The 61614-nt window shown below is 43.1% G+C and overlaps 1 protein-coding gene across 3 annotated transcripts; it reads left to right on the top strand.

Annotated features, from left to right (window-relative positions):
* Positions 1–36085: 36085 nt before the first annotated feature.
* Positions 36086–48345, top strand: errfi1a (ERBB receptor feedback inhibitor 1a). Of its 3 annotated transcripts, none has more exons than XM_078238830.1 (4): positions 36086–36267; positions 43176–43363; positions 44389–44474; positions 45231–48345. In XM_078238830.1, exons 2-4 carry the CDS (start codon positions 43245–43247, stop codon positions 46397–46399), a joined length of 1374 nt encoding a protein of 457 aa, XP_078094956.1. In that variant the 5' UTR covers positions 36086–36267; positions 43176–43244; the 3' UTR covers positions 46400–48345. The 3 variants fall into 3 exon arrangements, with proteins under 3 accessions (XP_078094956.1, XP_078094958.1, XP_078094957.1); XM_078238832.1 differs by having other exon boundaries at positions 45234–48345; XM_078238831.1 differs by having other exon boundaries at positions 36086–36263.
* Positions 48346–61614: the final 13269 nt, after the last annotated feature.

The raw sequence follows: 61614 nt of genomic DNA on the forward strand, positions 1-61614 counted from the left end.
AGCCCAGAGGGCCAAGGCCATGAGGAAGAGGCAGTTAAACAAGCACAAGGAAGGAGGTGGAGGAGAGGGAAGCCAACTAGGTTCTACTTTGTGGGGATGGTTTACAGACTGAGGACTCAGACCTCAACATGATGGAGAAGGAGGCTCAGACTGAACCGTGATATTGTGACAAACATTTTTTGCATGGAGCAGTAGCAACTGAAGCCACAATCCACTGACTTCCATGCCCTGCCAGTTGCTGTGAAGGTAACCATCAAATTGAACCTCTATGCTCCAGGCTCTTTCCAGGGCTCAGCAGAAGACCTGGCTGATATATCCCAGTCAGCAGTACACAGATGAATTATGAAAGTGACTAATTCCTTGTTTGTTCATGTGGGGAGGTACATTAGTTTCCTCATGGATCTTGAGTCTCAGACTCGGCGAGCCAGTGATTCAGTTTGCCAAATTGCAAGCTTCCCTCAGTTGCAGGGCACCACTGATGGCACTCATGTTGCAATGAAGTCCCCAACTCAGCCTGCAGACACCTTCACCAACCACGAATCATTTTACTCCATACATGTGTCAGTGGTTTGCAACCACAGTAAGGTGTTTTCTTAATTGTGTGAAAAATTCCCACGCAACTGCCCTGACTCCTTAGTAAGGAATGCGCAACTCTACAATCTATTTCATCCACCAATGCAGATCCAGGGGGGTTCCTAGGGGACAAGAGCTATCCCCTAAAAACATGGCTAATGACCCCCTTTTAAGCACTCGCAATCAGAGGCAGAGTAAAACTACATTTGCAACCATGTCATCACCAGGAAATGCCACTTGGCAGCTCAGAAATTAGATTCCGATGCATCGGTTTTTCCTCTGTGGTTGCTCTCCAATGTGCCTCAGCAAGGCTTTCAAGAATAGTTGCTGTTAGCTGCAGACTGAACGTTACTGCGCAGTGGTGGGACCTCTAACTTGATGATGATGAAGTCATGTGCAGACCCTCAACCTCTGAGGAGGAAGAGGAGGAGGAGGAGGACACCCATGTACATTCAAGCCATTCCAAAACAGATGAAGATGACGAGCCCGCCAATGGTAAAGCAGCAAGGAGGCAAGAATATGCATCCAGGGCTGATTCCGTGCAAGAGAGGGTCGTTGCTAGATGGCTCAATGTCCAGAATAGATTTCCATAAGCTTCTCCAAAATAACAACTGTCATCAGACAGTCCCTGGTGGCATATCACCACATAAATATCCTTGTACCTTCATGCCACAGTCTCTCAAGGGCTGCCTGTCCCTCACAAGGGAATAAAGTAATATCAATGACTTGGATTCTGTCACAATCAAATTGTAGCTATCCTCGCCATCATAAACATGATCATAAGCATCTTTCAAAAACACAAAAAACTGACTGATGTGAGCAGATGAAGGCTCTTGTGGAAGGACCAGGCAGATGAGGGTTTTGATGATCTCTTAGCACCTTCACCCTTCTCAGTTACCTCCAAAGTTCTGGGTTCCCTTCAGGTGGGGTTGATAGGGCTGATTTCTGGTGAGCAGCAGTCGTCCAATCCAGCAACTGCTACGCCAACAGTGCGACTGTCCTATTAAGTGTACACTGCTTCTGATATATTCTATGGATGTCATACTCTGACGGACTGCTCCAGGTTACTGAGGGAGACTTGCACCCATTCAAGGCCGAGATGCTGCTCTTGCATTCACTTCAAGTGTTGCTGCATCTGTCTCTGTGAGATTGGCCAATCTCTCATACTTAGAAACATAGAATCCCTGCAGAAGGAGGCCATTCGGCTCATCGAGTATGAACTGAAAACAATCCCACCCAGGCCCTATCCCCATAACGCCACATATTTACCCCGCTAATCCCTCTAACCCACATGTCCCGGGCCACTAAGGGGAAATTTATCATGGCCAATGCACCTAACCCGCATATCTTTGGACTGTGGGAGGAAACCGGATCACCCGGAGGAAGCCCACGCAGACACGGGGAGAAAGTGTATACTCCACACAGACAGTGACCCAAGCCGGGAATTGAACCCAGGTCCCTGGAGCTGTGAGGCAACAGTGCTAACCACTGTGCCACCGTGCTGCCCCGGTCATGGTCGGATCTCATGCAGTTGAGACCCCAGGACAATGTGGAGTTCATGAAGACGATGGATTCCTCTACTTGCAGTCCAACAGCTCCCACTGCCTTGGGGAGTTCCACCAGATGTCCACACGTTTGCTCCTGATCTTACAAATACTGTGCCCCAAAAGCTGACTCCTAAGGCTCCATGATCCTATCCACTGTGCATCATTGTGATTTTTCCCCCCTCCTCCAAAGGGGAATGTGCACAGATGTCTCTGACTCTGGGGCATTGCCTTTCACTCTGTGCCACTAATTCTAAATGTGCACTAGATCCATTTGAACTGCCGGTATCTGAATTGGTAGGGTGTGGGCTAGTATTATGTGATGCTGCCTCCTTGGCAATGTCTTCCTCCTCCTGATGCCTGAAGGATGACATGAACCCGGGGGAGAGCTAGCAGAGCTGGCAGTTGTGAGACACAAAATGAAGAATTTAGGTATATCCCTTCTCATATTGAAAGCACACTCAGATGTACACCACTGTCTTAATCATGCTCGTGCTACCCTCATGACTCAACCCCTCATTGCATTCACTCTCTCATGCCCGCATCGGATTGTGTTCAGTGGAATTACAGCATCACCTCCACCATTACTATCTACCAAGGCAATCTCAACATCTGATTTATCACCTGTTGCTGGAGATTTGCCATCACCAACATCCAGCAGCTTTGGCACCCTGGAGATCTCCAGGGCCATCTGCTCCATGGAATGCACAGGTTTCAGGTAGGATCTGGGCCATCTCTCTCATATTTGCTGCCTTTTTATTCTGCAAACACAACATGGATTTTTTTCATCCTCATATACAACATACGCAGAGATAATGAAATCATCATAGAAATCATAGAAACCCTACAGTACAGAAAGAGGCCATTCGGCCCATCGAGTCTGCACCGACCACAATCCCACCCAGGCCCTACCCCCATATATTTTACCCACTAATCCCTCTAATCTATGCATCCCAGGACACTAAGGGGCAATTTTAGCATAGCCAATCAACCTAACCCGCACATCTTTGGATTGTGGGAGGAAACCCACGCAGACACAAGGAGAATGTGCAAACTCCACACAGACAGTGACCCAAGCCGGGAATCGAACCCAGGTCCCTGGAGCTGTGAAGCAGCAGTGCTAACCACTGTGCTACCGTGCCGCCCACTGTGCTACCGTGCCGCCCATGTCTTCAAATGAAGAATGCTCTTCAATACATCTGTGCATCATACTGCCTATTCACATCTGTTGTGCACACCTCTGTTTCAGCATTGAGGATTGTATGTGCCATATTCTGCACCATATCTGCAGCATGCAGATGTGACCTTCCCTTGGATCTCTGTGTCCATGAGCCAAGTAATTCACCTTGCCAGAATGCAAAGGAAAATTACTTGGCTCTTTGCGGCCCTGGGTCCAAGATCCTGGTGGCACTCACTGCAGCAGCAATCTGAACTCATGCTTTCTTGTTCATAACTGGTGGTTTTCCATGGTCTGCTGGGTAAATGATGTTCCTTCGCCTTTGCACCTCCTCTACCAGGACCTCCAGATCCCGGTCAGAAGAAAGTGGGATAGCTGGCCCCATCTCTTGAGATAGGTCTGATCTGTGCAACATTCTACAAATTAATAAATTAATTAGTTAATGAAAATGTAAGGTGAGAAGAGTCACGAATAATTCAAAATAGATTACTATAAATCACTTTGTGAGCTTACATGCACTAACCATGCACATCATCTCCTCTATGAGTACTGCTAATGGTGTGTTGAGAGAAGGGGTTTGCACATACGCTTGGTGCCATGTGTGTTGTGGCTGCCAAACCAAGATGACATGCTGTGCTCAAGGAAACTGACAGCCCCATAGGTTTTCTCTATAATATTCAGGGGGCTATGCCACTACACTGCAAATGTGAGGAACCTGGTCCATAGTGTGGGTGCATGTAGAGAGACAAGTAGCAATAGCCCTAGTTGATGGGATAATGAACATGACAATGTTGTTTGTTCATCCACTAAGTTTAACCAGCTTACTAAATCATTGCATATTGTGATAGCGTGGCCTCTTTAAGGGGTGGGTTGTTTGTGGGTCACATGACCCTCCTGGAGCCTGTTGGAAAGAAGTGCATGAACCTCAGCCTATTGGGTGTTAGGGCGTAGGTCCTGGTAGGTGGAAACCTGCAGTGAGTCTGGGATTTGGCGGACCTAGACCTGTATCTGCTCTGAGCTTGTTTGTATATAGTTTTAACTATTGTTCAATAAATCACTGTTGTGATTTAAAGCTTCTTTGTCACGTTACTTTGCGCTACAATATTGATGATGAGAATAAATTGGCCTACAGTCGCTTAGGTGTCAACATTTGGGTGAGTCCCCAAAAAACCTACAAGAAGGTAAAAAGTTATTGTGCCAACTATAGTCGAGTAGCTATGTCACTGTTTGGGAAAATCTATCCGTTTGATTCGGAGATTGAAAACTGGGACCAGTACATCAAAAGACATTCATACTTTCTCACAGCGAATGAAATCACTTCTGAAGAGAAGCAGAAAGTTATTTTACTCATGGTTTGTGGCCTACAAACATTTCTACTGTTTGTAGCTGTGTATAAGATTTTTTATGCATGAACTTAAGGGGGGAGGAATGTGGTAGCATGGCCCCTTTAAGGAGTGGTTGTTCATTGGTCACATGATCCTCCTGGAGCCTGTCAGAAAGCAGCATGGGAACTTCAGCCTATTGGGTGTTAGGGCACGGGTCCTGGTATGTAGAAACCTGCAGTGTGAGCCTGGGAGTCATTGGGATTGGATCTGTATCTGTTCTGAAATTGTTTGTATATAGTTTTAACTATCATTCAATTAATCACCGTTGTGATTTAAAGTTTCCTCATCATGCTACCTTGCGCTCCAATATCTGCATCAAGTTGTGGTGACAAGACAATGCCATCTTCATGGCTGTGTCTTTGGAATCCAGTCAGTGATTTAGTTCAGCAAAATATCAATGACATTCCCCCCCACAGGGAAAGTCTGTGATGGGCTATCCATTCTACGATTATCTAATAGTTGGACAACATTTATACCTTTGTTACAAGGTTTCTCGGAAGGCTCTGGATGTGTTGCATTCGATGGTAGTCATGATGTGGAGATGCCGACGTTGGACTGGGGTAAACACAGTAAGGAGTCTAACAACACCAGGTTCAAGTCCAACCTGGACTTTAACCTGGTGTTGTTAGACTCCTTACTATGTTGCATTCACCAGGACTGCAACTCCAGGAGGGAGCTTTTTATATATGCCCGAGTTACCTGAGCCACACCGGACCTACCTCCAAAACCATCTCCACTTCTGGGGTTGTTTGCCTTGACTCCTATTTCAGCACTTACCCAACACCAACTGAAAATTCAACCAGCGAGCAGACATGCAGACATTTTTAAAGGTCAGTTTCGCAGAGCCAGGAGATTTCTTGCCTCTGTGCCCCTGGCCCAGGAATGACCTGGCCCAGGAATGACCTGGCCCACTTGTGGGGCAGAGCATAACTACAGGCCATCAATATTAGATAGTCACCAATAAATCCGATATTGAATTCAGAAGAAATTTCTTCACACACAGTGGTGAGAAAGTTGAAGTCACTACCACAAGCATAGGTTAAAGCAAATGTTTCAAGTAAATTCAAGTCTTAATGTATTTGTAGTCTTAACAATGCATTTAGAAAATTATGCTCAGATCAAACAAAGTCAACATGGTTTTACAAAAGGGAAATCATGTTTGATAAATTTATGTAACTAGTCGGGTAACTAAAGGGGAATCGGTAAGTGTATACCTAGATTTCCAAAAGACATTTGACTAAGTGCCACACGAAAGGTTAATAGGCAAGACAATGGCTCATGCAATTGGGGGTAATATATTCGCATGGATAGAGGATTGTATAATGGATAGGAATTAAAGAGTAGTGATAAATGGGGCATTCTCAAGTTGGCAGCTGTGACTAGCGGAGTGCCACAAATTTTAGTGCTGGGCCCTCAACTATTTACAATCTATATCAATGTCTCAGAGAAAAAGATCGTGTGTAATGTAACTAAGTTTGAAGACAATACAAAGCTATGTGGAAATGCAAGTTGTGAGGAGGACACATAAGTGGGCAACTTAAGACTACAAGACATAAGAGCAGAAGTAGGCCATTTTGGCTCATCAAGTCTGCTCTGCCATTCAATGCAATCGTGATTGACCTGCTATGATAATCCTCATCTCCACTTTCCTGCCTTATCTCTATAACCCTGGATTCCCTTGCTGATTAAAAATGTCAATTTCAGCATTTGACACACTTAACAACCCAGTCTCTACAGCCCTCTGCGGTAAAGCGTTCTAAAGATTCACTACATTCTGAGAGGAGAAATTCTTCTTCATCTCTGTCTTAAATGGGCGACGTCTTACACTGAGATTATGCCCTCTGGCATAAGCGAAAACAACCTCTCATCATTTACGCTGGCAAGACCCTTGAGAATCCTACATGTCTTAATAGGGTCATCTCTCATTCTTCTAAACTCCAATGAATACAGGCCCAACCTACTCAACCTCAGTGTGATGGTAGATGGAATATAATGTAGGGAACTGTGAGATTATTCACTTTTGTCGTAAGAACAGAAAGGCAAAATGTTTTTTATAAGGCATGAAAATTCTGATGTTCGGGGAGATTTGGGTGTGTTCCCACAAGGAACTCCGAATGTTAATATGCAAATACAGCAAGCAATTAGGAAAGCAAATGGCATGTTGGCCTTTATTACTAGGAATTGGATATTAGGAAGTCTTGCTACAATTGTTCAGGGCTTTAAGGTGGCATGGTGGCACAGTGGTTAGCGCTGCTGCCTCACAGTGCCAGGGACCCGGATTCAATTCCGGCCTCGGGTGACTGTGTGGAGTTTGCACCTTCTCCCATGACTGTGTGGGTTTCCTCCGGGTCCTCCGGTCTCCTCCCACAATCCAAAGATGTGCGGGTTAGATTGATTGATATGTCATGCTAAATTGCCCCTTAGTGTCAGGAGGGTTAGCAGGGTAAATATGTGGGGTTACAGGGATAGGGCTCTGGTGGGATTGTTGTCGGTACAGACTCAATTGACTGAATGGCCTGCTTTTGTACTGTAGGATTTTATGATTCTATGATGAGACCACACCTGGAGTACTGTGTGCAGTTTTAATCTCCATATTTAAGGAATGATATGCTTGCTTTGGAGGTAGGACAGAGGAGGTTAACTAGATTGGTCCTGGGATAAGAGGGTCCTTTGATGAGATGGTGAGAAAATTAGATCTATATTCTCTGGAGTTTACAAGAATGAAAGGTGATCTAATTGAAACATACAGCTCCAGGCAACTTCAAAGCAGCAAAATAATCTCAGGTCCTCCTTTGTGTAAACATTGCAGTTCGGAACAATGGGGAGTTGGGGGTGGGGGTGTGTGGATACTTGAGATGTATTTACCTGTGAAAGGAAAGATCAACAAACAAAGTTGACTGCATGCTGTCTAAAACAATTAAGCTGTCAATCAAAGGAGAGTTAAAAGAACTGGACTGAAATTGAACGGAAACAAAGCTTTTCAAATGGTCTGAAGGGATTTCAAAGGGTTTGAAGGGATTTCAAAGGCTTTGAGCTTTCTATGAAGGCTCAGAGACTTTAAATAAATCTTGTACTAAAAGAATGGATTAGCAGCTGTGGAGAAGGGAGAGTCCCAGTGAAAGTGAATTCTCTGGGCAGTCATAAGACTTGAAAGGTAGTCTTCTCATTCCTGCATCCTTAGAGAGAAAAGGGAAATCCCTTCTGCTAAATGGAGTGCTGCTGGAATTTGGTTGTCTTCCAGGTGTCTAGGAGGCATGGAAATTACAATGGAGAAACTATTTCCGGAGGTGAGGGAATCCATTAGAGCTAGGCTGTTCAGGAAGAAGCTACACTCAAAATTGATATCTGGAACTCTCTACCCCAAAAGGTTGTGGATGTGGTGCACCAATTGAAACTTTCATGACTGAGGTCGATAGACTTTTGTTGAGTAGGAATATCAAGGATTAGGAGCAAATGGGATGAAGTACAGATCAATCATAATCAAATTGAATGCTGAACAGGCTCAAGGGGCTGAATAGCTTACAAAAATGGTTTCTCTGAATTGTTTTATCAGTAATAACACATTGTGAGTCACTGTGTATATTGATATTAAAAGCTTATATCTGAGTGCAATTTCTATTACCTTTTTCCATTGTAAATTTCTATGCTGTCATTCAATATGGAAAGTATCTGTGTAAGCTTGTTATGTTGTAAATAAACCATCTCCCCACCAGAGGCTCTGAAGTACCATCATTGAAACCAAGGTGTAACGAAATGAGACATTCCATTTTCTACTGGAAATAACACATCTGTACATAATTTTCTGACGTGTTACAGGATGTAATGTTTCTGTTATAAGTACTTTACAATAACACCATGTGTTACTGGCATAACTCTCCTATATATGTGTATCTATATATATATATATAATATTTATGTAGTGCATGGTGTGTTAGCGAGTATAATAGTCCTATATAAATATGCTATAATGATACATAGTGAATTACCTGGTATAATAACACTATTGTATTCATAAAGATTCACCTATCATTACCGGGTAAACACTGCTGTACACATTATAATGACACATTGTATATTACCAGGTATGATGTTGTTGCACAAATTATGTGATAATACACTGCATTACCAGATATAAAACTCCTGCATATATTATCTAATAACACAGCATGTGTTAACAGGTATAACACTCCTGTAAACAAAACACAAAGTACTACTGGGTATATTGTATAAAAACACAGGTCATTATTGGGTACAAAATACTCTTGTTTAAATATCTTTTCATTTTTTGAATTATTTCATTAGATGTGAATTCCTTATCTATTGAAAGATATACTAGCATTTAAAGCAGTCCAGAGAAGGTTCAGTAGTATGATCCCTGGTGTGGAGGGATTTTCTTACGATAGATTTAGTAGGTTGGGCTTGTACTCATTGGAGTTTAGAAAAATGAGAGGGGACCTTATTAAGACATAAAGGATTCTCAGGGGGCTTGAAAGGGTAAATACTGAAAGGTTGTTCTCCTTGTGGGAGAGTCTAGGACCAGAGGGCATAGTCTCAGGGTAAGGAGTTGCCCATTTAAGACAAAAATGAGGAGGGATTTCTTCTCAATGCAGAGTGAATCTGTGGAATTCTTTATTGCAAAGGGCTGTGGAAGCTGGATCATTAAATATGTTCAAGGCTGAGATAGGCAGTAAGGTAAATGAGAGTTATGGGAATAAGGTTTTAATCAGTAAGGTAAACAAGGGTTATGGGAATAAGGCGGAAAAGTGGAGGTGAGGGTTAGCACATCAGATCAATCATGATCTCATTGAATGACAGAAAACTCGATGGGCTCAATGACCTACTTTTGAACCCCTGTCTTATGGACATCACTGGCATGGCCAGTATTTTGTTTCCCATTCCCCGTTGTCTTTGAGAAACTGGTGATGAGCCACCTTCTTGAACTGCTACAGTTGACATGGTGAAAGTTTGTGAAAAGTGATGATTGGGAACAAGTTCTAAAATTTGACCCAAAAACCATAAAAGAACGGTGATATATTTCCTAGTTAGAATGGTTTGAGACTTGGTGATTGTCTTCCCATGCATCTGCTGCTCTTGACCTTCTGGATGCTAGAGGTCATGGATTTGGGAGGTAATGTCAAAGCAGCCTTCTTGCTGCAATCCATCTTGTAGCAGGTCCACAAAGCTGCCAAAGGGCTCTGCTGATGGAGGGAGTGGATGCTCAAGGTGGTGAAGGATCGATCGGGTGCCCATCAAAATAGGCTACTTTCTTCTGGAGGGCGTTGAACTTCTTGAGTTTTATTGGTATTGAACTCAAGGCGTGTGCAGAGTATTCTATAACACTCCTGACTTATGCCTTGTTGATGGTGAAAAGGCTTTGGGAAGGAAGGAGATGAGTCACTTGCTGCAGAATACTCAGTATCTGACCCTTCTCTTGTAGCCACAGTAATTATATGCCTGGTCCAGTTAAATTTCTGGTCAATGGTGTTCCCAAACTCTTTTGAATTTAAACAATTAAATAATAGTGTTCCCAAGTTTGTTGATCTTTGGAGATTCAATAATAGTAATGTCATTGAATATCAAGAGGGAGTGGTCACTTGATGAAGATCAGTCATTGCCTGGCTATGTATAGTATGATGGATTGCAGCAAGAAGGCTGCTTTGACATTACCTCCCAAATCCATGACCTCTAGCATCCAGAAGGTCAAGAGCAGCAGATGCATGGGAAGACAACCACCCCCATGTCTCAAACCATTCTAACTAGGAAATATATCACCGTTCTTTTATGGTTTTTGGGTCAAATTTTAGAACTTGCTCCCAATCATCACTTTTCACGAACTTTCACCATGTCAACTGTAGCAGTTCAAGAATGTAGCTCATCACCAGTTTCTCAAAGACAACGGGGAGTGGGAAACAAAATACTGGCCATGCCAGTGATGGCCATAAGACAGGGGTTCAAAAGTAGGCCATTGAGCCCACCGAGTTTTCTGTCATTCAATGAGATCATGATTGATCTGATGTGATAATCCTCACCTCAACTTTTCTGCCTTATTCCCATAACCCTTGTTTACCTTACTGATTAAATGAATGTTGTCCAGATCTTGCTGCATTTGGGCACGGACTGCTTTGTTACCTGAGTAGTTGCTAACGAAACCTTCAAGGAGAAGGGCGGCACGGTAGCACAGTGGTTAGCACTGCTGCGTCACAGCTCCAGGGACCTGGGTTCGATTCCTGGCTTGGGTCACTGTCTGTGTGGAGTTTGCATATTCTCCTCGTGCCTGCGTGGGTTTCCTTCGGGTGCTCCGGTTTCCTCGCACAGTCCAAAGATGTGCGGGTTAGGTTTATTGGCCATGCTAAAATTGCCCCTTAGTGTCCTGAGATGCATAGGTTATAGGGATTAGTGGGTAAAATATATAGGGATATGGGAGTAGGGTCTGGGTGGGATAGTAGTCGGTGCAGACTTGATGGGCCGAATGGCCTCTTTCTGTACTGTAGGGTTTCTATGATTCTATGAGAGTCACTCTCAGCTCACCTCTGAAACTTAGCTCTTTTGTCCATTTTGGAGCAAGGCTGGAATGAGGTCTGGTGTTGATTGGCCTTGGGTGGAGCTCTGGAGGAATACAGAGAGAGTAGGAAAGAACTCAAACGGGGAGTTAGAAGGGCAAAAAGAGGTCACGAGATGTTCTTGGCAGGCAGGATTAAGGAGAATCCTAAGGCATTCTATTCATACGTTAGGAACAAAAGAGTTGTCAGGGAGAAAATCGGACCTCTCAGGGACAAAGGAGGGGAATTATGCTTAGAACCCAAGGGAATAGGGGAGATCCTAAATGAATACTTTGCATCGGTATTCACGAAGGAGAGGGGCATGTTAACCGGGAGTGTCTCGGAGGGAGGTGTTGACCCGTTAGAGAAAATCTCCATTACAAGAGAGGAAGTGTTAGGTTTTTTAGGGAACATTAAAACTGACAAAGCCCCAGGGCCTGATGGCATCTATCCTCGACTGCTCAGGGAGACGAGAGATGAAATTGCTGGGCCTCTGACGGAAATCTTTGTCGCTTCTTTGGACACAGGTGAGGTCCCTGAGGATTGGAGGATAGCGAATGTGGTCCCGTTGTTTAAGAAGGGTAGCAGGGATAACCCAGGAAATTATAGGCCGGCGAGCTTGACGTCCGTGGTAGGGAAGTTGTTGGAGAGGATTCTTAGAGACAGGATGTATGTGCATTTAGAACGGAACAATCTCATTAGTGACAGACAGCATGGTTTTGTAAGAGGGAGGTCGTGCCTTACAAATTTGGTGGAGTTTTTTGAGGAAGTGACAAAAACGGTTGATGAAGGAAGGGCCGTGGATGTCGTCTATATGGATTTCAGTAAGGCATTTGACAAAGTCCCACATGGCAGGTTGGTTAAGAAGGTTAAGGCTCATGGGATACAAGGAGAAGTGGCTAGATGGGTGGAGAACTGGCTTGGCCATAGGAGACAGAGGGTAGTGGTCGAAGGGTCTTTTTCCGGCTGGAGGTCTGTGACCAGTGGTGTTCCACAGGGCTCTGTACTGGGACCTCTGCTATTTGTGATATATATAAATGATTTGGAAGAAGGTGTAACTGGTGTAATCAGCAAGTTTGCGGATGACACGAAGATGGCTGGACTTGCGGATAGCGAAGAGCATTGTCGGGCAATACAGCAGGATATAGATAGGCTGGAAAATTGGGCGGAGAGGTGGCAGATGGAGTTTAATCCGGATAAATGCGAAGTGATGCATTTTGGAAGAAATAATGTAGGGAGGAGTTATACAATAAATGGCAGAGTCATCAGGAGTATAGAAACACAGAGGGACCTAGGTGTGCAAGTCCACAAATCCTTGAAGGTGGCAACACAGGTGGAGAAGGTGTTGAAGAAGGCATATGGTATGCTTGCCTTTATAGGACGGGGTATAGAGTATAAAAGCTGGAGTCTGATGATGCAGCTGTATAGAACGCTGGTTAGGCCACATTTGGAGTACTGCGTCCAGTTCTGGTCGCCGCACTACCAGAAGGACGTGGAGGCGTTAGAGAGAGTGCAGAGAAGGTTTACCAGGATGTTGCCTGGTATGTTGCCTGGCCTATGCATCTTGGCTATGGGGCAATTAGTTATGGATCATCACCAGTTTCTCAAGTCTTTAATAATGCAGCCAGGATTGTGTATCGAACCATAGCTTTTGCTATATTCAGTTTACTGTTTCCAGGAGGCCAAGATGGATCACTCATTCGGCACTTCTGGCTGAAATGTTTGTCAATGCACCAGCCTTGTCTTTTGAACATTCTGGTGTGGAACCCAAACTGACTATCAGTGAAGAGTTATTGGCGAGTAATGTCACTTGATAGTACAGTTGATCACCCTTTCCATCATTGTTTTGATGATTTATAGTAGGCTGATGGGCCAGTAATTGTCCAGATTGCAATTTTCCATTTTTTATTAATTTACATATCTTTTTCAGATTGATGTTGGTGCTGTAACTGCTGCAGAACTTGGCTACGGGGCAATTAGTTATGGATCATCACCAGTTTCTCAAGTCTTTAATAATGCAGCCAGGATTGTGTAACGAACCATAGCTTTTGCTATATTCAGTTTACTGTTTCCAGGAGGCCAAGATGGATCACTCATTCGGCACTTCGGGCTGAAGATGTTTGTCAATGCACCAGCCTTGTCTTTTGAACATTCTGGTTCACAGTTTAGCATCTTCTGGGGAAATACTAAGCTCTTTAGCATTTCCAAGCTATTCATACAGCTTTCCAGTTTGAGCCTTTTTAGCCAGCTCATGTAATATAATCAAGAGTTCCTGTCTCCTTTCCCACCAAACTGAAATGCTGACCACTTTCTGAAGGTGATTTGCTTCATCTCCTCACAAGAATTCACTGTGCTCCTCTTTCTATCTCTGTCTGCTTTCTCTTTGTGCCGACACCTGTACATTGATTGCTTTCAATCTCCAGTTTCCTGACGCTGAAAAATGTAGCTGGGGTCATGCAAATAGTGGAAGAATGGTCATCCCTAGCTTTCCAGCCTGTTATAGGGATCCCCACTGCAACTGCAAAATTCAGCTGATAACATGTCAAATCTATTGGATCTTAGATTTCTCCTGTCTATGTTATGTAATAATACAGCATGGACCTTCCTCTGTTAGGAAAATGTCTCAGGACTTCACATGAAATTTACACGCGTTTTCCAACCATTAAGGTTAATGGGTGGAAACAATAGACATGGGTGAGCATATGTAAAGCCTAACAATACCTGTTCTGTATTTGGAAAGCCCTTGCATTTATCATTCCATATCTCATCCCATTCATATATCTCTTCAGTCAGGGTCATGATTTTTAAGCCACATCCTAAGGTCCTTTCCACCTTGTCCAAAAAGATTTTGAAGACTGGATTGCAGCATAATCAATAAATAAAATAAAAACAAACAGCCTCTCTGACATTATCCAATTTACATCATTTCCCCTTCTTTGTTTTCTTTGAAAACTTATTTTATGAATAAACAGAATTAATTCCACTCCCCACCCTGCCTTCCAACCCCCTGCCTGCTCTTTCCAGGAGAAGTATTTCCTTCTCCACCACGCAATTATTTTTCTTGTTATGTTTGCCCTAACTCGTGCTGGAGGTCGTGTAACACTCATCTATCACTGCTCAGGCATGCTGCTGCTATTCACTGTCGCTCAATTATTTTCCTAGTCACAATTCGAGGAAAAGCAGGTAATTCCCTGGACAGGAAATGAGTGAACTAAAATTTTAATAAGGATGTTCTGTCTGTTTTAAAATGATTCTGAAATCAGCCCCACTCAGCAGGGCTGCTATATCTGACTCAGCCCAACTTGGCAAATAAGTAAAATTGAGACAGGGAGAAAGACTGGGAATGTAATTAACCAAGAGAGTGGGATGTCATGAGGGAATATAATTGGGAGAGGAAGTGGCAGTGAGAGAAAGGAGTGGGACTTGTGATTGGGAGTATGATGGAATGGCAACAGGATTGGGATTTCAAGTGTGAGGGAGAGGAAATGGGATTAGGAGAGGAAGTAGGTGAAAGTGTTGGAAGCGGAGTAATATAAATGCTACATTTAGTCAGCAATTTAGGACCTGAACCCCAGTGAGAGGCAACACCTTCAATAAAGGAGGGAACCTGAACACCAGTGAGAGCCAGCATCTTCAGGAAAGGAGTGGAGAAGAAAGGAAGCTAGTTTGTAATTTGTGAAGTCTGTCACATGTGGCACTAGCTATGCTCAGTACTGTCCTTGCCACGAATAAAGAAAGACATGCATTTATATCGTGCCTTTCTCCACCTCAGGATAATAGAATCCCGACCGTGCAGAAGAAGGCCATTCGGCCCATCAAGCCTGCACCGACAACAATACCACCCAGGCCCTATCCACCCAGGCCCTATTTCCATAACCCCACATATTTACCCAGCCAATCCCCCTGACACTAGGGAGGAAACCTGTGCCAACACGGAGAGAACAGTCGCCCAAGGATGTCCCAAAGCACTTGATAGCCAGCTAAGTACTTTTGCAGCAAAGGCAGAAAGTGCTGGAGGGTTTCGGCGGGTCTGGCAGCATCTGTGGAGAGCTAATGTTTCGAGTCTAGATTATCCTTCATCAGAGTCGTCTGGGCTTGGAGCGTTGGCTCTGTTCTCTCTCCACAGATGCTGTCGGACCTGCTGAGATTTTCCAGCGTTTTTCTGTTTTTGTTTCAGATTCCAGCATCCACAGCATTTTGCCTTTATCTAAGTACTTCTGCAGTGTAGTCCCGTTGTAATGGCAGAAAGACGGCAGCCATTTTGAACACACAGGGACATAGATAGGTTGAACGCATGTAGTCTTTTTCCCAGGGAAGGGGAATTGAAAACTAGATGACATAGGTTTAGGGTGAGAGGGGAAAGAGTTAAAAGGGACCTGAGGGGCAACTTCTTCACGCAGAGGGTGGTGTGTGTGTGTAGAATAAGATGCCAGAGAAAGTGGTTGAGGCAGGTACAATAGCAACATTTAAAAAGCATTTGGATAAATACATGGGCCAAACGAGGGCAATTGAGGGCAATTGGGACTAGCATGGTCAGCTTGGAACCGGTTGGGCCAAAGGGCCTGTTTCCGTGCTGTATTGTTCTATCAATTCACAAATTCATTTCAGGCAGCAGCTGGTAAACTAAACACAAAGCAGCCCTTAGGCAGTTTATTTTTCTGTCCCACAGTGAAATCAAGATGAATCAAACTCGGACAACACAAAATGCCAGTTATATCGAAGTTGTCAATCATCCCTGCAAGTGGAATAGCAAATCCCTTGGAACAATGCCATTGTTAAGTCAAATTATTCACTGGTAAATCCCGATTAGATAAACTTGTCTAAATTTGTCAGATTACTGCACTGACCAATCAGAGCAGAGTTAGACCACACGAGAGCTTAAAATTATGGAGTGCTGGGCAAGTCATTATTTGACATCAGGATCTTCCTGTTAAAGGAAGTGCAAAACCTACCTAAAATAGTGTGGGTAAACCTGTGAAAAGTTTAAACATGTTGTTTGATTTGATTTATTATTGTCACGCGTATTAGCATACAGTGAAAAGTATTGTTTCTTGCACGCTGCGCTATACAGACAAAGCATACCGTTCAAAGAGAAGGAAACGAGCAAGTGCAGAATGTAGTGTTACAGTTATGGCTAGGGTGTAGAGAAAGATCAACTTAATGCAGAGTAGGTCCGTTCAAAAGTCTGATTGCAACAGGGAAGAAGCTGTTCTTGTTTCGGTTGGTACGTGACCTCAAACTTTTGTATCTTTTTCCCAACAGAAGAAGGTGGAAGAGAGAATGTCCGGGTTACGTGGGGTCCTTAATTATGCTGGTTGCTTTGCTGAGGCAGGGGGAAGTGTAGACAGAGTCAATGGATGGGAGGTTGGTATGCGTAATGGATTGGGCTACATTCACGACCTTTTGTAATTTCTTGCGGTCTTGGGCAGAGCAGGAGCCATACCAAGCCAACCAGAAAGAATGCTTTCTATGGTGCATCTGTAAAAGTTGGTGAGATTCCATAGAACCATAGAAAATTACAGCTCAGAAACAGGCCTTTTGGCCCTTCTTGTCTGTGCTGAACCATTTTTTGCCTAGTCCCACTGACCTGCACTTGGACCATATCCCTCCACACCCCTCTCATCCAGGAACCCGTCCAAGTTTTTCTTAAATGTTAAAAGTGACCCCGCATTGACCACTTTATCCAGCAGCTCACTCCACACTCCCACCACTCTCTGCGTGAAGAAGCCCCCCCTAATATTCCCTTTAAACTTTTCTCCTTACGACCCTATCCACCTGTGACGTCACTTTTAGGGAATTCTGTACCTGTATTCCCAGATCCCTCTGTTCAACTGCACTCTTCAGAGTCCTACCATTCGTAGCTGACATGCCAAATTTCCTTAGTCTTCTGAGAAAGTAGAGGCGTTGGTGGGCTTTCTTAACTATAGTGTTGGCATGGGGGGATCAGGACAGGTTGTTGGTGATCTGGACACCTAAAAACATGAAGCTCTCGACCCTTCCTACTTCATCCCTGTTGATGTAGACAGGGGGCATGTTCCCCTCTATGCTTCCTGAAGTCGATGGCAATCTCCTTCATTTTGTTGATATTGAGGGAGAGATTATTGTCGCCGCACGAGAAAGTTGTCAATCAGAGAGAAGGTGAAGTTGATACAGGAAGTGGAAAACTGAGGCTTGAAGCAGAAAGCAGACATCACAAATGAGTGGGAGACTCCACTATTAATTTTCTCCACTTTTATGAACTACAAGACAAACACTACGATGAGATACTTTTTACTCGGCTGCGTTTGGCCAGTATGCAAATTCCAGCAAAGACAATCATGGAAATTTACACAAGGATGGATGATGCTGTGCAATGCACTACAGACCAGACAGATGATGCCATCATATATGCAGGACATTCAACAGAGGAGCCTGAGGAGGCCTGAATAGTCTGATTTCCTAGCCAATGCTGCAAAGGCCTTATAATGCTCCAGGGTTTCGCGTTCCAATTAGATAATTGGAGAGTTTTAGCAGTGCATTCACGATCCTGTTCTGGATGGCAAAACCAACTCCCTGGTCATAAGAATAAAGGCAAAATAAAGTTGGAAATCTGAAATAGAAAATAGTGGATAAACTCAGCAGGTCTATATTTGTAAATATAAATCTTTCCACAGATACTGGCAGATCTGCTGAGTCTATCCAGCATTTTCTGTTTTTATCCCTGGACATGATGGATGCTGTTAGTCTTTCCTTTCCAGTAGAAGGTACATCCCTTACTTGTTCCTTCAGCTGCCACAACCAAGGAAGGCAGGTTTCACTGAGAGCAGTGATGTAAGTTTGGAGTCTTGATAACTCACATGATACGACTGCAGTTCTTCTTTCTGCATGATCATGCTTGAGAATATCCATGAGTGTTCTAACATCCAAATTGCAAAATTTAGAGTTATTTTTCTTTGACTACAAAGGTGGCTATCCTGCCATATTTGGTTCCCCAGTCAGGAGAAAATGGGGCAGCCTATTTTCCAGGCACCATTTTTAGCCCCTTCACCATTTGGGGTGAGCAAAGCATATCCCGAAGAGGATGTTGTAGGGTTTGGTTGCAACTCAGTAGGTCTGAAGAAATCTTCAAAGTCATATACATTGTAAGAAGTCTCACAACACCAGATTAAAGTCCAACAGGTTTATTTGGAATCACGAGCTTTCGGAGTGCTGCTCCTTCATCAGGTGAGTGGAAAGGTGCCCACCCCAGTCCAATGCCGGTATCTCCACATCATATACATTGATTAACTCCATATTTGCTGGTACACACTGTCCTGTCCAGCACTCAACTAATTCTGGGTGCAGGTCATGTGCTCTTTTACATTATTGTGTGGGCAGCACCGTACTCAGTCCCACATATTCCCCATATGCAAAAAAATCGATTCTCCCAACAAAATTCCAAGTGTTGAATTCGCGTAAAAACTGGAGTAAATCACACTTTTTTTTTTCAGGAGGAGTTTCAAAATGACTCTCCCACACTCTATGCACTGCAGAGTGCACTAGCGTGAATCAGTCCAAAAATCAGTGAGCGCAGCCTATTCCCACTGGAGAGGCCAGCAGCATAGCGCTGAATGGACCACTGCACATGCGCTGATTCCCATTTAACTGTTTCTGCTTGAAGGAGAACAATTCCAGCTTCTGCAGTCTCTGCTGATTGAAGTCCTTCATCCCTCATACAGTGCTAGTAAATCTATTATAAATCTACTGTATTATCAGTCAAGACACTGTAATATTTTCATGATATTTTTAAAAATAAGTTTGTTCCTTTCTCAGAGTTACAAAGCCAATGTGCAGAATGGAATTAATCCATCTCCTTGCTTGCTCCAAAAACAAATTCAGATTCAAATTGAATCCAATTAATGGGCCCCACAAAAGAGACATACTAGATCCAAGCGGACAAGAACAGGCATTACCTGATCTCATGCTTGATTCTACGCTTGATCATAGCCAAAAGACCAACAAGCAATCTGATTTTTTTTTGTAAAAGTACACTTTATTCGTAAAATATCTGAAAGAATTTTCAAACATCTAGAAATTGTAATCACAGAAAGTGCAGTAATGTTCAGGTTTTCGAGATATATCTTGTTGCACTCTGAGGTGCATCAGTACAGTAAAAAAATTAGACATTCCATAATGGTCGTTACAAAATAGATTTGCACCTTACAACCCGAGGGGGTTCTATACAATGCCCCTCCCTTTAGTGCACTATGGCTGCAAGGTCTTACACAACGACCTTTCCCCTTTGCACATCTGTGGTGACTGCCCCAAGCTTTAGTGCATCCCTGAGCAGATAGTCCTGGGATTTGGAATATGCCAGACTGTAACACTCAGTTGGGGACAACATTTTGCACTGGAAGATCAACAAGGTCGGGCAAACCAAAGAGCATCTTTCAGCGAGTTGACGATCCTCCAGCAACAGCTGATGTTTGTGTGCCTCCTTGGAAAGTGGAGTAAAGAGTGCTGCCTCATGGAGCTGCTCGAGCTGAACCTTGACCACAAACACCTCATCTCTCTCCAGACCTTCCGACAAAGGCATATTCCACAAGGAGGTGGACAACAGTCTCTTACCCATCACAGGCACCTCAAAAGAAGCGGGGGGGGGGGGGGGGGAACGATTCTCCCAGTCCGCTGCGCTGCTTTTGTAGCACAGTGGGCTGGGACACTCTAGCAGAGGCCATTTTGTGGCTCCCCACTGGGTGCCCTGGCCTCCGTGCGTCTCCGGCAGCCGGATTTCCGATGCTGTCAAATATTGCAGTAGTCTGGCTAATACAAAGAACAAAGAAAATTACAGCACAGGAACAGGCCCTTCGGCCCTGCAAGCCTGCACCAACCATGCTGCCCAACTGAACTAAAACCCTCTACCCTTCCGGGGACCATATTCCTCTATTCCCATCCTATTCATGTATTTGTCCAGATGCCCCTTAAAACTCACTATCGTATCCGCTTCCACTACCTCCCCCGGCAGCGGGTTTCAGGTACCCATCACCCTCTGTGTAAAAAACTTGCCTCGTACATCTCCTTGCACCTTAAACCTAGTAATTGACTCTTCCACCCTGGGAAAAAACTTCTGACTATCCACTCTGTCCATGCCCCTCATAATCTTGTGACTTCTATCAGGTCGCCCCTCAACCTCCATCGTTCCAGTGAGAATAAACCAAGTTTCTCCAACCTCTCCTCATAGCTAATGCCCTCCATACCAGACAACATCCTGGTAAATCTTTTCTGTACCCTCTTCAAAGCCTCCAGATCCTTCTGGTAGTGTGGTAACCAAAATTGAACACTATATTCCAAGTGCAGCCTAACTAGGGTTCTATAAAGCTGCAACATGATTTGTCAATTTTTAAACTCAATGCCCCAGCCGATGAAGGCAAGCATGCCGTATGCCTTCTTGACTACCTTCTCCACCTGCATTGCCACTTTCAGTGACCTGTGTACCTGTACACCCAAATCCCTCTGCCTATCAATATTCTTAAGAGTTCTGCCATTTACTGTATATTTCCTATCTTTATCAGACCTTCCAAAATGCATTACCTCACATTTATTCGGATTAAACTCCATCTGCCATCTCTCCGCCCAAGTCTTCAACCTATCTATATCCAGCTGAATCCTCTGATGATCCTCATCGTAAATCCACCAACCTTTGTGTCGTCCGCAAACTTACTAATCAAACCAATTACATTTTCCTCCAAATCATTTATATATATTACGAACAGCAAAGGTCCCAACACTGATCCCTGAGGAACGCCATTGTCACAGCCCTCCATTCAGAAACACACCCTTCCACAGCTACCCTCTGTCTTCTATGACCGAGCCAGTTCTGTATCCACCTTGCTAGCTCACCTCTGATCCCATGCGACTTCACCTTCTGCACCAGCCTGCCATGAGGGACCTTGTCAAAGGCCTTACTGAAGTCCATGTAGACAATATCTGCTGCCCTAGCCTCATCAATCATCTTCGTCACTTCCTTGAAAAACTCGGTCAAGTCAGTGAGACACGACCTCCCCTTCACAAAACCATGTTGCCTCTCGCTAATATGTCCACTTATTTCCAAGTGGGAGTAAATCCTGTCTCGAAGAATCCTCTCCAATAATTTCCCTACCACTGACGTAAGGCTCACCGGCCTGTAATTACCTGGATTATTCTTGCTACCCTTCTTAAACAAAGGAACAACATTGACTATTCTCCAATCCTCTGGGACCTCCCCTGTAGCCAGTGAGGATACAAAGATTTCTGTCAAGACCCCAGCAATTTCCTCCCTTGCTTCTCTCTATTGTGGAGTATATCCCATCAGGCCCATCAGGTAGACTTGTCTACCTTAATGTTTCTCAAGAACCCCAATACCTCCTCTTTTTTGGTCTCAACATGACTCAAACTATCTATACACCCTTTCTCAGATTCATCATCCACCAAGTCCTTCTCTTTGGTGAATGCTGATGCAAAGTACTCATTTAATACCTCATCCATTTCCTCTGGCTCCACGCATAGATTCTCCTCTCCCTGGCTACCCTCTTGCTCTTTATATATGTATAAAAAGCCTTGGGATTTTCCTTAATCCTGCTGGCCAATGGTTTTTCGTGACCCCTTTTAGCCCTCCTTGCTTAAGATTCTTTCTACTTTCCTTGTATTCCACACTTGCTGCATGTGTTCCCAGCCTCCCAGTCTTGGCAAATGCTTCCTTTTTCTCTTTGACTAGGCTCACAATATCTCTCGTTATCCAAGGTTCCCAAAACTTGCCATACCTATCCTTCATCCTTACAGGAATGTGCCAGTCCTGAATCCCCATCAACTTACACTTGAAAGCCTCCCACATGCCAGATGTTGATTTGCCCTCAAACATCTGCCCCCAATCTACATTCTTCAGTTCCTGCCTAATATTGTTGTAATTAGCCTTCCCCCAGTTTAGCACCTTAACTTGAGGACTATACTTTTATTTATCTATCAGTACCTTAAAGCTTACTGAATTGTGGTCATTGTTCCCGAACTGCTCCCCTACTGAAACGTCAACCACCTGGCCGGGCTCATTCCCCAATACCAGGTCCAGTATGGCCCCTTCCCTAGTTGGACTATCTACATACTGTTTCAAGAAGCCCACCTGGATGCTCCTTACAAACTCTGCCTCATCCACGCCCCTAGCACTAAAGTGAGTCCCAATCAATATAGGGGAAGTTAAAATCTCCCACCACAATAACCCTGTTACTCTTACACCTTGCCAAAATCTGCCTACATATCTGTTCCTCAATCTCCCGCTGGCTGTTGGGCAGCCTATCGTAAATCCCCAACATTGTGACTACACTCTTCCTATTCCTGAGCTCTACCCATATTGCCTGCTGTATGAACCCTCCGAGGTGTCCTCCCACAGTACAGCTGTGATATTCTCCTTAACCAGTAGTGCAACTCCCCCACCCCTTTTACATCCCCCTCTATCCTGCCTGAAACATCTGTATCCTGGAATGTTAAGCTGCCAATCCTGTCCTTCCCTTAACCAAGTCTCTGTATTAGCAACAACATCATAGTTCCAAGTACTAATCCAAGCTCTGAGTTCATCTGCCTTACCTGTTACACTTCTTGCATTGAAACAAATGCACTTCAGTCCACCAAACCCTCTTTGATTAGCAAATACACCTGCCTGCTCTCTCTCTGAGTCTTACTGGCCCTACTCTCTTAACTGGCCCTTCAGTTAATTCACCTTTGCTTTGGTTCCCACCACCACCCCCCCCCCCCCCCCCCCCCCCAACTGCTAAACTAGTTTAAATCCTCCCATGTGACACTAGCAAACCTCCCGGTTAGAATATTTATGCCTTTCCAGTTTAGATGCAACCTGTCCTTCTTGTACAGGTCCCACCTTCCCCTGAAGAGACCCCAATGGTCCAGATATCTGAAACCCTCCCTCCTATACCAGCTGTTTAGCCACGTGTTGAGCTGCACTAGCTTCCTATTCCTAGTCTCACTGGAACGTGGCACAGGGAGTAATCCTGATATTACAACCCTAGAGGTCCTGCTTTTTAACTTTCTACCTAACTCCTAAACTGCTGCTGCAGGACCTCATCACTCATCCTGCCTATGTCATTAGTACCAATATGTACCACGACCTCTGGCTGTTCACCCTCTCCCTTCAGAATGCTTTGTGCCTGTTCAGAGACACCCTGGACCCTGGCACCAGGGAGGCAACATACCATCCTAGAGTCTCTTTCACGTTCACAGAAGCACCTATTTGCACCCTTCACTATAGAGTTCCCTGTAACTATTGCTCGAGTGCTCTTTCTCCCTCCCTGCTTAACAACAGAGTCAGCCGTGGTGCCACTGCTCTGGCTGCTGCTGCTGCTATCCCCTGATAGGCCATCTCTCCCAACAGTATCCAAAACGGTATACTCGTTAGAGAGGGGGGTGACAACAGGGGATACCTGCACTGACTGTCTGCCCCTTTTGCGGTCACCCATCTATCTGGCTGCACCTTGGGTGTGACCATGTCTCTAAAGCTCCTATCTATGATGTTTTCCGCCACCTTCATGCTCCTAAGTGCATCCAACTGCTGTTCCAACCTATCCATGCGGTCTGTAAGGAGCTGCAATTGGGTGCACTTCCTGCAGATGTAGTCGTCAGAGACATTGGAAGCGTCACAGATCTCCCACATTTCACAAGTGCACCACTTAACCCCACTGACTGACATTTCTATTACAATATTTTTTAGATCTATTACAGTATCCTGACTAATATTAGAATGACTGATGTTATAGTGTAGAACATGTCCTAGTTGTTAAAGAGGGTGAGCTGCACAGCATCTCTGCTAGCTGCAGTCATGGGTTGGCAGGGTAAAGAACTGTTGGAAATCAATCTTAATCAATCCAACAAGATTACTGACCTTTATTACTGTACAAACCAAAGACCTCCTCTTACTCAGTTTTTAAACAAATAAAGTCAGTGATTTTGTAATATTGTGACCATCATCCTGTCTACCCAGTTGTGACACAGACAGTAAATGTGTTGTGCTGCAAGTTGTTGTTGTTTGATTTCATTCAATACTCTGTTCAATATAGTCTGGAGCAACTGACACACTCTGCAAATTCCCCTTTTGTGTCAAAACAACAACAGGCAGTGGATCTTCTTCAAGTAATATATATCATTTCAGTCCCATTCTGATATATTATTATCCAGTTATAGGACATGAAACTAGCACCAGATGCAAATTCAATTTAAGAAGATGGTCCTATCTGTGGGTTGCTTGTAGCCAGCTGTGTATGTAATGTGCACTGCCAGATTTGATGTTTAAAGTATAAACATCAGCAAACTGCGCATATAAAGGACTGAACTGAGACAGATTGCACAGTGAACATGATCTTAGAGAAAAGGCCAGTGGAACTGCAGGGAGCTTTGTGTTCCTACATTTCTCTCAGCCAACTCTTTGAGTACTGAATCTCCCAAGTGATCTCCCTGATCTTTCTTGCCAACCTAAAATAAATTTCCCCAATTTAGGTACCACAGGCAAATAAGGTCCAATGTAGTTTCCCTTGGAAGACCATTCATTGTGCCTTTCTGACTTTGTAGCTGATTGAGTGCATTGCTATGTTTTACTACCAATGCCAATGCATGTTGTTTTTGTTAATTATACATGTTGGATTTGCCATATCAGATTAGTCCACCTCTTTGGGCTTAATCTGAATTTCGGTCTTGCATCCTTCTCACATTTATCCAATTGTTTCCTTCTCCCCTCAGTCTTCCTCTATTTCAGTCTTCCACTCTCGATCTTGCCAAATCTCAATATTTTCTTTTCATGAGACCTTCTTGATCTATATTTACCTGTCTTCCTATGTCTCTTCTTCAGTTATTTCAATTCTCAACCACTTTCCCCTTTTCTGACATTTTCTCTTTTTCCTCCATCTCCCTGATATTTCCACCATTCTGTTTGCCTCTTTCTCTTATATTTTCTCATTCTATCATTTCTCATCCTCTCTTTCTCTGAAATTTCCCTTTCTCTCTAATATTTTATCTTCCTTCTCTGGTTCTCAGTCTCTCTCTGATATTCTTCCTCTGGCTCTCAGAGCCATATTTTCCCTTTGTCTCTATCTGTAACTCCTATCAGCCGTTCCTCTCCCTAAACCAGTTGTACTGGTCCACTCCCTTCCCTGACTTTGAAATGCCCCAAGCAAAACCCAGTTCCAACCTCGCACCTTCCCTTTTGTTAAGTCACACTGTTCTGTTCTGTTTTGATTGAGTTTGTTCTCAAAGGCCCCACCAATACCCCGTAAGAGATGTTGGCTTCATCTCAAGCCTGGGAGTAATAGACTAGTTCTGCAGCAAACCTTTCTCAGTCTCTGGCTGTCAATTCCTATGGGATACAAGTGTAGCCTTAACCCTTTAGCAGCTGGAGTCATGTGAGCTGTTTGATTTCAGTCAAAAGTTCCACTCCAATAAATATATGTGATGCTGTGCTTTATAACAAGATATCACAGCCCCATCGCAGTAAGCTTGAATATTTGTGAAATCCAAAACAGCTGCAAAGAGTAATCAAAAACTCTGGAACTCTAATGAAACACTTTTTTTTAACTAGAGCAACTAAAAACAGCTGTGAATTCCTTTCAAAATTCCTTGAGATCCTGGCAGCCAGAGTGTGGGAAAAGGTAATCAATCCCTCAATTACAATGAGGAGAGCTGTGGAAACAAGGACGAAATCACCACTATTCAGATCTGTGGCTAGGGTGGAGGCTTTTCTGTCCACAAATACTCATTTTGAATATTAATAGATGACTTGTGACTCTTTTTAAAAGTGGGAGAAAGAAAAAAAGAAAGAACATTCTCAAACTTATTGACTGCATGCACATATATGTTTCTTCAGCAAAACAAAAGGACCTGCACGTCTGCCTCCTAACATATCTGCACAAGCCCAACTGAAGGACCAAGGGCATTCAGAACCACCAAGTTTGAAAACATCAGGAGAGAAGATGAGGTCAGTCAGAAAACACTTATGAGTTAATATCTGCAGATTGTAGTGAAATGAGTCTTGGACAGTCTGGATCATTCAGTCCTATTGAGGATCGGCTCTTGGCATTGAAACTGCTATGAATTCCTGATTATTACCAATCTCATTCAGAGAAACCACAAAGATCTGTGGTTAGGAAATTAAAATGCCACACTGGCACAGGATATAGCGATTTAATAAAGCTAAATATAAAGCAGATTATGAGGGGAGAGAAAAGGGAGCATCTAACCCGAGCTGTGCCTAAACTAGAAGGGCTCGATGATGATATGGCCTATCCTTCAGGAGTGACCTCTATCACGAACCTGAAAATAAACAGAACTCTGATTGTGTTCCTTTTAGGAATATCCTGATGATCTAAGCTCTGTGATCTATAATGTCACATTGCTAATCTATGTTTCATTATTTTGGCTGCTATACATATATATCTATATTGTTTGCGTTCAGTCTCCTCTCCAATTACAACATGATACTAGGCCACAGCCTTCCTTGAATCAACTGCAATGGGATAAAACCCCTCAGGAATTATTCTTTATCTCTCTCAAAGTGAAACCCAGGGTCTCCAATCACAATTTCCCCCTGGCTGAGATGGGTGAGATTGGTTGCATGGCATGTGGGATTGGATGTGGACCATCGAACTGGCACCTCAAACTGTTTACAAGAAAACAAGAATTAGGAGCAGGAGTAGGCTATTCAGCAACATGAGCCTGCCATGCCATTCAGTGAGATAGATCATGGCTGATCTGATTGTGTCAACTCCATTTTCCCTATAAATCTTGATTCCCTTGTCAATCAAAAATGTATCTAATTCAACCTCCAATCCTCTCTGGGGAAAAAATTCCATTGACTAACAATGCTCTGAGAGAAAAAAATGTCTCCTTATCTCAGCCTTAAATGTGCAACTCCTAATTTTCAAAATATGTCCCCTAGTTCTAGTTTCAGACTCCCCCCACAAAAGAAACCATCCTCTCTCAGCATCCACCTTGTCACATCCCATCAGGATTTCATATGATTAGGTAAGATCACCTCTCATTCTACTAAACTCCGTTGGGTATAGGCCCAGTGCTCAACCTTTCTTCATATGATTACCCCTTCATCACAGCAATTAGTTCAGTGAGACTTCTCTAAACTGCTTCTGGTGCAATTATACCCTTTCTTAAGTAAGGAGATCAAAACTGTACACAGTAATTCAGATGCAGTTTACCTAAGGCCTTGAATAACTGCAGCAACGCTTCTTTACTTTTATACTTGATTCCCCTTGCAAAAATTAAAATAACTAATTTTAATCACTTGGTGTATATGCATTCTAACTTTTTGTAATTCATATACCAAAACATCCAGATCCCTCTGTGTATAGAGTTTTGCAGTCTTTCTCCATTCAAATAACATAACATTCTATTATTCCTGTCAAAGTGGACAAGTTCAATTTTCCCACATTATACTCTGGCATGATGGCCACAAAGGCCATAGGGGATCATCGAAAGATCTCCCCGTGGGCTTCATAGAGTACAAGCTCCATTATTGAGCAAGCAGAGGCTTATCCAATAGGAAGCATTTAGTGGGGGCTTTAAAACCTGTTACTTCACCCGGATTGAGTTGTAGGTCTCGAGGTGTTGAACTACCTAGCAGTGAGCTGTCGGAGCAGTCTCTTTCTTAGTCCACAATAAAGGATGCCTGGTGATGGGAAACCGATGTTTGGCTGAATTGCTACATTGGTGATAAGGGAAAAAAATGTTTTTCCATCTCCCTCCTCTGGACAATCTCCATAAGTCAAAAATCTTCTCTGGTAAGAAAAAGCCATTATGCCTCTTTTCAGGAAACTTGAACCCTATAACACCAATGGGGAAGACTGGGTGCAGCATACTGAGTACATACGTTACTTCTTCTGTGCTAACAACATTGAAGGAGACAAAAAACAAAAGGGGATATTGTTGACAGCATGCAGGGCCCAACTTTCAGAGTGATTAAAAAGTCTGACCTCTCCAGATGCCCCTGACTCAAAAACTTTTAATAAGCTGGTAGACCCGGTAAAAAATCATTACAACCTGAAGCCTTCTATAATCCTCCATGTTTCAACATGGCTGGGAGAACTCCTGAGGTACTTGGCACTGAGTTCTTGGCTAAGTTGTGGAAATTGACTGAATATTGCGAATTTGGACCATCTCTTAATGAACTGTTGTGAGACAGACTGATATGTGGCATTAATGACCTAAGCATCCAAAAGAAGCTGTCAGCAGAACCCAATTTGGATTTTTTAAAAAGACACTGAAATAGCCTATCACTTGAGAACGCAGAAAAAGGAGCCCAGGAAATTATAGGGAGCATCAGGCAGCAATGTCTTCCAACTAGGGGGACGGACCTCATGTAATCAATCCTCCATGGAAAGTGGTTGTGACAACCAAGCGTTAAAGGATCCCAGTCGGCATAGGAACCCTAATGTCACTCACTACCTGTCAATCAAGGAAAGGCAATGACAGCCCTAAGAGGATTAGAGAATCTACTCCAGAAAGGTGCAATTGCCAAATGATGGATTATTGCAAGTACTGTCAAAGGACACAGCTGAGCTGAAGTTTCAGGAATGGGAAAAAGTCAAGGCCATGCATCTGTCCCCTCGACAATCACCAGGCAAGACTGTTCTCTTCCTGTGGGGGAGCAGTTCAGCAGTCACGGACATTCAGCCTTGGATCTTCAGGTAAGCGTTCTCCAAGGCGGCCTTCACGACACACGATAGCGCAGAGTCGCTGAGCAGAAACTGATAGCCAAGTTCCGCACACATGAGGACGGCCTAAACCGGGATGTTGGATTTATGTCACATTATCGGTAACCCCCACAGCTTGCCCCTGGTCTTGCATAATCTCACCAGCTGTTCTGTCTGGAGACAATACACATCTCTTTAACCTGTGTTTAATGTTCCCTCCAACCACATTATCTGTACCTTTTAAGACCTGGCTGGCTGTAGAGATTTGCATTCTAATTAGTATTCTGTAACTTGATTTCTGTGTCTGTGCACTGTTGGAGAACCACTCCATCTGACGAAGGAGCAGCAAGCTCCGAAAGCTTATGGTATTTGCTACCAAATAAACCTGTTGGACTTTAACCTGGTGTTGTGAGACTTCTTACTGTGTCTGTCCCCTCCTCCAGAGACAGATACACGAAAACTGAATTGTATCATCACAACAAAAGTTGCCCCAGTAATGGTAGAATTATTAGTGAATGGCCATTCCTTGAAGATGGAAGTGGACACGGGAGCTGCAGTCTTCATTTTGGAGAACAAACATATAAGCATCTCCAATTTGGCATCTAATTCCTGAGGTTGGAAGTATGGAGGTCAGATTAGCCACCTACATGGGGGAACCTTTACAGATGAAAGGCACCACAATGGCCCCAGTTACTTACAGGCAGCAATCAGCTGGCCTCCCACTCATTGTTGTGCAGGGCTATGGACTAAGCCTTATGGGGAGAGATTGGATGCAGCAGATCCAGCTGAACTGGTTGGAGAACTTCAGGCTAGGCGTGGGGGATACTGAACTAAGGTTTGGGAAAATTAAAAGGAGCCAAGGCCAAGATCTACATTGACTCCAATGCTATACTTAAGTATTTCAAAGCAAGACCAGTCCCATACCCCATTCTGGAGAAGATGGAAACTGAACTAGGATGCCTTAAAAGTCTAGACATAATGAGCCCCTTAGTCCCTGTTGTTAAGCCCGACAAATCAGCTAGTCTCTGTGAGACTAGTCAATTAAGTCTGACTTGATAGATACCCCTTGCCCTGAATCGAAGACTTGTATGCTAAGTTAGCAGGTGGCAAGACGTTCTGCAAGTTGGACATAAGCCACACCTATCTTCAGCTTGAATTGGACAAGTCTTCCCAGAAATATGTGACGATCAACACACATAAGGGACTCTATGAATATACCGGGACACCTTTAGGGGCCTCATCAGCATGTGCCATTTTCCAAGGGCTATCCAAAGTTTCAGTATACTTAGATGACGGCCTGGTCACGAGGAACACCTGGCCAATTTAGAAGAAGTCTTGCTGAGATTTTCCAGAATGGGAGTTCGCTTGAAGAGGGAAAAATGCAATTTTCAAGCAGTGAAGTTACCTATTTAGGCTACTGAGTAGATGGCAAGGGGCTACATCCATAAGGATAAGGTAAGGACCATCGAAGAAGTACTACCCCTAGAAACACCACAGAGATTAAATCTTTCTTGCGAATAGTAAACTATTATGAAAAATTTATCCCAAACTTGTCTTCCATGCTGGCCTTCTTGCATGCCTTACTGCAAAAATACCAGAGACGCTCCTGGGAAGCTCCGCAAGCAGAGGCTTTCTCTAAACTTAAATGTAAGCTACTGTCATCTAACCAACAGGCCCATTTTGATCCTAAGATGAAACTTATATTGACTTGTGCTGCTTCCCCTACGGGGCTGGAGCAGTGCTGTCACATCACTGGAAAGACAGGACAGAAAATCCCATCACCTATGCCTCTAGGACCTTTTTAGATGCGGAAAGAAGGAATTCTGAGATCGAGAAAGAAGGGTTGGTGGTCATATTTGGTGCGATAAAGTTCAATCAATATGTCTGTGGTCGATGTTTTTTTATATTTACTGACCATAAACTCTTATTGGACCTTTTTAAAGAGGACAAGGCAATCCCCCCCTATCGCCTCCACTTGGATCCAGTGCTGGGTCTTGTTATTGGCAGCCTATGAATATCTTCGAGAACACCGCCCTAGAACACGGATAGCTAATGCTGATGCACTGAGTTGCCTCCCGTTACCCACAAGTCTGGTTCCTTTGCCAGCACTGGAAAAGGCCGTGATGAACCTAAATTATTTGGAGACTTTGCCAGTGTCAGAAAAACAGATTAAAGCTCGGACCCAAAAAGATCCAACCCCATCTAATATAAGGCACATGATCCTACACAGGGGATTCCAAGGACGATCCTCCAAAGAAATGAAACCCTACCTCAGTAAGGAAGATGAACTTAAGCGTTGAGAATGGGATAATTCTTTGGGGGTCCCAAGTAATTGTTCTGCCCCAGGACAATGCTCAATATTAATGGAACTAAATAATGGCCACCTGGGAGTATCAAATATGATGATGCTGGCTATGAGTTATGTCTGGTGGCCTGGTCTTGACTGTGACATTGCAGACTTGGTAAAGCAATGTGACCTGTGCCAGGAAAATCAAAATTTCCCACCCTCAGCCTCCCTGAACCCATGGGAGTGGCCTGGCAGGCCATGGGTGAGTGTACACATAGACTTTGAAGAGTCCTTTATGGGTTCCATGTTTTTAATCATGGTGGACACACACTCCAAGTGGTTGGAGGTGCACTTCATGAGATCCATGACTTCCCAGGCTACAATCGAGAAATTACGGCAAAGCTTCAGTACATACGGAATACCAGAAGTCTTGGCATAGCCTTCACTAGCAGTGATTTCCAGAACTCTACAATGGTATCTGACACATCTGAACAACACCTTATTACCTGTCATCAAATAGACTAGCAGAACAGGCGATGGAAACCTTCAAAAATGGCATGAAGAAACAACTGGCGGCATCCATGGAGACCAAGTTGTCATGGTTTTTGTTTGATTACAGGACCACACCGTACACAACAACAGGTGTTGCCCCAGCAGAGCTGTTAATGGGACGATGGCTTCATACCAGTTTAAGCCTGATATTCCCAAATTTTGTGGGAAGGGTGGAGTCCCAACAAGAAAACCAAAGAAAAATTACGATTCTGCAAGGACAGAAAGAACATTCTCAACAGGTGATTTGGTTCATGTGAGAAACATCGGGGATTGTCCCAGTTGGGTCCCTGGGATTATTATGGAGAATACAGGACCAGTATCATATAAAGTCAAAGTGCAGGGTAAAACCTTGAAGAAGCACTTGGACTATCTCAGGGCAAGGGAATCAATGCCTGAGCAGGCTACACTATCAGCCATGGAGATGGCCACTGCCAGTGCCAATACTCAGCTCAAAGCTGATTCCACGTTAGCCCCCCTCAGATAATGAAGGTATGGACTCAGAGTTGGAGCTGAAGAAGTGGGCCTTCAGGCTGAAGCAGAACCTGAGGAGGGACTCGCTTAGATAACCCTTCAGCATTCCTTCAGTAAACAAAGGTACCCTGTCCGGTTTACGCTACCTGACCCAGCCCCACCTTCAACGGACCTCCAAACAATCACTAAATGATGCAAGGGACTTTCTTGCAATGGAGGTGCAGGGAGAGACTCGGATCTAGAGAGAGAGGGATGTTATGATGGCCACGAAGGCTATGGGGGATCATCAATAGATTCCCCCCATGGGCTTCATGAAGTATGAGCTCCCTTATTGAGCAAGCAGGGGCTTTCCCAATAGGAAGCTTTCAGCGGGGGCTTTTAAACTGTTATTTCATCCGTACCAAGGTTATAGGTCCCAAGGTGTTGAAATACCCAGCAGTGAGCCATGGGAGCGGTCTCTTTCTTGGTACACAATAAAGGGTTCTTGGTGACAGGAAACTGACGTTTGGCTGAATTACTACATACCAATCTGCTAAATTTTTGCCCACTCCCTTAACCTATCTAAATCCCTTTGAAGGCTCTTTATGTCCTCTTGACAACTTACTTTTCTTTCTTTATCCTTACCTCCCCATTGAACTTATGAGGCCAATCCTCTTTTAGGTATCTCAACTCTATCTGAAGGTATTGGTCAGATTCATTTTGGGATGCTGTGTCTAGATCCAGTCACATAACCATTGTAAGGGGACTTGAGCCCTGAAGAGGTACCAGAGAGACAAAAGAAGAATGATTCTGAGTACCAGGAATTTATGTGCTGAAGAAAAGTTACACAAGATAGATTTATTCTCTTTGGAAAAAGAGATTGCAAGGTGATTGAAATGAAGTTTGCAAAATCATGAAGACAACAAATGAAGGTATGAAAATTGGGTTCAAATTCCAGGGCAAACAAATTAACAGTGAGGATTTTAGCAGTAAGAAAGGAATCTACGATTATAGTGTTTAAAGAGAAACACTTTGAAACAGAAAATGTAAATTGAATCAAGATGTTTTTGTGTTTCTGTGTTTTTGGACATAGAAATTATTGAAGGACATAGTGAGAAGATGGAAAAGATGGATAGGTGGGGTTGAGGAATGACGGGAGATGTGGCTCAGTGGATTTGATCAATTAAAAAGTGGTGGGCTTTTTCCTGTTCTTTATACTCCAACATAATAAACTCCAAACAAACACATTCATGTTATGGACTGCAGCTTCAAACCCAACATTCCAGTGAACAGACTCAGCCTTAGTCTCAATATCTTGAATTCCAGTCGGTTAAATCACTTCCTATTTTGTGGAATTCCTGATCGATGCATAAACTATGTTTTGATTCCTCAGCACCTCATGAACTGACAATCAGTTGAATACCAGGTGTGCATGTGTCTACTGAGCCAAGAAGCGCTTGTTAAAACATTCCCTGCTGTATATCTACTGTAAATCTGCATGATCGCCAACCCATCCACTGGCTTAAACATTCAGTGCCTTCACCTGTGGGACATTGTTGCTGGAGTGTGTTACTAATTATAGGCACTGCAAGAACTCATCAAGTAAGTTCTAGGATGACATCTTCCAAATCCACAATATACGCCGCCTACAAGGACAAAAGCAGCAGATATGTAGGAACACCATCACCTGCAATTTTCCTCCAGCACCATCCTGATTTGGACATATATTACTATTCCTTCATCGAGACGGCATCAAAATCCTGGAACTCTCTACCTAACAGCACCATGGATTGCAGCAATTCAGGGGGCAGTTCATCACTATCTTCTCAAATAGGGATGGGTCATAAACAAAAACAGAAAATGCTGGAAAATCTCAGCAGGCCTGACAGCATCTGTGGAGAGAAAATAGAGCCAATGATTCGAGTCTGGATGACCCTTTGTCAGAGCTGAACATCTTAGATGATGGGATAGAAAGCCACATATCTGAATTTGCCAATAACATGAGGGTGGTTGAAATTACATTAATATATTTTTAGTTTAAGTAAATGGCCAAAACTGTGGTAAATGGATTTCAATGTAGGCAAATGTGAGGACATCCACTTTGGACCTACAAAGCACAGAACAGGATACTTTTTAAATGGTGAAGAAGTAGGAATAGTGGAGGTCCAAAGAGACTTGAGGTCCAGGTACAAAGATCACTAAAATATCATGAACAGGTAGAGGAATTAATCAAAAAGCCTAATTGAATGTTTATCTTTATATCTAAAGGACCAGAATACAAGTGAGTAAAGTCATGTTTCAGCTATACAATGCCCTGATTGATCCACGCCTGGAGTATTGTCAGCAGTTCTCATCACACCCTCTGAAGAATGTATTCACCTTAGAGGAAGAGTAGCACAAATTTATCAGAATGAAACCTGGTCTCTAAGGGTTAACTTACAAGGAGCAATAATGCAAACTAAGGTTGTAGTCCTGAGAATTTACAATGTTCTCTTCTTTCCCCATAAAAATGGATGATGAATGAATCTTCCCTCCCTGTGGTTTTCTCCCCTTTTCTTCAGGATGTACTGACTTTTGCTGGAATATGCATGCCTACTGCCTCCTGTATTTGCCCCTGAAGGTAATCTTTCTTGTGTAAGCCAAAACAGTAGGTGCCAGTGGAGTATTTGGCCAATGGAGCATTGCCTCTGTGCTCACCTGATACTGACCAACATGCACTTAGATCAACTCAGTCAGCACAGATGGAACCTGGGAACTATAATCCATACAGCTCCATATTACACAAGATTGGATGTTTACACAATGTGCCACTAGGAAAATTAAACGGAAAGCAAGTCAATTTATTTTCCTTCTCCGATTTTCATATTTTCCACTGCATCTGATACTGTAGCTTGTTTTGGAATTCCTGGACACACATTAGAATTAAAATGCATGAATGCACAAATGTATATATATATGCACCAAAGCTGATACACACACATCCTTAAGAGTGTTGGACAGAGCAGTTCCATCAGACTGGCTTTTAAGTCACTTCATTGGTGCCCTGGTCACCTGTAACACTTGCAGTCTAGCTAAGTTTATATTTACATTTAAATTGAGGATGAGATGTTGCAGCCCCGTTTCACTGTTTGAAGGGGTTACTCCTCAAGCTTCTGGCTCCACTTCAATGCCACGCTAACCTTTGGCCACCCAGTAGGGAGGGGGATAAGCAATTTGGAGGACCACCCCACAGGTTGGCTCCTGAGCCTAGTCAAGATGGCAAACCTCAGCTCCAGGTTCAGTACAGCCCAGTGGGGTGATATGTACATGTCTGCATATACATTAATTCAGATGAGTTCAGACTTTCCTAGTTAATACTGATGCCGGTTTTAAAAATCTTCCTCAATTAATTTTGGAGTTAAAGTAGCATATTATGATGAACCGAAACTTTAGACCAATAGCACTAGCTGACCAAACACAGGGCAACAAAATAATTTACTGTATTCACAGCACTGAATGGTAAGTGAATTATATAGAAATCTGAGAACAAGCAGAAGGCAGAGCAATCCAGACAGAACCCAGTTCAAATTTATTTTTGCGTTCTGGATTGGATTCTGAAGGTTTAAACTGCTGTGGTGGATGTTGGTGGGTCCCACCAAATATTTTAAAAATGCAATTACTCGTCTCCTCCCTCAGATGTTCTCAGATAGATAACTTTTTAAAAGTTTCTATATACATAATAGATAAAGGACGATCTGTTGCCGATTTAAATTTGAGGTGCTGAACTCCGGCTTTTTGTGCATGTTCCCCTTTAAGGTAGAGGTAAGTAAGCGTGCTGACTGGAGGCTGTGGGCGGGGAAATGTCCTGATCCCACTTCATGGTGACATCAGGATTCAGAGCCCGCCTTATGAAGCAAACTGCGGGGCACATTGCAACAGAGAAACATTTAATTAGAGTCAGGATCCAGAACAAGTAGGGGCGATAAGAACATAGTCTAGAGATATGTTGTTGTATTCATCGCTGCACTGAGTCGGAGTGTTTGTTGGACAATTTGCGCCGGATTTCCTGTCTCGTGAAACTGACCAGGAGGTAGGTGAGTTTCAGACCCTGTTCAATGCTCGCTGTTGCCTGTTCTCCCTTCTGATCCTTCTCGTATATATTTTTCTGGTTTTTTTTAAAGATCACGTTTTGCCTTTTATCATTGTCATCTCTCTCTGAACGCTTTCTATTTCTGCCCAAATTCACGGCTAATTCCTTTGCTATAACTACAATATTCTTCAAGAAATTCGATATTGTGTTTATTGTGATGCTGGATGAACAGAACCCCCTATAAATTATTAGCAGCGATCAGTTTAATGTATAACCTAAACGGCAGTAAGAGTTTTACACCATTTCAAAACTTTTGTAAACACTTTACGAAGAAACCGTTTTTTTCATTAATGTTACAAGTGGATTTTTAAAATAGTAAAAACCAATTTAGTATTCATTTTGAGGTTTTGTATATTAGGATTCTTTTTTTTAAATTTGGCTCTGCTTTATCATCGATATTAACATTGTTTAGTGAGGTGTGAGATTAGTTCCTGGGTCTGTGTGCAAAGTGACTGGATTTTGCTGTGGTTAAATTAACCTGTTACCAGGAGCTAGGTAGACACTCGCTTGTAGGTTGAACGTTGGAGGTTGTCCAGCCTATCCCTGCATATCTCCTGATTAAATCGAGCTCCTCCACAGATAGCTTTAAGTCAGTTCTGTAGCAAAACACTCAGCACTGCCCGAGCGTCTACTGATAGTTTTAAATAGTAGTTATTTTGGGAACTATTAAATCATATTTGCATACTGCCTGAATTAGCAGTTTATTCAGTAAACTAATTCTAAATGTTTTGGAAAGTGCATTTCAAATCTATGGAATGTTTTCCAGTGGTATGATTGCTGCAGGCTTGTCATTAAAGGAGATAGAGCTGAAGTTCTGGACTAAGTTAGAAGCGCATCTCCTCCCTTCCAGTTTCTCGAGACGTACACCAGTTTGTCCTTCAGTCAACTGTAAGTCAAGGTGCCCATCTCTGCTCTCAAGTTGTTCAGACATTTAAAACGGCTACTCTGTTTCCTGCAGCTGCCCAGTTTTTAACGGTCTGTTTATGGGAGCGAAACGATACAGCTTAACTAGTCTGAGCTGTGCTGTTACTGGACCTGTTCCAAAATACCCCAGTAAATTCCATTTTATGATTATCAATTTCTAGCCATCTGAAGCAGAGACTGTCTGTGAACTATCTGGCCCTAGTAAATGTAAAATCTGATGACATGATCTGATAACCATACATGGTGTTCCCAGCCTGCCCGAGAAAAGGCTCCAACACGAATTGGATGAGAATATTTAGGTACAGCTCAAATCATGTGTTCTGACACTGACACACAGCTCCCGTCCTACAAATTTCTATCCAAGTTTCCTCACGCATCCTCTACTGCCTGATGCAGCCCCTTTCCCTGGTATTCCAACTAAGTAGCTGTTCTTAATATGGGAAGGTAGATAATAAATATCAACAGGTGTTTGACTGTTGGGGCGATGGAAACATGACATCCGAGTTTGACACTGTCTCACCTGATATCTGCGAGTACCTTCAGCAGGAGTGACTGGACAGTGATTAAGAGTCGGAACATTGATTTCAACTTCTCCTTCCTTATGGTAGTGTGATAGTTATGTTACTGAACTAATAATCCAGAGAATAAAATCCATAGCTCCCCAGCTACCTCCAAAACCTGTCAAACATGGCAGTTTGAAATATTGTTTTTTTTAATGTAAAAGGGAACTTAACACGACAATAAATAACATTATACTAAAGAACCATATTTAATTTGGGAGCAAGGGCTGACTGTCATTGGATTACTGAATCTTACAGCAGACATTTTCATGTCAGCTCTTTCAACTGTCCAATTAGTCCTACTTCTCCGATCTTTCCTTATGGCTCCGCATTTTTTTAAAAAATTGCATTTAGATACCCGATTTTCGTTTGAGTTATATACGGACCTTTCAAGATACAGCTGATTGTCAGACCCTCCTTTCAGAGTAAGTTTCACTGTGGACACATTCAGCGGCCATGAGCTTCTGGGATCTGGGTTTTATTTTTCCCGATGGTATCAATAAATTGCAACACCCCATTGGGAATGTAAGACATTACTGATGTTATTACTCACACTCTTTGTCATTGCTTCATCAAGACTAGTCATAAAGGGCACTGCTCAGCCAACGTAATGGCGATTAGAAAGATGTACTCACACTAGGAAAGGAAATCGCAAGCTTCCCGCCACTCCCAGGTGTGACAGACTAGTTCTCAGCAGTCAATGCATTTTTTTCTCATTGGTTGGTTCATTTTTTGAGTCTGAAATAATGAAGTCAAGACCCTGGTATAAACGCTGAAGGTGTCTAGGGCCAACCACTTTCTGTGTCTTTATAGATTTTGGCTCCAATACTTAAAAGTGAGGGCAGGGGTTTAACATTTCACCTTTTTTAAAGCTATAATTAGTCATGTTTAAATAATTTAATTACAAACGTGACATAGATTAAGCATAGGCTTAGAAGGGAAACACCTAACTTAAAAAAAAATCGAGCAACAGCTCCAGTTTTGGCTGCAGTTTCCAGTCAGTTAGACTGCATCGATCTTGGTGAATTAAGCTGGAGAGGACAGTCTGGACCACGAACACATCGTTCTGTTTCTGTCAATCCTTACGATTTTGGAGTGCGCATGAGGAGGAAAAGCATCATTTGGACAGTTTCAAGATATGCATTTGCATCTTTCAGTTCAGGATTCATCTTGTGGTTTGCGTTCTGCCCTTGTGTGATTATTTTTTTCATCACCCATTTTATCTCCTTCAGGCGCACTGTTGCCGACTCCTCTCTGGCATTTCACCATCACCCATTTTGTCTTCTTCAGGCAGACTCTTGTCGATTCCTCTCTGGCATATCAACCAAGCAACTATATTTCACATGTAGGCCTAAACGCTTTGTTGCAAGCTATTTTATCATGATGAGCATGACTGTGTCCTAGCCTAACATCCAGCATAAGTTACCAGATAATCGAGGGCTGGCACTTCAGTATATTTCTCCTTACCTAATTGGCTATGTTCATTGTTCCCCAAACACCATCCCTCCCACCCCCACCAGCAGACAGCATTGGATATTTAAAGTGTAATCCTGAAGCAACGGGCGTTTGGTACAAAGCTAGGTTGCAAGAAATGTGCAATAATCATGTCCTTATTTGGGTAGCAGATACCGGGAGGGACCTTTATTTACGGTCCTTATTGTGCTGTGCCCACTAACACAGTGCCTGTGGCTTCTTTAAGATCTCAGGGTAACTCTAGATGGGTAATAAATGCTGACCTTGCTAACGATTTCCACATCCCAAAAGTGATTTAGAAGTACATATTTGCATACTGCCTGAATTAGCAGTTTATTCAGTAAACAACACTTGCTTAAAGTTTTTTTTAAAAATTTCACTCATTTCCAACTTTACAGCAGAAAGCTCTGCACTAATTTAATTGTGTCCTGGTATTGCACAGAATGAGCAATGTGCCATAATTAAACTGTGGCAGAGTCAATTTAAATTAAATGTTCCCCAATGTGAAGGAGATTCTAATCATTATTGTATGATTCTAAACCATTCTAACCCACTAAATATTGACATATTAGAAAATTTCACCCCTTACCATTGCCTTGGAATCCAGAATGTTCTGCGATTCAATGGTATTACACCACCCACTGTGCTATATTCTCTCATGATTCAATGGGTAAACGCATGTCACCTGTGTTATACAGATCAACAGGCCTCAGTCTCCGTTCTATCACTAGTCTGAGATGAATTGGCCTCAATCTCAGCCTTGGCAACATTGGCAACGCTCATTGAACTCTGGGCTAGAGAGAGGCCAAAATGGGCTAGGGTGGATTCCAGATAAGGACAGGAGGTGTAGCCGTGCTGCTCCATACGGTTGATTTAAAACTCTAGTCAATATTGTATTTCCTTTGGGTAGGAAGTTGACAGCAGCTTAAATTGTTGCACTGTGCTTCCCACTTGCACCTTCCTTCATCTTCCTGGGACTTCCTGATGGGTGACCCAGATCTTCACTTGTTTCATGCAGGAATTTTATTCCAAAATGCCAAAGAGGGTTTCGGGTATCAGTGGTCAAAGTGTGTAACACAGACATCTTGAAGGGACCAATGCAGGCTGTTTAAGAGTAAAGCAAGATTCTGATCTGTATTTTTTATATTAAAAGGAGGAATGTGAATGCACCCTGCGGTTTCATATGATTATCCACACACACCCCTGTCTCCAGAGAAAATCTCTGGTTTAGGCTCTATAGTGTAGGCAGCAAAATTTATACCTACCTTTCCTCCGTGAGGGTCAGAACCTTCAGCAGAAATACAAGGACACGAATCCCAGTTAGAAGCAGTGACAAAAAAATGTTAGCTGTTGATTTTCTTTTTGGAGTTGCATTGAGCATGGTAGAGACACTAGCGGTGGGTGAATGGCAAATGAAGGTTGGATGCATTAGCTGATGGAAATTGGCATTGGCTGAGTAGTGCTGTGGTGATACCATCCTTGGAGGTAGCAGGTACTGAGATATAAAAAAGCTAATTATATAAAATCATGTTTGTGGTAGTGAATGTTGCCCACTAGACAAGAGTGGTGGGAAAATAGGGGTATAAACTGTTGGGAGATCGGGGGATAATCTGCAAATATGTGTCCATTTATTTTAGCAGATGGATAGCGGGAGCGTGCTATAATTGTAAAATGTGTACCCACCCTCAATCCCAGGTATTAGTTGACTGAACCTTCTCTGAACTGCTTGTAATGCATTTATATATATGCATTTATATATATGCCTACTTTAATATTCCATTCCCCTTGCAATTAACAACTCGCTTAACCTTTCTATGTCCCTTTGCAGACTCCTTATGTCCACTTCACAACTTACTTTTGTACATATCTTTGTGTCATCAGCAAATTTAAGAACTATAGACTAAGAACTATGAACCATACATTTGGTCCCTTCATCCAAGTCATCAATATAAATTGTAAATAGTTGATTCCTGTAGCATTCCACTTGTTACATCTTGCCAACCCAAAAGACTCATTTAACTGTACTTCCTGCTTCCTGTTCGCTAAACACTCCTCAATCCATGCTAATAGATTACCCCTACACCATTAATACCTCCTATTTTACATAGCCTTTGATGTGGCATTTGCCAAATGCCTTCTGGAAATTCAACTAGAGCACATGCATAGGTTCCCTCCCCTTTATCCATGTTGCTTGTTACTTCCTCAAAGAACGCCAATAAATTAGTCAAACATGATTTCCCTTTCACAAAACCACGTTGACTCTGCTTGATTGCACTGAGAAGTTTTCTAAGTACCCAGCTATAACCTCCTTAATAATAGATATCACCCTTATGACAAATGTTAAGTGAACTGGTCTGTAGCTCCCTGCTTTCTGTCTCCATTCTTTCTTGAACAGAAGAGTCACATTTGCTACTTTCCAATCTGATGGAACCTTTCTAGAATCTGGTGAATTTTGGAAAATTAAAACCAGTGTATCTGCCATCTGAGCAATCACTTTTTTTAAGACCCTAGGATGAAGCCCAAGGGGACTTGTCAGTTTTTAGTTCTAATAATTTTAGCAGTACCCCTTCCTGAGTGATTGTAATTGTTTTAAGTTCCTACCTCCCCTTCCCCTCCTGATTCACAATTATTTCTGGGATGTTATTTGTGTCCTTTACAGTGAAGGCAAAAGCAAAATATCTGTTCAATTAATCCGCCTTTTCCTTATTTTCCGTTATTAATTCCCCATTCTCACTCTAGGGGATCAACACTCACTTTACTTAGTCTTCTCCTTTTTAAATACCCATAGAATCTCCACTATGTTTTTATATTTCTAGCTAGTTTTCTCTTGTGCTTTATTTTCTCTCTCTTTAGTAATCTTTTAGTAATTCTTGGTTGTTTTTATCTTCTGACCTGCCTCTCATTTTTGAGGAATTATTTGTTTTCTCTTTCAATTCATTACAATCTTTAGCTTCTATAATTATCCATGGATGGTATCCTTCCTGTAAAGTCTTCCTTTCTCACTGGACTGTATATTTTCTGAGTATTCTGAAATATCTCCTTAAATGCTTGCCACTGCATTTCTACTGACCAATTCGTTAACCTAATTTCTCAGTTCACTTTAACCAGTTCTGTCTTCATGCCCTCATCATTGCCCACATTTAAGTTTAAAATGCTAGCCCGAGACCCACTCCTCCCTCCCTCAATCTGATTACTGTTAGGGGGTCAGTAACAGTAATTACTGTTAAAGCTTTGTTGCAAGCTTGTTGGTAAATCAAAGGGGTGGATGCTGAAAGTCAGCTTGAAACTTCACTCTAGTATGAGTTCTGGTCCTTCAAATATTTTTCTGTACCTGTCTTCTAACTTTAAACTTACTTTATCTGCATTTTACAATTTTTTAAATAAAAAATGATTAACATTATAACTATTTATGTCTGAAATTTCTCTGCTCTTAAAAGTCCAACATCACCTTGGTCAGAAAAACTATAATGCACTTCATAATGCACTCCTTTCCCATCAAAGTCAATCAATGGTTAGCACATGTAATGACATGGCTGGAAGAAAGCTTCCATGCCACGACCCCACAACAACATAGTAAAGTGTGGTTATTTAATTCTATCTCCAAGGGACCCACCTATCCAATCTAATCTAGTCTGTGTAAATGTTGAGTTCATGGTATGTTAAAACAAATTTCTGAAAACAGAAAGCAGATCAGTCAGTAGCTGTAAAGAGGGATGGGCTAATGTTTCAAATGTTTACCTTTTCATCAGAAGTTTACTGTGGTATTCTAAAAGGGAGCTTCACTAACTGATGTACCTTGATGGGGCAGGGTGAGTCCTGCAGTCTGTTAGCTATGATATTACTGAGGAAGAATAAATCAATGAATAATTCAAGAATCCCCTCTTTCTTTGTCAAGAAATGCAATACCCTGTTAACTTGAGAACACAAAGACTTTAACGGATTGGTGCAGTCCAAAATTATCACCATGTCGAGCGCTGGACTGGCAGCACAGGAGATCCGCAATCCACTGAATAACTGCTTCATGCATGGCAGTCACGGTGTCAATACCAAAAGTTGCTGGAATCAGTCAAGCACCTTGGACAAGTGAGTACCTTAACACAGCACTGCTTGGAATTGGGAGGCGTCATCTTCAGATTTATTTGAGGCAGAGAGATAACAAATTGAGGAAGACCATGTAGTCGTTTAGCATGGCTTCCAAAAGACTTGATAAAAGTAATGCATGAGATGACTTGACATACTTAAGGCCAATGAATATCAAGGTTAAGACACTGAAATGGTGGTGCTGGATCTGTGCTAAGACTCCCCTCATGTTCTTGGTGGGGTTTTTAAAAGACTGCCCTGGAGTCTTTGAGATTACAATTACAAGACAAAGTGATTAAATTCATATATAATGCAAAAGTAAAGGACTCTGTAAAGATGGACATGGTGTTGTGCAAAAAACCTCAATTATGCTTGCATCTGGGCTGAGCAGAGGCAAATAAAGTTCAGTAAAAACAAGTGTAGGAATTGCATTCCAGGAGAATGAATGGGAACCACAGCTGAAGTAGAATTTGGCAAGAGAGAAGTAGAGAGCTGTGGTAATGATTTATTGGTCACGTTTTATTTATACATGGTCACTGTGGTGCTGGGAAACATTGCTCCATCATTTGGATTTGTATCTGCAGGGACCATGTTGACCCTGGTCAGGACCCATTTAGAGTTATGTGTTCAGTTCCAGTTACATGTATAACACAAACGGTTTTGGCAGTATAGAGCAGGATAACAGCACCTACCCCTAGAATCACATGACATTAGCTCTGAAGGTAACTCAGACTCTTGAGCCTTTGAAAGAGGTATTTAACATAAAGAAAATGAAACCTGAACATTACCACAATATTATGTCAGGAAGTACCACTTTACTTGGAATAATTGATGACTGGATTGAGGCCACCAGGTGGAGCCAGGACACTGGGCTCATTTGAGAAGTAATTGGATTCATAATAGGGAGAGGTGGGTGGGAATTTCTGTCCTGGATGGATGTAACCAAAAGGGTTGTTATGTGAAATATTCTAGTGATTGGATGTTCACTCAGATATTGTGATGAACATCGTGTTTTTCTGTGATTTCAGCATCTACTACACGGACCACACAACCTTGACCTGCACTTTGAATGCTACTCCCCATCACCAGCCCTATATCATAACTTCAACCAACAGTATGTATCCCATCCCAATGAAGAACGTCATGAAAGTCTGAGAAATAGAATTGTTTTGTTTTAAAAACGAACTGGTATTAATAAAAATGACCATGAAGCTGTCAGATTGTTATACAAACCCAAAACTAGTTCACCAATATCCTTGAGGGAAGAAAATCTGCCATTTTTATCTGGTCTAGTCTATAATATGATTTCAGTACCACACCAAAATGGTTGATTTAACTGTCTTTTGAAGTGGCCAGCATGCTACTCAATTGAATCAAAACCTGCTACCAATGATTTTAGAAGACTCACCACCAAGTTCTCAGAGCAACTCGCATTGGACAATAATTAACAGCCTTGTTGATGCTGTCCTGACCACAAGACTGAATTCAAATGTTAAAATCTGTGTACTTTAATAACTGCTTTTGTTCCCTGATGCCTCGATGAATAAACCTGACCTGCTGTAATACTCAGCCAAACAGACTGACAAAGTCTCCAGCTCTGTGCCTGGGTTTTTCTAAGTTGACTTATCTCCATTCAGCCTTACATTGACATGTTTCAGATTAGGGCTCCTGCTAATTAATGCTGTCCAGTGATTCATTGAACCTCTCATGAATACCATGCTGGCACTCTTGGCCAGGCTCACATATGAAGAATGGTTGCTTGAGTGGAGCTGTGGCGCAAAGACCCCACAAAAAGCCTACATCTTTGGAGGAGAGGGAAAAATTGGTCTTACAAGTATTTACATTAAAAAAATATTTTTTCCTTCTCCAGCAGGGCAAGAAATGGAGCCACTTGGGCTAAACAGTCACTATTGTTTTGGGAGTTGTCTCAGATCATCATTCCACAAGCCGCGGCCACCACCTCTGAAAATGCCCAACAGCGAGGAGCCATTTGTACAGTTGGAGAAAGATCAGCTGCTGTCCCCATTTAAGAGACTCTCTGTGAACAGCACAGTACTGTCACCACCTCAAACATCAGTAAAAGTGGCAACACCACCAACTAATTCTGGCTGTGCCAGTGACCGAAGCTCTAAGCCACTCCCTCCACTGCCTGCCACTGGTGATGTGTCTTTTGACGATGTTGACAGTGAGGTTGAATCCATTACAAGCTCTGAAACTGACACCCTTCTGCAAGACCGCAGGCCACTGAGCTTCAGGTACAGTACTCCGAGTAGAAGGAGCTTCCGTGAGTGTGGGCAGACCAACTACGCCTACTCAGAAGGTTCTAATAGGACTGAGTTGCCAGCGAGTTGCCACATAGTAAAAGATACTAACCTGGAAAGCATAGAGGTTGCTGAGAAACGTGTTCAGCCTCACCGTAAATTACGGCGTTCGCATTCAGGTCCAGCTGGATCTTACAACAAACCTGTTGTGTTGAAGAATGCATCCTGCTTATCACATTCATCACCAAACTCCAGCGAGGTGAAGCCTGAGGTCCCTCCTCGAGTCCCCATACCCCCACGTCCGGTGAAACATGACCACCGGAGATGGTCTGCAGAAGTGATGTCGGGCATGTACTGTGACGAGGACAGACCACCGAAGGTTCCTCCACGGGAACCTTTATCCAGAAATAACTCACGTACTCCAAGTCCCAAGAGCCTCCCAGCATACCTCAATGGAGTGATGCCACCCACGCGAAGTTTTGCACCTGATCCTAAATACGTCAGCAACAAAGTCCTGCAGCGGCAGAGCAGCGATGGGGCAGGCACAAGGGTACCATGCATTTTACCGATTATGGAAGATGGGAGGAAGGTAAGCTCTACACACTACTACCTGCTCCCTGAGAGACCTCCCTACCTGGACAAGTTTCAGAAATACCTTATGGAAGCCCAGAGCACGTGGGACCCAAACGATTGCACAGCAGAGAGCTTCAAGACATTTGCATTGACCAAGCCAGAGACAGAAAAACGGAAACCTGTTGCCTACGTAGAGTCTCTTTAGATTTTAATGTCCCTCAGAATATCAACAGCAAGGGACAGTTCCATGATAATCAAGGCCGTTGGTTTGCAGTTTCCATAGAAAAATAGATGGAATCACAGAATGTGATGGCAAAATCAGTGAAAATCCAATGTAATAAAAGAGGAATTTAACTTATCAACCACTGTAAACCCGAGGCCCTTGCCCCAGTAAGTGTCCAGGTTGCCTGTACAGTAGTTTTACAGTAGACATTTTCACCAGAACGTCTCATGATTGGTGTTGTTTTTATTGCACTTTATTTATTGGAACTGTGCAACGGATAGTGAACCAGGCACAACACATTGAACACAATGCCTTATGATGCCTTGGAGAAAGCACAAGATCCATTTTGGACGTGGGGGCCCTTTCCAGGCAGCGAATCTCATGCAAATTGAGAAAAACACGATCAAGACTAGATTTTTCTGACCAAAACTTTTGTGATTTATTATCTAACTGTCCAGAGACTCTTGAGGAAGAACTGCAGCAATTGTTAGTATATGGATGATCATGTTTAATATCAATCCAGCTCAGGGATGCTCAATGAAGGTCACCTCTCACTTAACTATTTTAAGTGAAAAGTATTATGCTAAAGTGAAGGGATTTGATTTAAAGTTTTTAAGCACAGAAACTGCCACAAGTTCATGTCTCTTTATCCCCTCCCCAACAATTTACAGCATGTGTGTCAGGGAGGTGGAGCAGCCAATAGTCAGAGAGAATGGAGTCAGTGATCCATTTTATTAGATGGTTAACAATCTTTTCACTGTTGTTTCTGCCTCTGTGCCTCAGGGTGTGCTCCCTTCCTGTTTTGAGTGGAACTGATACAGCTGTGAATGTGACACGGGAGGATGGGCTCATCATATTAGGTATCTGTTCACAATCTGCCATTCACTGTTCATCAGCACTGGTAGCTTACCTACACCTTTTTAAAGATACACCCAAAACATGATCTGCATTTTTAAATATAAAACCTGCAAAAGGCTATAAATGGTCACTAGCTATTTAACAGGAGATATTGCAGTGGTGACCTTTTGGGCAGGGAACTGTTGGCACGTGTTCCACTGATTGCCCTTGGATGCCGTATCCAAATGTCTACTCTACATGTGATTGTGACTAATTGACTATCAGGGCATCACAATTCAGTCTAATCCTGCCCTTTCTTGTTCCTAAATAGTGATTAGGTGCAGGGCTCTCAGCTCCCTACCAGCAGCAGTGAGGTCCATAGTAATCAGCAACTACTTCCCAGAAGTTCCTGCTTTTACTATTGGGTGCTAGTGGGGATGGATATAGTTTGTGCATGTGGCTCATGTGCTGCCCTTTAAGCCTGCAGATGTTCCAAGGCTTGGCCTCTCCTGAGTTGGCATTTAGAGTAAGCTAAGAGTAGAGTGGAAGAGAGGAGAGACAAGGAAAAAACATTCAAAAAGAGGTGATGTTGGACCTTCTCATCCCAACATAAAGCTTCCTACCAGATGCAAGGCAGCTTCAGCCACAAGCTAACTCAGAAATCAAACAGCCCCTCATAGAGATGAGGAATTATGTTAAATGGGAAACGAGAAGACCCATGAGTGAAATAGAACAAAACAGGGTGGGCGATGAAGGGCAGCATGGCAAGATACTCAATACTAACCTGCAGACTAGTTTACATGATAGATGACTAGGGACCTACATGAAGAATAATTGCAGTTGTTTGTGTTTGAGAATAGCTTTTATGTATTAGTGATTCAGTTAACTGCATGTAACATAAATGAAGACCTATAATTCTGCTCTTGTATCATTGGCTGTAACATATCGTATTTCTATAATAATTGTTGAAAAGCCGCAGAACGATGTTTGTTCTTGTGGTCTGTGCAGTATTATTGGGATATCATTAATTACATTATTTTTAAAAATCCTTTCCTAATGTCTATTTTATTAAACTGTTTTATGTTATTTAATGATTGGTGCTGCCTGTAAATGACTCAACTCTCCCAACAAACGTTGGCAGTATTCTTGCTACTGTGACAGTCTTACTGACCTAAATCCAATGCACAATAAACAATTCACCTACCCACTGGCTCAAACATCAAGTTCACCCACAGTGATGCAGGATAAATATCTGCCCTTCATGCATTATAGAATTTTTGTTCTCTTGTAATCTTAATTGGTGAGAGCAAGCACTGTAAGATATTATTGATATGTAACAGCTCTTTGATATTGACAAGCTGTACAGCATCCAAGAGCAGTGTGTTGTTCTCTTTTACTTACCGTTTATGTATGTACAGGAACTGAGGTTGAAGTATATTCATGAATCAAACAGTTCGAGACAAAAATGAATGGTTTCCTTTACCCAGTGTATACTGGGAAGGAGATATGTTGCTCTGTCTTGTCAAATTTGATAGGGTTAGGCTGAGCGCAGTGCTGAGGAGCATGTGTAACAAAATCCAGGAATGTTTACTACACCTGTGAAATTGAAGACATCTTCAAAATATAATACATTTTTATTAACTAAATGGCCAACGGCCCATAAACCAGTCCCTTTTCACAGCTAAACTCCATATTACTATACCCCTCAAACACACCATCTCACCATATCATTTAACCCAACCTTCTCCGTTTCCATTTTATACTACTCATTCACAAAGCAATTAATATCTAATTGACATAAGACTGTGCTCATTTAACAACAATCAAGCCTTAAGAGGTGAACAGCTTCACCTTAGCAGCAGCAACAATTCGAATTTATATTGTAATCTGATTACATATTGCAGTAGAATACCACATTGAGTGGTATAAAGTCATAAAATCATCATGGTACATAAGGAGGCCATTCAGCCCAAGCTGGCCCTCTGTAGACCAGTCTGTCCAATTCCTCTGATCTATTCCCAAAGCCCTGCAAATTTATTTCCCTTGAGTCCCCATCCAATTTCCTTTTAAAATCATTAGATGTCTTCAATTCCACCATCCTTGTTGGCAGCATGTTCCAGGTCACTATTACTGCATAAAAATATTCTTCCTCACATCCCTTTAGCATCTCTTGCCCAAACCTTAAATCTGTGTTCCCTAGACCTTGTACAATCAGCCAGGACTATTTTGTTTTAATCTGTCATAATCCTCTACACCTCAATCAAATCTTTCCTCAACCTTCCGTGCTCCAAGGAGAAAAAACCTAGCTTCTCCAACCTAACCTTGCAGCTAAAGTCCCTCATCCTGGAACCATTGCTGATAAATTTCTTCTGCATCCTCTGAAGGACATCCTAAAGTGTAGTGACCAAAAATGGATGTAATACACTAGTTGTGGTCCAACCAGAGTTTAAGGTTTAGCGTAACTTCCCCATTTTTGTATACTGCACTTCTAGATTGAAGTATGAAGCTCTAGATTCCAGATGCTTTGTTAGTTACTCTCACAATATGTCTTGTCATCTTCAAATGTCCATAGACACTACTTCTCATCTGACTTACCAGATATCGTTGATTGTATACAAGAGAATATTTCCTCTCTTTGGCTTTGCTCAGCCTGTCTCTTTTGTCCATGTTCTATTTCAGCATACAGGTAGCAATACCCAACTGGCTTCTGTTTCCTATGATACCCTCTGACTTTTATTGTGTCTAAATTCAATTCACACCAGATGGGGGAAAGAAGTCCCTCACCTCTAACTCCACAATGGTTTAAGTTTGGCAACTCACACCAGTTGTTGAATGTGTGGAGAAAATGTTAGCTTAACTCAGTTGATTATTCAATCCCCTTTGGGATCTCACTTAAGCAGCCATCCCTCAACACGTTAGGTAGCTTGTTCAATCATGATGGACATTATAGCGGAATCTTCACCAATACCTATACTACTGGTCAAAGAATCATCACTAGCCATTTGCTAGTGCTAGTTCTTCACGTGCATATGTCTATTCTAATCCCAGTTCCCTTCAGCTGGTGTCACTGGATAATGATGAGAGTGATCTCTAACTGATCACCTACCACTCTCCCCCCACACAATCTTGGAGAACTGAGACTAATTGTAGCTCCCAGTGGAGCCGGCACAAGTCAGGTTAAGCAATTTAGGTCCTTCATATTATGTATTGGCCCACCTATCCGCTGTTTTCACTGGCTGAGCTTTGTGAAAAGACACTGACAAAGTCCTACTATAATATCCGATGAACTTTAGGAGAGTGCAATTGCAGGTTTAATTTTACACTCATGGTGCAGGCACACAGTGGTTCTGATGACTTGAAAAAAGGAGTGCAATGAAGTCAGGAGGACGTCCCAATATCATTACGCCACCTCGCAATATTTCAGTCATTGGGCACACGCAAAGATCAGAAATGCACCCACCAACAAGAGGCAATTGAGATCATTTAAAGGGTCATTGACTGTGATTTTAAGTAACCGAGCACTTTATGCTCAGCACATTTGACTAGGCAGCCTCCAAATTTTTAATGGATTCTACATCCAGGGTGGGACAAAAGGTCCACACACACATGCAAAAGTGAAGAGTTAGGAGTTTGACTGTGAGTGGAATGAAGCTAGTTTATAGATGGTTTCTGACATTTCTGTGTTGTTCTGGAGAACTCTTTGATTTCTTAGTATTTACAGGCACCTTCTGCTAATAAGCTCTATAAGTGCAGAAACCTGTGGAAACATCAGGGTCAAAATGGGGATTGTCTACTCTGCTGGAGGGACCTCCTCAGAAGAGGAGGAGAGGGATACAAGGGAGAGGAAGCCAGTTGCCTACTGGCAGCATCCTAGAGTGTGACCCATGCATTGAGAAGCACAGATAGAAGGGGGTATAGGGCCAGCAGGAAGTGCAAGTAGAAGGGTCTGGAGAAGGTGCCATTATCCAGCAGGCAGAGTCTATAGGTCTGGACATGTCTGAGATTCAGTGCCAAAGAAGGCTCCAGCTCTCTAGGAAGACTGCCACCTCCATATGCGAAATTATTGATCCAGAGATCACCTCCAACCGAGTAGGTGTCCACTCTATGCTAGTGGTTCCTAAGGTTACACTGCTCCTGAACATTTACACTTCTGGTTTTTTTCAAGGTTTAGTTGGAGATCTATGTGGCGTCACCCAATCGGCTGTCCACAGCTGCGTCAAGCTGGTCACTGACAGTCTGTTCTGAAGGGTCAGTATCTTTACTAATTTTCGGACCGATGAAATCAGCCAGGCTGAGTGAACCAGAGATTTCACTCTTCAATTGCAGGATTTCCTCACATCCAGGGAACCACTATCTGCACACATAAGCCCATAAAGGTACCAGCAGGGGACTTAGGTGCCTTTGTCAATTGAAAGGACTTCCATTCCCTTAACATCCAGGCTGAAAATTCAGATCATAAGCTACACGAAGTGCTACATAGCAGGAAAGCAGAGCAGCTTTGCAATTGCAGGCCGATACAAAAGCAAATATTGGAAGGTGTTGAGATCTAATAGGTCTATAAGTGGAATTGACTGGCAAGATCTGAATATACCCATAGGCAATTATAGCTCATGCACTTGTAACACATTCATAGATATACAAACGCATGCACAAAAAAGAAAATAGCATGGCCAAGGGTAATGAGGGTCCCATAAAGAGTGATACTGTAATTGAAAATAAGTAAAATGGGAGATTTGCTACATAATTTTGATGGTCTTCAAGTAGCAGAAGGGTTAAAGTACCAGAAGAACAAGGAAAATGAAACATTAGAGGGGCGTACTTACTGAATTTAATACATTAAAAAATAAGATTGGAGAAAATAATGAGACTAATTGTCCCCTTGCATTGGAAAATTCCCAATGTCACTCCATTATTTAACAAGATGGGAGAGAGGAACCAGTATTGACTTATAAAGGTTGCAAGGAGATTTGATAGATGTTCAAAATCATGGTGGATCTCGATAAGAGTGGATAGGGAGAAACTATTTCCTATGGTGGAAGGGTCAAGAACCAGAGGATACTGATTTAAGATGAATGCAAAGGAACCAAATGTAACATGGGGATCGAGAATGCAGTGCCTGACAGTGTGGTGAAGGCAGATTCACTCGTACCTCTCAAAAAGGAATTGAATAATCATCTTGAGAAAAGATATGCAGGTGTACATTCAGAGAAAGGGCAGGGGAGTGGGACTAACTGAGTTTCTCTTGCAGGGAGTTGGCATTAACACAGTTCTTTTTGAGATGAGGTGGAGATGCCGGCGTTGGATTGGGATGGGCACAGTAAGAAGTCTCACAACACCCAGGTTAAAGTCCAACAGGTTTACTTGGAATTACGAGCTTTCAGAGCGCTGCTCCTTCATCAGGTAAGTCTTCTTTTTGAGAGGCATGATTGAATCTGCCTCCACAATACTGTCAGTTGTTAAAAAGGCTTTTCCTTTTGTTGTACTTTGTTCTTTTGTCATTCGTCTTAAATCACTGTCCTCTGGTTTTTGACCCTTCTGCCAATGGAAATAGTTTCCCCCTATTTGATTTGTCCAGGTCCCTCATGATCTTGAACACATCTATTAAATCTCCTTGCAGCCTTTATAGGTCTATGTGTGTTCCTCTCTCTCACCTTCTTAGATAGAATGAATTTAGCAACACAATTCATACAGATCACTGAGGGGTGAAAAAGTTCAGAATTCCTAGTGCAGGGATGCAATGCTTCAATATTGTGCTTTTGGATGCTGCATGTTCCAGGCATTCATTTTATTAATCCTATGATATTCAATGACAAAGTCCTCATTCACATCAGCAATTACCTAGAATCAGGTTTACCCATTCCTGTGGAAACTCCAATAAATTACATCTGGAGAGAAGTTATGGAGAGAGCCAAGAGATTGCAGGCTTGTTGGTTTTCCCTTCCCACTCTGCTTCATTGCTATGCTACATTCCTTCACTCTGTACTGCACACTCACTGCAAGCACAATGTATCAAACTATGATAGGTTGAAACACTGCACCCTCAGGATGGCACTAACCTGGTTCCAGCCCTCTTCTGATTCATTTACAATCCACAGGAATCTTGACTGACGGGTGGGTGTTCTTTCAAGAAACAAGTTGGTTTGGTAGGTACACATATCGTGGCCTATCGCTTACTCAATCAGGACACTAGTGTTTTTCCTGTTGCTAAGCAAGTGGTGTCATATCATCATAGCAAGGTACTGATATAAATATTCCAACTTTTTATTTTCTTTTGTTTAAAAACGTTTATCAGTTTTGTGCCGTCTAAATGTTACTTTCACTTCTGGGATTTCTAATTATGTCTCGGCGGGGAACAACATTGGTGTAATAAGTTAAAATGCCACTTTTGAGCTAATTTTGTTTTCAAAACATTACATTCATAGAATCCCTACAATACAGAAGGAGGCCATTCGGTCCATCGAATATGCACCGACCACAATCCCACCCAGGCCCTATTCCCATAACCCCACATATTTACGCTGCTAATCCCTTGACACTAGTGTCAATTTAGCATGGCCAATCAACCGAACCCACACATCTTTGGACTGTGGGAGGAAACTGGAGCACCCGGAGGAAACCCACACAGACACAGGGAAAATGTGCAAACTCCACACAGACAGTGACCCCAGGCCGGAATTGAACCCGGGTCCCTGGCACTGTGAGGCAGCAGTGCTAACCACCATGCCACCCCACATTCATAGGATAGCATGATTTGGGCCTTCCCAAAAGTACACAACAAAGGGTTTCACCAGCTGGACCCTGTCCCACCCACAACACCTCCATTAAATACCACTCCTAGTTTCCTTTAACTGCACCATATCTTAACCTTCTATTATCTACATTGTAACAGCACCGATGTCTATCATTGCTTCTGTTTCTGAAACCAATTTAACAAAAGTGACTCCACACGCTGTACAAAAGAATAACCAGATAAAAATGGACAGAGACCAAAAGGTTCATTAGGAGGGATGTCCAGAAGTATGGATAAAGAGATGAGTCATAAAGCAGGAATATGAGGAAGATAGGCAGAGGTTTGCAGATCCAGAGCACCTTGTTCATTGTGACATTGCAGCATTAGTGAGTTTCCACTGTCTACACATACCTGGTGTCCTTTAGTGGCACCATGGCATTGTAGCATGCCCTCAGGTCTATTAACAATGCCCAAACATTGTTTTGTCACCTACTATCCATTAGCTATTCCTGACATTGTAGTATCCCCTGGTGTCCATTATTAGCAGCGATATTTTAGTGTCCTCTGGAGTCCATTCCCCAATACCATAGTATTCCCTGGTATCTATTATTCTACTCTAACATAAAATATCCTCTAGTCTAATGTCTATCATCTATACCCTGACATTGTGGTTTCCCCGAGTATTCACTGTTTATGCCTGACATTGTAGTATCCCCTAGTGTCCATTATTATACCAGGAGTGTCAAACTAGTCTTCAATGGTGGGTCTAATGCAATATTCCCACACTTCTGAGTCACGTTCAGCAAGTTATTAAAATGGAAACAGATGAAAATAAAATGATACCTACTTACATTTAGATTTGATGTACTGCTTCTGTTGCTCCAGTGTCTAGCATCTTTAACTTGAACCATTACACCAACATTTGGTGAAAACCAATAGGTTAAGGCATGGTTTGGATAAAAACATGAGGGTCACTTGTCACTACTACAGAACGTTGTGTCCCAACTAAGCCTGGAAGTGAATTCAAAGTCCCGTGTAAAGATTTTGAGGGATTGCTGTTCTAAAGCTTCCGTGTTTCATACAGTACAAAAAGTGACTACACTTTCTAGATGCTTCATTGGTTGTAAAGGGCTTTGAGACGTCCTATCGAAGTGAAAGGCAATTAAGAAATGCAAGTCTTGCTTTTTGTCAGTCAGTGTAAGTGGTTTCTGGGTGATTTGGTCTGTAAGATGAAAGCCCCACCTCACTCTTCGAGGTTTGATTGTTTTTGTCGCTGTTTTTCTCAGTTTTAATTTTCATTGTTTACATTCTTTCCGTAATTTTCATTGTTTAACGCGGGTCGAAGCTAGTCCTTTCTCCCTGAAACACCTCTGCTTCACCTTTTATTCTCAGATATATCTGATTATGAACGGTGTCTAACCGCCACCCAGGCTTCTCGCGCTCCAGCGAGTAAAGGCCGTTGAAGCACCAGGCACGAGCCGGAGTTCAAATTCCAACCGTCGCAGCGCCGGAGAGCGCGCAGGGAGCACGCGGGCTCGAGGTGCTGCGCGTGCGCACTGGACTTGTAGGGTGGGGGCGGCATTTCCAGCGTCCCGGGCAGGGTTACTTTTAGTGCGTTCCAGATCTCCTCATGGCTTCGTCTGTGACTTAGGTGTTCGCGGCGCTCTCGTCCCGAATGTCTGACAGCCATACGCTGTACCTTGACAGGGCCTCATACGGCTACGCAACAAAATGTCAATAGTCATTAATCAGTTATTTCACTATATTACGTGACAGCAGCATTTGAAGAAGGCAGGTCACCACCACCTTCTCAAGCGCAACTAGAGATGGGCAACAAATGCTAGTCAGACAACGACGCCCATGTCCCACAAATGAATAAAAAAGTCTTTCTTCCAGTTTGCCCCGTCACCTGAAGAACCCCCTGGCATGAACATTTCAATGAACACCACTATAAAACATCGATTTTTCATGGCCACAACAGCATGTATAAAACAAAAATAGGTTAAAGTCAAGCTTCAGACAAACTTGACTCCAGATTAGCTAACAAACCTCTTTTACTCTCAAACTCTGATTCTCATTTATCCTCTTATTCTCACTCCACACATTGCCATCATCTCATTATTATTAACATATTTCCCTTTCAATTCCTCTGGAATGGCCCTTTTCTGTCAATAACCAGCCCATGAAAGCAACCAGAATAACAGTAGCAAAAACAGAAAATTTAAATATTAGCTCTGCTTTCTCTCCCACAGATGTTGTCAGGCCTGCTGAGATTTCCCAGCATTTTCTGTTCTTGTATCAGATTCCAGCATCCACAGTAATTTGCTTTTATCACCATAAAAACAACAGTTTCACATGCCAATGTATTAGGTGCAATCCTAATAACTGATTCATGGGAAACGCAGCTGGAGCAGAAGTATAAACACAATGACAGATTGTACACGTTATGGATACTAATAAATCGAGTAAACAAGCCAAAAACATCTCCAGTGCCATAAATGAACTCCCACAATGAAAGGTCCAATCTCAGCATCAACAAAATAAAAGCAGTTATTCCACTCCCCTGAAAGGGTTCACTGTCACTGGGGCTCAGGTCTCCTCTGCTGAAGCTACTGGCTCGCTGGATATGGATTCTTTCTCCAGTATATTTCACCTATATTCTTCTTGTGTCACTTCGAACTGAAGTGATGAAAGAAGGCTGAGTTAGATACAAAGTAAAGCTCCCTATATAGTGTATTACTGTCCCATCAAACATTCTCAGGGCTGTTACAGCACAGATTTGATACAGAGTAAACCTCCTCTGTCCTTTTTATTTGATGGTCAATTTGTCATCTATTGGCAGTTATGATGTTCTTTGTGATTATTTGCAAAGGTTAAAAGCAGACGGACAGAGATGTAGGTAGACAAGTGTGTCAGTGGATTATAAAGTATTGGCCCAGTGGAACTGTCACCACATGGTCCCTGCTGAAGGTTGTATTACTGGAAACTGTCAGCTGTGCCTGTGAGTTCCAATGCAGAAACACTTCCTCCTATGATCGTAATGAATGGCGGAGCAGGCTCCTGCTTCTATTTTTTGTGTATGTTTCTATGTGTCTCAACTCACATTCTTAAGAGGGCAATTCTCTGACCCCCTCAGACGACTGACAGGAATCCCGATGCCCCGGTAATGGCACACTGGCTGAAAATTGGGTTCACTGATGGGTATGAAGGCACTCGGGATTCACCCGACCCTCCCCACCCTGCCACCACCAATCAAGTTCTCACCCAGAGTGGGCAGCAACCCAATAATTATGCAAACCGGCTAATTTGAATATCATTATTTGTGGTTTTAGAACATAGAACATTACAGCGCAGTACAGGCCCTTCGGCCCTCGATGTTGCGCCAACCAGTGGTACCAATCTAAAGCCCCTCTAATCTACACTATTCCAATATCATCCATATGTTTATCCAATAACCACTTGAACACTCTCAACGTTGACGAGTCCACCACTGCTGCAGGCAGGGCATTCCACGCCCTTACTACTCTCTGAGTAAAGAACCTACCTCTAACATCTGTCCTATATCTCTCACCCCTCAATTTAAAGCTATGTCCCCTCGTGCTAGCCAACACCATCCGAGGAAAACGGCTCGCACTATCCACCCTATCTAATCCTCTGATCATCTTGTACGCCTCTATTAAGTCACCTCTTAACCTTCTTCTCTCTAACGAAAACAACCTCAAGCCCCTCAGCCTTTCCTCATACGATTTTCCCACCATACCAGGCAACATCCTGGTAAATCTCCTCTGCACCCTTTCCAACACTTCCACATCTTTCCTATAATACGGTGACCAGAACTGTACGCAATACTCCAAATGCGGCCGCACCAGAGTTTTGTACAGTTGCAGCATGACCTCCTGGCTCCGAAACTCAATCCCTCTACCAATAAAAGCTAACACACCATACGCCTTCTTAACAACCCTATCAACCTGGGTGCCAACTTTCAGGGATCTATGCACATGGACACCCAAATCCCTCTGTTCATCCACACTACCAAGTATCTTACCATTAGCCCAGTACTCTGTATTCCTGTTACTCATTCCAAAGTGAATCACCTCACACTTTTCCGCATTAAACTCCATTTGCCACCTCTCAGCCCAGCTCCGCAGCTTATCTATGTCCCTCTGTAACCTGTCACTTCCCCCCGCACTGTCTACAACTCCACCGACTTTAGTGTCATCCGCAAATTTACTAATCCATCCTTCCACGCCCTCATTCAAGTCATTAATAAAAATGACAAACAGCAGTGGCCCCAAAACAGATCCTTGCGGTACACCACTAGTAACTGAACTCCAGGATGAATATTTCCCATCAACCACCACCCTTTGTTTTCTTACAGCTAGCCAATTCCTGATCCAAACGACTAAATCACCCTCAATCCCATGTGGCCGTATTTTCTGCAAAAGCCTGACAGGCCATTCATCAGCTTCCCACCAGTCACCCGGCCTGCCAGTGAGAACGGCGCTGGGCGGGCTTTACATGTGCAGGGACTTGGCATGTTGGACCCCGAGGGTCCAGGGTAGCACCAGCAACTCCCCAGTAAAGAGGGACATCCTCCCCACCACACTACCCAGGCATGAGGGTGACTTGACCTGATTCCCTGCTCAGGCCGCCTTCTCCTTCAGCCTTCCCACTCAGCCCCCCTTTTCCTCAGACCCCCTACGCAGTCTCCCTCTGGCCCCCCTTCAGGGCATGTGCCTGGGCATGCCCATAATGCACTGTCCCCTGACACCTTGGCAGTGACACCTGGGCCTTGCGCTCTGGGCCCTGAGGGGGCTCAAGGAGGTAGGTCTGGTGGCCATTTACCCTTCTGCTGCTACCAGGCTGCAGAGGAAGGATCCCTCGGGGTCCTCAGAGTTGGGTGGGCTCGGGCTGAGGGCAAGAGGATGTCCTCGCCACTCTCTCCCAGAATTGGGTCTCGTGGCTGGACTGCCCCTTCTGGCCCTGGCAGACCTGAAGATCACTCCTGGCATGGTGATTTCAGGTAGCTGAAGGGGAAGGGGGGTTGAGTGGGGTGTCTGAGGGGGGAAGGAGGCTGAGGGAAGATTGTGCTGAGTGGGGAGGTCTTAGGGGAAGGGGGCTAAGTTAGGGGGATCGGGTCACCCTCATGCTTGCGTGGTGTGGGGGAGGGAGAATGCCCCTCTTTGGTTAGCAGGGGGGGGGAGTTGATGGTGTCTCCATGGTCAGTGTGGGGACGGCATTTCATTTTTTTGTGGGGAGGAGAGCCTGTTTCCGAGCATGGAGATCGGGGAGCCATTTAAAAATGGCGGCCCGGTCTCAGAACAGCAGGGCCGGCTGACGGGCTGCTCAAAATGACCTCATTAGAATTTTTCAGTGGATGAATCATATCTGACAAATGCTGCCAACGCCAGCAGGAAATGCTCCTGTTTTCCTGCCACCGTGGGCACTTAGTCCCAAAACTTGAGCATCGGGCCTTAAGAATGGCACTGGGACTTGAACTGGATTACAACTCATTGTTCCCATTTAAAGTAAAACCCAAGCTTGTCTATCCTGCCACAGGTGCTGGGAAGTTCATTGATGACGTCACTTCATTCTGTTGGCACAATTAAACTTTGACATCTATAAATAAAACCTTCCTTATAAATCATTCAAAAGTGCACGTTGATGGGAGTGCCCCCTATATAGGTGATTCACACTGTTGGGCTGATAACCTGCAGATTGTACTACAATAAACAAACAGCACAATTAAAGTGATAAATAAAGACAAGCTGTTCCCAGCGGTAGGAGTGTCAGTAACCAGAGGACACGGATTTAAGATATTTGGCAAAAGAACCCAGGGGAGATAAGGAGTTTTTTTTCTGAAGCGAGTTGCTATGATAAGGTTGTTATGTTAAGGCTGAGTTACATATATTCTTGACTGACAAGGGAGTCAAAGGGTATGGGGTGTAGGCAGGAAAGTCGAGGCTACAGTTAGATCAGCCATGATCTTATCAAATGGCAGAACAGGATCAAAAGGCCAAATAGAATCATAAAATCATAGAATTCTACAGTGCAGAAGGAGGCCATTCAGCCTATTGAGTCTGCACCGACCACAATCCCACCCACGCCCTATCTCCATAACCCCACACATTTACCCTAGCTGGTCCTCCTGACACTAAGGGGCAATTTAGCATGGCCAATCCACCTAACCCGCACATCTTTGGACTGTGGGAAGAAACCAGAGCACCCGGAGGAAACCCATGCAGACACGGGTAGAATGTGCAAACTCCACACAGACAGTGACCCAAGCTGGAAATCGAACCCGGTCCCTGGTGTGTGTGAGGCAGCAGTGCTAACCACTGTGCCACCATGCTGCCTACATGTGGCCTACTCCTGCTCCTTTTTCATATGTTCATATATTCATAAGGAAGGCACTGACTGAAAGGGCATTAACATGTTGAACTTTACCTCATGGTCCAGTGCATGTGGATTGAATCCTACAAGACTGTACTCCATGAGACTAGAGTTTTGTCTTTCTGTACCTTCTGTGATTTTATCCCAAGGACCTGTATACATCATGAACCTGTACCCCATGGGACGATATCTTGTGTGACTATATACCCATGGCCCTGTGTATTGTGGGATTGCACACTATGGGCATGTACATTATGGAACTGGAACCGTGAGATGTTTCCCTGTGAGATAACCTCAAGGGTCGCATTTAGACTACCCAATGGGAGTGTATATCATGGGACAGTAAACTAGGAGACTGCACCCCATGGCACTTTACTCTACCCCCGGCACTGTTCCCCAAGATACTGCAGCCTGTGAAACTATCCCTTGGGTCTGCACCTTGTTAGATTACCCCATGGGAATGTATCCTGTGTAACAGTACCCTGTGAGGCTGTATCCTCTGGGGCTACAACTTGGGGTTCTGTGCTCCAGGAAGGAGTTAGTTCCTCTAAAATGACAAGAAAGCACAACACAAACTTCACATTACATATCCAGTTTTATTTTTCAGAGCGCATTTTCCATAGTCTATTGACATGTCCAACACACGCTCAAGGGCTGAAATAATCAGTAAGAAGTGAAATCATGCAAGCCAATAAATGATTTAAGTAGATATCATCTGATTATCAAGATTAGAGTTAGGATATTCACTTGATAGAACAATGCATTGCTGCTAACTAATTTTATGAATCATAAATTTAACTGTGAATTTCAAGGTCAGTGAAGGATGGGTGGGGGGGGGGATGTGGTTGCAGGGACATTATCTGTGGGCAATGCAACACTAAACATGATGGAAAATTTAAGTCACCATAAGCCACAATCTCCCTAGTTCTGCTGATTAAAGTCCTTCCAATATATCCAGTTGAGGTAGAAACTTCTCACCTGCATCAGCTATCCAGTGAAATGCCAAATCTATGGTCAAACTTAGTTTTGTTTGTGCTTTGGGCCATGGTTCATAGAAGCTGGATTCCCACTGTCCAAATTCATTTCATATAGAACCCCACAGCAAAGTTTGATGACTTCTATTCCAGTAGAATCCTGGATATTAAAGGACCAAGTCTAACCCACTGTATTTCCAGACTGCCTGCTGTCTCTTTCTGCAAGTAAACATTTCTGAACCTGGAAAGTGAGGTTTCATTTA

Source organism: Mustelus asterias, chromosome 22, assembly GCF_964213995.1.
Source record: "Mustelus asterias chromosome 22, sMusAst1.hap1.1, whole genome shotgun sequence".
Lineage (NCBI taxonomy): Eukaryota > Metazoa > Chordata > Chondrichthyes > Carcharhiniformes > Triakidae > Mustelus > Mustelus asterias.

What these genes read in the sequence shown, in the direction of transcription:
- errfi1a (XM_078238830.1), top strand. Translation starts at nt 43,245, where the DNA reads ATGTCGAGCGCTGGACTGGCAGCACAGGAGATCCGCAATCCACTGAAT. An exon ending in CAGTCAAGCACCTTGGACAA is followed by an intron (nt 43,364 to 44,388) that starts GTGAGTACCTTA and finishes CTGTGATTTCAG; the next exon opens with CATCTACTACACGGACCACA. An exon ending in TATCATAACTTCAACCAACA is followed by an intron (nt 44,475 to 45,230) that starts GTATGTATCCCA and finishes TTCCTTCTCCAG; the next exon opens with CAGGGCAAGAAATGGAGCCA.